Source organism: Rosa rugosa, chromosome 3 (assembly GCF_958449725.1).
Source record: "Rosa rugosa chromosome 3, drRosRugo1.1, whole genome shotgun sequence".
Lineage (NCBI taxonomy): Eukaryota > Viridiplantae > Streptophyta > Magnoliopsida > Rosales > Rosaceae > Rosa > Rosa rugosa.
The window spans coordinates 10,736,334-10,807,310 of record NC_084822.1 but is presented as its reverse complement, the minus strand read 5'-3'; the positions used below and the strand labels follow the sequence as shown (position 1 = coordinate 10,807,310).

At 37.6% G+C, this 70,977-nt stretch overlaps 6 protein-coding genes and 1 long non-coding RNA gene across 7 annotated transcripts in view; 2 read left to right on the top strand and 5 right to left on the bottom strand.

Annotated features, from left to right (window-relative positions):
- The window catches only part of LOC133735594 (fatty acyl-CoA reductase 3-like), a 4,300-nt gene extending 152 nt beyond the window's left edge, over positions 1–4,148 (bottom strand). Inside the window, exons 1-10 of the mRNA XM_062162997.1 lie at positions 4,033–4,148; positions 3,602–3,705; positions 3,291–3,493; positions 2,540–2,640; positions 2,190–2,388; positions 1,925–2,086; positions 1,164–1,245; positions 684–935; positions 209–336; positions 1–87 (exon numbers count right to left, since the gene is read on the bottom strand). The exon at positions 1–87 is cut by the window's left edge and continues 152 nt beyond it. Coding sequence (XP_062018981.1) covers positions 1–87; positions 209–336; positions 684–935; positions 1,164–1,245; positions 1,925–2,086; positions 2,190–2,388; positions 2,540–2,640; positions 3,291–3,493; positions 3,602–3,705; positions 4,033–4,114 — 1,400 coding nt within the window. The 5' untranslated portion in view covers positions 4,115–4,148. The remainder of the gene's footprint in view (positions 88–208; positions 337–683; positions 936–1,163; positions 1,246–1,924; positions 2,087–2,189; positions 2,389–2,539; positions 2,641–3,290; positions 3,494–3,601; positions 3,706–4,032) is intronic.
- Positions 4,149–9,535: 5,387 nt separating this feature from the next.
- Positions 9,536–12,004, bottom strand: LOC133740143 (uncharacterized). The gene is made up of 2 exons (XM_062168062.1): positions 11,348–12,004; positions 9,536–9,885 (listed from the first exon to the last, which is right to left on the bottom strand). Exons 1-2 carry the CDS (start codon positions 11,502–11,504, stop codon positions 9,584–9,586), a joined length of 459 nt encoding a protein of 152 aa, XP_062024046.1. The 5' UTR covers positions 11,505–12,004; the 3' UTR covers positions 9,536–9,583.
- Positions 12,005–19,870: 7,866 nt separating this feature from the next.
- LOC133737198 (uncharacterized) lies at positions 19,871–22,725 on the bottom strand. Its single transcript, XM_062164805.1, has 6 exons — positions 21,972–22,725; positions 21,710–21,885; positions 21,225–21,557; positions 20,883–21,131; positions 20,623–20,692; positions 19,871–20,562 (listed from the first exon to the last, which is right to left on the bottom strand). The coding sequence occupies exons 1-6, from the start codon at positions 22,723–22,725 to the stop codon at positions 19,871–19,873; spliced, it is 2,274 nt and encodes a 757-aa protein (XP_062020789.1).
- A 1,591-nt stretch (positions 22,726–24,316) lies between these two features.
- Positions 24,317–30,197, bottom strand: LOC133737197 (fatty acyl-CoA reductase 3-like). Its single transcript, XM_062164804.1, has 10 exons — positions 30,068–30,197; positions 29,499–29,602; positions 29,193–29,395; positions 28,303–28,403; positions 27,964–28,165; positions 27,691–27,852; positions 25,460–25,541; positions 24,992–25,243; positions 24,603–24,730; positions 24,317–24,491 (listed from the first exon to the last, which is right to left on the bottom strand). The coding sequence occupies exons 1-10, from the start codon at positions 30,144–30,146 to the stop codon at positions 24,317–24,319; spliced, it is 1,488 nt and encodes a 495-aa protein (XP_062020788.1). The 5' UTR covers positions 30,147–30,197.
- A 9,551-nt stretch (positions 30,198–39,748) lies between these two features.
- LOC133740297 (uncharacterized) lies at positions 39,749–41,776 on the top strand. The gene is made up of 4 exons (XR_009861106.1): positions 39,749–39,992; positions 40,156–40,186; positions 40,355–40,462; positions 40,888–41,776. It is a non-coding gene; the product is annotated as an uncharacterized LOC133740297 (long non-coding RNA).
- A 4,909-nt stretch (positions 41,777–46,685) lies between these two features.
- On the top strand, positions 46,686–48,140 carry LOC133741460 (oil body-associated protein 1A-like). The gene is made up of 2 exons (XM_062169356.1): positions 46,686–47,551; positions 47,699–48,140. The coding sequence occupies exons 1-2, from the start codon at positions 47,114–47,116 to the stop codon at positions 47,963–47,965; spliced, it is 705 nt and encodes a 234-aa protein (XP_062025340.1). The 5' UTR covers positions 46,686–47,113; the 3' UTR covers positions 47,966–48,140.
- Positions 48,141–48,568: 428 nt separating this feature from the next.
- Positions 48,569–58,998, bottom strand: LOC133739170 (uncharacterized). Its single transcript, XM_062166903.1, has 18 exons — positions 58,756–58,998; positions 58,304–58,477; positions 57,926–58,107; positions 56,806–56,911; positions 56,546–56,622; positions 56,368–56,455; positions 55,621–55,822; positions 54,623–54,749; positions 53,622–53,696; positions 53,388–53,489; positions 53,105–53,200; positions 52,709–52,786; positions 51,600–51,719; positions 50,849–50,977; positions 49,854–49,931; positions 49,422–49,508; positions 49,156–49,242; positions 48,569–49,051 (listed from the first exon to the last, which is right to left on the bottom strand). Exons 1-18 carry the CDS (start codon positions 58,808–58,810, stop codon positions 49,001–49,003), a joined length of 1,914 nt encoding a protein of 637 aa, XP_062022887.1. The 5' UTR covers positions 58,811–58,998; the 3' UTR covers positions 48,569–49,000.
- Positions 58,999–70,977: the final 11,979 nt, after the last annotated feature.

Sequence of the window (70,977 nt, the reverse complement as noted above, 5' to 3'; positions counted from 1 at the left end):
CATTTTGGATTGAAATTAAAATTTTCTGCATCAATGTAGCTCCAATTTGCTATCCTTCGCAATTCCTCTGAATTGGTGTCGTCAAAGCTACGAATAAAAATGTGAACCAACATTACACTAATGCAAACATGCAAGTATGATCTATATGTATAATTATACAACATAATTTATGTTTAATCATCAACTTGTTATAGCAAAACATACGTACATCCCCTTGAATAGCAAAATTCGTTCGTACAACTCAATCAACCGTATTACCGATTTGTCTTTCCAGTCATCGTTAAGGCATACATCTGGGAAACATTGGTCAAATTCTTTATTCAAGGACTTTAATCCCTTCAAAAAAGAATGAAAAAGAAAAAAATCAATAAAGAAGAAGGTCACGAGAATATCAACTAATTAGTGTATGCAGTGGTATAAAGCAAAACAAGTAAAGTCCTTAAAAACTTTAATCCCTTCAAAGAAGAATGAAAAGGAAATGAATTAATAAAGAAAAAGGTTACGAGAACATCAAATAATCGTTGCATGTAGTGGAAGAAAAGAAAGCAAGTGAAGTCCTTGGGGTTAGCCCAAGTGATGAGGGAGGGTCTAATCAATGGTTAGATTCACCTTCAAGTTACAAAAGGAAAACAAGTATTGAAGAGTAGCTCAAAAAAATGGAAAATAAAAAAGAAAATCCAAACCTGCAATGGTTGCATGTACCAGCGAAAAGCGGCCATGGTTGTAACCATTTTTAACTTGCCAACCTTGACAGGCCTTCCATCATTGTAAATCCATGGATTTTTTGTGCAGTATTGGAACATAAATTTGTTAAAATCAGAGAATTTAAGAGGATTCCGCAATGAGGTTCCAACATGGTAAATTATTTTACGAGATGTATTTGCATTGACTACCATTGCTGTAATAATTGAATTTACCACCATGTCAACCGGAATCTGCATACATATATTCAACATATAACTCCTTCAGTTTATTTCTGCACATCAGGGAAAAAAAAAGAAAAAAAAGGGACACTTGCTGGAAAATGAAATCGAATTTTGATTAACATTTTCATATTATAACTTTAAAAAAATGTATTAATTATCACCAATTATTTAAAAAGAAGCGGCTGATCAAACTATATATGTAATTAAACTAATGACATATTAACAGTTTTAACTCACCACATCTACTACTGACATAGGATCGACAGGTATACATGTAAGCTTCCCTTTCCAATAACTGCCAATTAGGCTATCATATAGTCTGTAATCATCAAATTGTTTTTTGGGTCAAACATAGTTACTTTGCAAACTTTATATAAAATAGCCAAAAAGGAAGCATAGCAAGCAATTTATAAAATGAGTCTGTAGCACTTCTCTATGCTTACTTTAACCAGTCTTAAATTTAAAACACCCAAAAGTTAAAACTAAACTAGAGAGTTTTGTAAAGAGTCTGTTGGAGTGCCATAACTAGTTATGCTCGTATGATCATAACTAATTATTATCAATTAGTCTTCTTTGGTTCGCAAAACTGAAGCTTCTGGTTAGATCATTGGGTTTTTTTTGTCCCACCACTCAATAGATCTCACCACGAGTGCAAATTTTTGAAGTTATAAGAATTTTTCAGTATTTTACAGACTAACAACAACTGCTGTTGAATTGAGTTCTGGCAATTCAAGATGGTTTCTACTTATTCTAAAAAAAAAAAAGAAGAAGATGGTTTTCTACTTTCTAATTGAAAGGGTGGACCTGCCATGTCTTCGGGTCCTACCCAAGATATTCTCCTAAAAAATATTTCCTAATTTCACAAGCATACAAGCAAATTTTTTGTTTATGTGGCATTTACGTTATTAAAAATCCAAAATAATGTATTTGACTATCATCTACTATGCAAGTTAGTAGTACAAAAAATAAATGAAAAACAAAATGCACATGCTAATTACCTGAAACCTTCAATCCAGCCAGAAAATGGCTCCTTGTAAGTGCTGGTAATCATAGTTGGACGTATGACAGCAACAGATAGGTTACCTTTTGAGTGTCCTAGATACATTTCTCCCATTACCTTTGTTAACAAATAGGTATTTTCCCATCCATACAACTTAGCCCTAATGGATTGGAAAGGTCGTCCGGAACCAATTAATAATAGATAATTAACAAAGTTCAATTAAATTTAAATTTGAGAGTTTAAAAAGGTCGAAGTTGCAAAACCTTGAGGTGCCAAAGTCTTTCATTGTATTTGTAATAACTTCTTCGGAAACGTCTTGTGCTTGTAGTTCTTTTAGTTTGCACTCCACCATCTTCTTTTCATGTTCTTTCAAGTCAATATCATGAGTAGTTTTTCTTGCCATCTCATCCATTGAAGATGAGTCCTCTAGTATCAGCCCTGCCCTATCACCAGTCACATAAGCTACACCACAGGTGAAGCAGTGAAACAAATCCAAGAAGCATAAGCACAGATGAGTTTGAAATGCCAATAATAGTACATACTCAATGAAAATCCATGAACTGGTACAATCCCCCCTCCCCCCCCCCCCCAAAAAAAAAAAAAAAACCCTAACCTGTTGACATGTGAACAACCATCTCCAGATTTAAGCATTTCTTTGCAAAGTCTAACATATTCAAAACTCCAAATGTATTCACTTCCAGTGCAACATCATACCTGATCGAACATTATATATACATACTTCACATATTCACGTTAGTTTGAAAAGAACTGCAGGTAATTTTATGATGGATCATTCAAGTATATGCTACATGAAGTGCAGGTATGATTACAATAAGTCAATAATCATTACATCATTACAGCAAGCATTTCTTTTCATTAATAATTGCATGGCAATAGAAATATTCATACCCTCAAATATCATTACAATAATCAATGTAAAACTATAATAACATTTCATTTTCTTTTCATTTTTCATTAAAGATATAATTCTTGAAATCACGATAAGCGGTTTAGTGGAAGCATACTGAGTCCATTCATGAGAACATTCAAGATATGGAACTCCTACGTCCTGTGTTCGAACGCTGTTGGTTTAGTATTATTTATTGAATTATAAATGTAGCCAGGGGAGCAGCTGCAATGCCTTGTTGGCCATTCGCGCCCCAAGCATATTAATCTCTAGACCTAAGAAGTATTTGAGATACCGCAAACAATCCGAAAGGGGAGTGTCAAACAAAAAAAGATATAATTCTTGAAAGGATGATTCTTAGCTGATTGAATTATAACACAAGAAGGTTAGTTGAGGTCATCCTTTCTTTGAAAATATTGGAATTGAACTCTACAGAATTAAGTATGCTACCAATTACCTTTCATCCCACTTTGTGTTTGCTGAAGAATTAATTATTATCTGTATCCCATTGAACAGTTCTTCCTTTACTTTGATTTCCTTCACTCCTAGATCTTTCAAAGTTACGTCTCCTGAGAGAGCAACAACCTTTTCTGATATGAAGGAATCAAAATTTGCTGCCCATTTCTCCCTTACAATCTTGAACAACTCTTTTCCTGTGATCTTAATAATATATTGATACAGAGGACACAAGTCAATTTATAAAATATACATGATAATAAATGTGTCCATTTTGTGGAAGTTATGTTTGGATTATTTTTGTATATAAACCTCATTATGCATGCGATGTGTGGCAGAATTGGCATCAGAAGCTCGTAAAAGAAGATACAACTTTTTCACGTTTGGCTGAACTCTTAGTATTTTCTCCACCAACACTGCAGGTTTGCAAAACAAAGTTGTTATAATTATAATTAGATGTTTGAAGTATAAATAATTGCTGGATCTCATCCACACAACACAAGTGCTTAACAATAATGGTAAATTAACAGCTTTATCATGATATCAAAACCGCAGCCTTGAGTTTTTGAATCTCAGGGATTACAAATCTACCTAATTTCATGCTACAGTGTATATATCAGTATGAAAATTGTTCTTTTGTTTTTGTTTCTTTTTTTTAGCCTTCAGTTTAGCTTTCTAGACAACAGCGGCTATTCACAATTGAGTTTTGAGAGAGAGAGAGGAAGAAGTTAAGCAACTAGTACCCTTTTCGACAAAACCAGTAGCTCCAGTAATTAAGATAGTCTTGTTCTCCAGGTTTCCTAGAATGCTCTCAAATTGATCCATTGCAGAGATGTGAATTCACAGAGCTAGAATTGCATAAGTATATAGCTAGATTGAGTATTGTAGCGTCCTACTAAAATTTGAGTTCGTATTTATACAAATTTTAGATTTTTTTTTGGCCAAACAGAAAAAATATTAATTCCTAAGACAAAGTCGAATTGGTTGATTGAAACATACTAGTCTAGAGCGTAGTAATTCATACCTGGTGGCCCGGTACTTGATTAAAACTTATCAGACGCTATATAAGGAATTTTTTTTGCTATAGACAGCACTTCATTATTTTGTAGGGTTTGCAGCCTTACACATAGCCGTTGTCGGTCACACTTTAAACCGACGATTTAGTTATCAAATTCCCTTCAGCATATGATTAGTGCGTGCAGCGTTATCATTTATGTACGTGGAGGACAAGAGTGCTTAACTATGCCTTGGGCTAGGCTACCTCTATCCATGTAAAACTCTCCCATCATCATTTATGTGGAGTAGTGCATTTTCATACTCTAGATTTTTCCTTTAGCATCTGCAGTATGTACTTTTGATTAACAAAGACAATTTTATGAATTCATCGACTATACTTTTGATTTTATATGTTAGGAGGTGAATTTTTTTTTCCAATAAACAATGAAATTTCAATGAATGGTAATTTTTCAATGTTCAAATATTGATAACATATCGTATGAATACTTTCTTGCCAAAAAACAAATATCGGTACATAGTTACATATCCATAAAGCAATATAAATATGTTTTGCAAAAAAAATTATAAATAAACTCATTTACGAATTATATAGCCAATCAACTATCCTGCAAACTAAAATAAAGAAGAAGAAATCTAATTTTCAAAGGATAGGTAATTAGTATCTAATTTTCAACTTTCTATGCTAGTGATAGCCAAGTTTGGATTAATGGGTGCAGCGTTATCATTTATGTTGACGACAAGAGTGCTTAATTATGCCTTGGGCTAGGCTTCATCGATCTATCCATGTAAAACTTTCGTCCATCATTTATGTGGAGTAGTGTATTTTCAGACCCTATATTTTTCCATTAGCATCCAGCCATCCACCGTATGTACTTTTGATTAACAATGAAAATTCTATGATTTCATCGACTATACTTTTGATTTTATATGTTAGAAGGTGAATTTTTTTTTTTCAATAGACAATAAATTTCAATAAATGCTAATTTTTTTTTGCATTTCAAAAAAAAAAGAAGCTAATTTTTCAATGTTCAAATATTGATAACAGGGCCGGTCCTGACATTTTGAAGACCTGAGGCAAATAATTAAAATGTGGCCTCACATAAAAAAACCATATAATCGAACAAATTTTTATATATATATATAAATTAAACCCCTACATTAATAGTAATACAACAAAAAAAAAAAAGGTGTTCAATTCCTAAATAATTTTTCTCTTAGAAGTTGAAAAAATAAAAAAGAACAGAATATAATATATTCTTTACAAAAGAAACCAATGAAAAACAAATTCAATTTCAAAATATTCTTTCCGTAGAAGCTGGAAAAAGAAGGAACAAAAAAAGTTTAATTGCAAAGAAACTAATTAAGAAAAAGAAAAAGACAAAAAAGTGCAATTAAACTTTCTTAAAAAAAAAACAGACAAAAAAAGAGGCCACCGTGCTTCGAACCTTGGTGCTGCAAGCAACAGCAAATCTATGTTGCCGCTGCAGTAGCATGGCCATACTGTAGTGTATATGCAAAAGAAGAATATATAATTATACAATGAATATATGTAAAAAAAATTTAAAAAAAAAACTTGGCGGAGGCCCGTTGGAGAGTGGTGGCCTGAGGCGGCTGCCTCAGGCAGCCCTCAGGGCCGGCCCTGATTGATAACATACCGTATGAATACTTTTTTGTCGAAAAACAAATATCATACATAGTTTCATATCCATAAAGCAATATGAAAAAAAATTTCAAGAAAAATTATAAATAAACTCATTTATGATATAGCCTATCCTGCAAACTGAAATAAAGAAGAAGAAAACTAATTTTCAAAGGATAGGTAATTAGTATCTAATTTTCAAGCTTTGTGTGCTAGTGATAGCCAAGTTGGATTAATGCATGCAGCGTTATCATTTATGTGGAGGACAAGAGTGCTTAAATATGCCTTGGGCTAGGCTACCTCTATCCAAGCTTTCTTCCATCATTTATGTGGAGTAGTGCATTTCAGACTCTAGATTTTTCTAATAGCATCCATAGTATGTACTTTTGGTTAACGGGAGTGTATTCCATGCACCGTCAGTGCATGGGTACTTACAATATGAATGGATGTATTTTTTTTTATATTAAAATATATAAAGGAGTGGATTAGATGAGTGGCTGTTATTTTTTTAGAGATTAAAATGACTGACAGTGCACTTGCACTGTCGGTGCATACAATCCTCTTCCGTGATTAACAATGAAAATTCTATGAATTCATCGACTATACTTTTGATTTTATATGTTAGGAGTTTTTTTTTTTTTTTTTTTTTTTTTCAATAGACAATGAAATTTCAATGAATGATAACTTTTCAATGTTTAAATATTGATAATATATTGTATTAATACTTTCTCGCCAAAAAAAAATATATCCATACATTTTTTTTTTGAATCAAGCCCACGGAGCGAAATAGTATATTCATCACAAGTCAGAATAGGTTGTTCATACCCTTCCGTTGCCATTTAAGGACATAGATTGACAAGAAGATAGTGGTACTACCCACAGTGGTACTGTTCGTTCAAAAATCGTCTCGGCCATGTGTCACTGGGCCGAGGGCTTCTTTGGCTTACACGTGTTCTTCTTGAGTGGTGACGTGTGCGCGGGAGTGCCAACTCGTGGCCGTGAGGCCAAACGAGGTTTTGTTTTGTTTGTAGATCTTGCGCCGATCTGACGTATGATCAGTTGATTGTCGGCCGAGAAAGGATCAATCTCGGCGATGAGGTTCTCTCTGCCTTGAATGCAAGGACTTTAGCACGATTCAGCCTTACCTAGCAGGAATGCTCGTGCTGTGCAACTCGGTGAGTGAACGTGATAGTGCGAGTGACAATTGATAAATCTATTGGATGCAGATACTCACCAGTCACAGTAAAAATAAAATCAAAGTATAAGGTGTTATCCTAATATCTTGATTCAATACGGGTATGAACAAAGAAACGCATGAATGCTAGAAAACTCGTTTACTAGATCCAAACGTTCTAGTGATGTCTCTTTTTGGTGATTTTCTGAATGAGTGCAAGAATGTAAATAATGCGAAGTAAACAACAGGAATGTAAAAGGGCAGCAAATAAAGATAAATAATAAGAATTAAACAACGGGAAATAAAGTGTAGCAAAGTAACAAGCAAAAAGATAAATGGCAAGAATGTAAAGAACGACAATGTAAAGTGCAAGAAAAGAAAAATACCAGTAAAGAAAGGATAAGATAAACACATAAAAATTGATAACTATTGTTGAATGTTGAAATATATTGAGATAAAATTTGAGTAGTCGCGTACAGTGTTGGTCGAGGACCCCTAACAAAGATGCCTATTATCATTTTTATAGTGAATGATACATTACTGAATAAAGAAAAAGACACAATCTTGGCTGTAACTGCCGAGACGTATTGATATTTGCATGAATTCAAAGTTGAGAATCAATGCACGGTTACATGCATTTGAATGTAGTAATTGCTAACTTGAGAATTAAAACTCATAACCATGCATTTAATCTCTGGGGCATTTAAATATCCTAAATTATTTTAACACCCGCATCTAATGGCCTTTATGATGAACTTAACTAACACCATTCAATCGCGGACATTCAATAGCGGTCATCCATTATGTAGCAGCTGATTAGCCGCAATCATTCATTACTCCTTGTGGGTCAGGACCACTTGTCTGCCACGTGAGCCTTGCCAAATTTAGGTGCAAACAAGTACATAGAAATAGATCTACTTATAATTAATACATCAAATACGTAGAGGTAGAGGGGATCCTCCAGTGGTACCACGCCGGAGGCGCTAGAAATCTACGTTCCTAATATAAGGAAAATTATTGTAATTAGACAAAAAGCTAAAAACATAAGGTTGGGCTTAGAGCCAAATACCCCAGACCAACATATCCAAATAAAAGAAACTCCAAAGGAAGGCCCACTCAAAAGCATAGCTTCATTGACGCCGCTCCGCCGTGATCCCCGCTGCCACGTAACAAACCCATCGCGATCCAAAACACCGCAAAGCATGCAGCCACAACCTACTTCACATCGAAACCGCCTCAACCCAGCACCATGCAATCCCTACATCGCCGCCGATTTTGAACTCAAAACCCTGCAAGTGTTGTCAGTCGAAGAAGCCAAAATCGAGACCCATTGATCTTGCAACGCAAAGCCACCAGAACCAGAGATTTGACACTAGAAACTGGAAGCGAAACCAGCCTGCAAAAACCCCTGAGCAACCCCCCTCACAAGAGTTCTCCGAACGTTTGTATCAATCCCCGTTCGGCAGCGGTGTCGGCGAGACCTAGAGGCTAGCCAAGGGGCATCGCTGGAATGCTGGATGAAGAGCGATCTCTTAACAACCGCCGCGGGCTTTACTTAGGGTTTTGGGATGAGAGCGATAGTATATTAATTACTGCGAAAAAATGCTATATTATTTTTCTTTGTTCAATGAACAATCTCTTATACGAACACAAATATCCATACATAGTTACATATCCATAAAGCAATATAGAAAAATTTTCAAGAAAAATTATAAATAAACTCATTTATGATATAGCCAATCAACTATCCTGCAAACTGAAATAAAGAAGAAGAAAACTAATTTTCAAAGGATAGGTAATTAGTAACTAATTTTCAAGCTTTGTGTGCTAGTGATAGCCAAGCTTGGATTAATGCATGTAGCGTTATCATTTATGTGGAGGACAAGAGTGCTTAATTATGCCTTTGGCTAGGCTACCTCTGTCTATGTAAAACTTTCTTCCATCATTTATGTCGAGTAGTGTATTTTTAGACCCTATATTTTTCCAGTAGCGTCCACCTTATGTACTTTTGATTAACAATGAAAATTCTATGAACCACGCTGATTTGGGCACCATATAGGCTATGTTTGGTATGGCTGGGCTTTTCAGAAAAGCTGGCTTCTGCTTATTTATGAGAATAAGTGGCTGAAAAGCAAAGCTGCTGAATGTTTGGTAAACTGGCTTTTTATAAGAGCTGTCAGTGGCAGAAGCAGTGGCAAAGTGTTTGGTAAATCAAACTGGCTTGTGCTTTTTGTTTGTGGAATGACCAAATTGGACATGAGAGATTATTTTGCCTTAATTGTTTAGTAATACAATGTTGTTCAAATGCTCTTGTTATTATTTTTAATCTTTATTATGTCCTTATTAATTTTTGTTAACTTTCAATTTTTATAAATCGTGACCATATGATTAATATTGGACAAGTTTAAAAATAACTTATATAAATATATTAGTAACATTAATAACAATTGGTTTCTGATTCGCATCAAATGTTCACGTTATTACGCACATTCATCAAACTTTGAGTAATGTTATTTCTTATTGTTTCCATTTCTTGTGCACCGTGACCATGATATTCTTCTTCTACATCATCATCCATTTCTATCCCACCACTTGACCCATAACCTTCTCTTTCTTCACTGCGGACAAAATGTCTATCACCATGTGCATGTCTCCGTATATAATTATGAAGTGCCATGGTGACAATGGCAATCTTCACTTGCTTATCAAATGAATAACCTTGCATGTCCCTTAATGATGAGGCTATATAAATCTTTTCCTCAAAACCTGTATGAAACAGCAAATAGGTAAATTACAAATAGCCTAAGCCAACTCTTTCTCAATCCAAGATAGTGATCCAACCTAATTTGTGCACAAGTGAAGCAAGTGAATCAATGAAGCAATGAACTCCTAGTATCATCATTGCTAACCTGCACCATCATTTACAAACAACCAAGCCAAGAACACTACATAACAAAACAATCGACTTATCTTTTCCTCAACGATATCATTCGCATCTACCTATTGCAACTAAGCCATTAGAATCAACAATACTGTTGCAGTAGTAGCACTAGGGAGCAATGGAGAAATAGCTAAGCTAAGGGAGATAAAAATAGAAGAGAAGAATTTAGATGGAGAAATACAACTGTTCAATTGATACAGGCCAAAACTACATGATAAAGATAGGAATAAATCCTAAGATGATTACTTGATTTGCCAAGATAATTATAAACCAACAAATGGCCATTTCATGAGAAAGTTATTTTCATTTAACTAGAGAAGTTGATAAGCAAACAACACAGTAAATGCATTTAATCGGTAACAATATCTGATTGTGTTATTTGAATATACACAGACAATATTCAAAGATTGAAACAAGACATTTCTCTATTTCCACATGATATATACAAGTCTTCCAGAGTCCTCCCTTAGTTTTCTTAGTCAATTTCTGAGCTAATGAAGTTTCCCTACAGCTGAAAAGTACTTTAGCTAAAGATTGAAGCCACAAGAAACTGACAAGAATAACTGGACAAGGGATCACTCCTAAAATTGGAACCAAGAGCTAGGATATTAGACACTGTAGAAATATTTTTACTGGTTTAGATTAAAGTAGTATGTAAATATGTTCTAATCTTACATCGATATGATTCAGGAGTCTAGTTTGCTTGGTATACTGTTCTTATGAAATGCTATTAACAACAACTAAACCACAGTCCTACCAACTTCGAGGAGCAGATTTCAAATCCTCACAATAGCCACAAAAAAAGATGAATATAAGGAGAACTAGAACGTAAGGCTTAGTGCAGAAAATTCTTCTTAAAATGTAGCTAGATCAATCGTAAGTCTAACAACTGAGCATAATTCTCCAACAGAAGCCAGTATCAATGATAGTCTCGCTAATATCACTTCACAAAGTTACCAATCACAACTAGTAACAATTACACCTCCAATCTTTCCAAGAATAACCAACTGAAATTTTTTCTGCATAATTCTCATCTCCTTACATGCTCAATCTCAGAAAAGAATACACTAGCCACATCCTTCAACAATCAATATTCAATTTCAACACACACTCCTTCAATGCAGAAATACCCAAAAGCAGAATCAAAATTTTCCAAATTCAGATCAAGATTTCAACTTGTAAGTTGTAACTTTTGCTTCTAATTTCAACAATCGAGTACTGGGAAATCAAAAACCTTGGCTTCGAGGAAATCAACTAGAAAACATAGAAATTCCGATCAATCCGAACCTGCGGTGAGCTTCAAGTTCGCGAAGCTTCCCGACGAGGTCAACTCCTGCGGACGCGAAGAGTAGGCGAAGGTCTTCGGAGGTCCTCTTGAGACCGATTTGGAGAGGGACTTGAACTGATCCAAGCTCCTCATGCTCGGAAACCCTAGCTTCTGCATCTTTCGAACTCGGATTGATACACTCGATTCTCATCCATAATTCTAACCAACAATAATTTCAGTTGCTCTGTGCTTGGGGTTTTAGTGATTATTGTTTGGCTGAGGCGGCGTCAGAGATGAGAGGCTGAGGCGGTGTCTGTGATGAGAGCGATGCTTGGTCTGTGATGAGAGCCCGGCGGCGTCAGAGGGAGAGTAGAGATGGGATAGAGATGAAAATGAAGCAGAGTCTGAGATCTCATCTCGAAGGGGTAATGGCAATCCGTAATTGCCTCAACCAAGGAAGGATAGACTCCGTCATTTAGAAAGATTCATTTAGCTACAGTAATCTCCGCTACAGTACGCTGCTGGCTTCTGGCTTCTGAAAGCAGGGGTCAGGCAACTTCTGCTTTTTGAGAGAAGCTGCAGTGGCTTTTCAAATAAGCTGAGCATAAGTCAGCTAACCAAACGCATGTGACTCTTGTGCTTATAAGCAGGGGAGCTAAAAAGCCCCCCCAAACATAGCCATAGAGATCAATCTAAACCACGCTGGTCAACGACGCCGGAATCAGATCGTGCAAGGCATTAATGGTGATCCAGTGACTGTGGGATCCGACTCAGGCAACGATGCTGGAATGGGACTGTGCAAGGTGTTAATGGCGACCCTAGCGACCGTGGGATCCTGTCACGCCCCGAATTTTGAATAATAAATTCAAATCCGAAACATGAATAATTACAATTACAAAATCCAAATCTCGAAACTTCGAGTTCATTATTACAATTCACTCTCACAAGCAATATTGTAAAGCTCAAATGAGCATAACACACCTCACAACGTACAATTGCTGTAAAACTCTAACAATTGCTCTAACCGCACGATCACCGTCCTGGTTCTCCTGTCCTGTAGGATTACCCGCTACACAATTTGAATAGTGTACCGGGAGTTGCAACAACACAAAACCCGGTAAGCTTTTTACAGCCAGTATGAGTAAACAAGAAGAACTGTTGATTTAATAAAATACATTTCCTTTAACTCAAGTATAGAAATGTAGAAACATCACAATTACAATGATCACCACAAAACCACTTCACTTTCTCACTCTCATATATATATAAATATATATATATATAAATATTATACACTTATGAGTCACTCCCCGTTACCCTCATAAGGTCACTCAACATTTGGCAGACAGACTAGAGCTCTAACTGATCGTTTCCACCTACCCGGCGCGAGGGCGTGGTTCACGATTTAATGCTATTAGTTTCCACCTACCCGGTACAAGGGCGTGGTTCACTAATAGATGCCATGGTCACCCCCGTGACCTATTGATCTCCACAGATCAATATATCTCAACAAATCAACAATTTATTGTTTCTCAACAATAAATTTAATACCTCTCACAATATTGTTGCTTTTCAACAATAAACTCAACACAACCATAACAGTACATAATATCTCACAATTTCAACAATACATATTATTTCACATAAATAATATATATATAGATAGACATTCACACAGGAATGCCCATTAATACCAACTATAGTTCACACAATGACGACAAAAAATAAATTAATTAAAAGTACTCGGTTCGTAATATGAACCACGTGAGGTTTACTCACCTCGATAATCCCGCTGCGTCTTCAATTCCGCTCAAAATACGATCCACAATCGTCCACTAACTCAAACCGTCAATCACCTAGTCAGATACGATCTTAACTTAGCAATCATTCATAAACCACACATATACGGAAATCCAACGGTCGGATTCTAATTTAATGATGATCCAACGGCCAGATCGAATTTATATGATGATCCAACGGTCGGATCCTCACGGATCGCCCTTAGGATCATCCTCCAAAATTATCACGAAGATCCAACGGTCAGATCTTCTTGAATCACTCTAACAAACATCTCCTCAAAATTATACGAAAATCCGACGGTTAGATTCTCACGAATCGCCTTCCGAATCACTATTTCACAATTATACGAAGATCCAACGGTCGGATCTTCGCCCATGACCACACAAAGCCACTGGGACAGTCATAAGATCAACATAACAAAACTACAAGTCCATCGGACGGTCCGATCTTCACAGATCACAAATCGAACGATCGAAATCGATCGAAATCGTAAAATTCATAACTTAATCATACGATATCCAAAAATTGCGTATAATATATCGAAATGATCGTATTGAAATATAGAATCTGAAAATGTACAGAAACCATATTTTTGATCCCCGGAGGTGGCCGGAAAGGGCCGCCGGAGTTAGTGGCAGAGCCGCCGCCAACCACCACCAATGGTGTCGGGGCCGGGCTGCTCTTCTTCCTCTCATCATGCTTAACAACTTTCATAACTAGCACGAAGTCTGAAAATGACCGGAAGGGGTCGAAAATTACCTTGAACAGTATGAAGGTGGCCGGAATTTTCCAGAAACCGGCGAGAAACTGCAGAAAACGGCGAGCTCCAATTCGACGTAAAAACGTCAATTTAAGGCTTCGATTCCTTCTGAAGAGTTGTTAAGAAACTCAAGAAGAACTCACTGGTTCAAGAATCACAGAAAAATATGGTCTGTAGCTCGAGATATACCGATCGAAAGCTTCTGTGGTCGGAAAAATTCCAAAATTTTGCAGAATCCGGCAAGGCTCGATTTCGACGTCAAAGCTTCAATTTCAGGCCTCGATGCCTTCTAGAGAGTTGTTAATAACATCAAGGGGAACCCACTGGAAAAAGAATCAATCAAAACGATGCACTACAGCTCGAGATATACCGATCGAAAGATTTTCGTTTCGGATTGAAAACTTACCGAGCTCCGACGAACGTGAAACCGGTCACTCTAGGTGCAATCCTCCTAGTATGATGATCAGCAGGTTGAGGGGAGTTCATGGAGCCAAGGATCGGAAGTTTTGGTGGCCGGAGCTAGGAGAAAACCGGCGTTGACCAAAATCGAGCTTAAATCGGACCGGGCTTGCCGCCGCCGCTACAGGCCGCGCCGCCGTGAAAGGCTGCCACAGACAGGTGCGCAAGGACCATACGAAGCCAATGGTAGAAGTTTGGTGAGGATCGGTGGCCGGAGGAGGAAGAAATCGTCGATCGAAGTTTTGGAGGCGATTTCCGGCGGGGAACTAAAATCGCAGCCGATTTTCCAATTTTGGAAAAATCTGTTTTTATTTTTGGAAATTTCCAAAATGGAAGCTTTATACTAAATTGGAAACTTTTTCAAAAAATCATAACTAATTCATACGTACTCCGATTTTTTGCGTTCCATATATGCACGCGATCGTGTCGACGAGCTCTACAACTTTCATGAAGGAAGTTTTCCCAAATTCCATACGTATAAAAAGTCGATTTTCGCGTGCCCCTAAATAACGTACGTTTTCGAAAATTAATCGTTCGAACTAATTCCACAACTTCTCAGAGCCTCGTACTCGCTCCCACTATTGTGAAATCATTTCTAAAAATCCACGGAAATTAATTTGGATTTTTCGGGGTATTACAGATCCAAATGAGTTTCCGAGTTTCTGAGCAAGCGAAGGTGGGATTTGACCTGGAGAAACGAGTTGTATGAAAGGTTGAGCATTAATGGGGTGAAGACGACGAAGAACTTAGGGTTCTGATCCTATGTCTGCAATCGATGAAGAAGGAAAAAGAAGAAGACGTGGGTGCCCAAATCAAGTTTTTTTTTGGTAAACTGTGGGCAGAAGGCCGAGAAGGAAAAAAAAAGAGAGAAAAAATATTTTAGGGTGCGGCTATTGCCACCCTACAATTTTCTTTGTTTACCCTACAAACATTTGAATTATTGAAAGACTATATTACCCAAGTGCAAAATGACTAATAAGTACACAAATTTTCTAAAATATAAATATGTAAGAAAAAAATAAATTTATAAGTAATTAATTAAATACAAAAACTACTTAATTTCTCTTTAGATAACATTAATCTTTATCTTCTCAACCCAAATTTGAATTTATTACTATTTTTTTGTCTTTTTGTTCCTCATCGTTAATTCGTTATTCAATTCACAAAACCATTACCTTTAACTTCATCAAAATCTTTGCAAAATTCTTTGTGAACACCGAAAGTAAAAATTAAAACACGAAGAAAAAAAAATCAATGTCTTCTTCATTGATCATAGTTGTAAATTTACTAATCTTTTTACATAGATTGAAATAGAGAACATTGAAATTCCTGATCAAAAAAAAAAAAAACATTGAAATTCAAAGAAAAAATTAAAAAAATGGGAGTAAATTAGATTATGATTTTATTAGGAAACTTTAATAAATTTTAATTTTTATGAGTATAAATTACATGAGAGATTTTTGTTAAAAATATTTATTTTTTAATTGGATATGTCATATAAGGATATTCTTGGAAAGAGAAATGAGTTAAATAAATAAATTTAATAATTGAAATTAAAATATAGGGTGTAATGAGCAAGTAGGGTGAACAAAGAAAATTGTAGGGTGGCAATAGCCGCACCCATATTTTATTATCTCGTATTAAAACAATTATTGTCTCCAGCAAACGTTTATTGCCCCTTATAAAAGGTTTTGAATTGATATAATCTCCTCATCTTCTTCCTCAATCAAAGTTTTATTTGTCTAATTTTTGGGAAATTAGTCCCTTTCCCCCTAATAAACTTTTATTGCCCCCCCAATAAACATTTATTGGGGCAATAAACCCTAATAAAAAGTTTTTATTGGGGGGCAATAAACCTTTCTGGTGACGTATGATATCTCCGACGATCTCTTTGGGGACCTCAAGCGAGGTTTCATAAACTTTTGTTGCCCCCCAATAAATGATTATTGGGGAGCAATAAATGTTTATTAGGGGGCACTAGACCTCTTCGGTGAATTATGAGATCTCCGACGACCTCTGGAGATATTTTCAGAGAGGTCCGGTGGCCAGCGACCGGTGACAAAATTTCGGTGACCATTGACCGGCTTCCTGTGACTATTGACTGAATTCCGGTGACCGGACTCCGGCAAAGTCACTTATGGCTTCTCTCTCTTCCATTTTCTCATTCTATGTGACAAATGGGTAATAACTAAAAAAAAAAAAAAAACTTAATTGGGTATTAGAAAAGAACTTGTTAATTAGAGTCATTATGGGTAAGTGGAAAAATAAATAAGTGAGTAGTGTTGGGGGGGGGGGGGGGGGGGGCGCGAGAGTCTCTAGAATTGGGATTGGTCAAAACCCCTAAATTAATTCCAAGTCATGAAAAAGCAACCCGTAATCTAGTAGTAGTAGGATTCTTCTAATACTTCTCCTTGATGATTATGGATAGACCTTCCAAAACTGCACAGTAAGGCCTCCCTAAAGATTCACGGCCAAATTCCCCTAGTTGGAATAGGGTTCGATTTCTTCTTATGAAGCTTCTTTCTTTGATTAGGATTGACTTACTATTGCCATGTTTCGGGATGATTCTTGCACCTCTATCTCTGGATCGTCCATTTAATTATTATTTTGGGCCTATAAATAGTCCAAGTCAGATCGGACGACCCAGATGAGCCCAGAACCTTCGACCCGTCTCCTCAAATCGAATACCCGTGACGACAACCCGATCGGAGCTCCACTGTCAGGCTGCTTACGGTGGATAAACGGCAGCGCTCAGTTCATCTCTTCTCCACCGTCGTGTCTCTAGTCTCAGTTTGTTCAATATATAGGTGAGGAAGGAGAATCAAAGCTTGAAAGCTTCGGTGGCGCCAATGGTTTCTCCGCTTTTTTCGGCAAGTACGGTCACTTTTGGAAGTGCATGTGGTAAGAAATTTAGCCTTCTCATCGAGCTCTACATCTTAGTGGATTTGGTTTTCAATTTTACTGTAGTTTTTAATGGGTTAGTGTTTGGGGTGGAGTTAGCCTCCGCAAAAGTCACTGCCCATTATTTGGAGTTCGTCCTTCTAGTTTCAAATTAATGGGTTGGATAAATCAATAGTTATGAATTTGATAATAGATTAAAGGATATATGTTACATACTATATATATATTGTATAACAGGGCCCTTCTAGTGAGGGATCCCTTTTTTTGGTCTTTTCTAGAGATAGGGCATTAGACCAACTTTTCGATCATATTTTCACATCTCAACCGTTCAGTTTTTAGGTCCTAATGTATAAATCATTTTTGCAAATTTTCAGCTAATTTGATGATCGTTAAGGCATCCAAAACTGCAATTTACCATTATAAATACGGACGGTTCCGATTCGACAGATTCGATCCGTTCGTGTAAATTGCAGTTTTGGATGCTTTAACGATCACCGATTTGGCTGAAAATTTTCAGAAGTGATCTACACATTAGGACCTAAAAAATGAACGGTTGAGATGTCGAAATATAATAACAAAAGTTTGTCTAATGCATATCCCTATAAAAGACTGAAAAAAGGGATCCCTTATTAGAAGGGCCCTGTATTATATATATATATATATATATATATATATAAATTGACGTGAGCTGGAAGCTGATTAGTGGAGAGTGTTGAAGCCATTGGAGTTGATTACCTGTTTCAGAACAACACCTTTCTCAGCCTTGTTCAATTCTGTTACTGTCAGAATTTGATCAAATTTTTTGTTTCAATGGGCATTGCAGAGATAATAGATTTACTCCCTCCCTCTATTTCTCTCTGTTTCTACCTTCACCTTGGTGACCCCCTTCTTCTTCTTCTTCTTCTTTTTTTTAATTTTTTTTTCTTGCAGCTTCCTAACTTTAACGCTAAAACCAGACTAACATCAAAATTAATAGCTAGATCTGCCCCAAGGAGATATCAACAGAAGATTGTTCCAGGCTGATATCCACCTCAGAGGTGGATAGCAGCAAGGATTGAAATATCTGTAATATTTTTGATATATCTCCTGATATCTCCCTTTTTAGAAGGACCGAATATATCATAGGGGGAAAATATCTTATCTTCCACCATTTATGTGAAAATTTTCCGATATCATCAAATCCTCGATATATAAGATATTTAGATATATCCCGATAAAATGAAAAAAAATATCTGTAAAATCTATTAAAAAATAAAAAATAGAAAGGAAAAAAAAAACAGTTATTCACAGAGAAATATTATTGAATATGAATGTTTTTTTTTTTTTTGAATAAGGACGTCAGATTATATTGAGACCAATAGAACTATTGTGTACATAGCGTGGCTAAGAAACCACTGATCTCCATGGGAACAAACCCACTCCAATACAAGTTAAAATCCGAACCTAGTGCAAACTTGGCAAGCTTATGGGCTACCTTGTTAGCATCTCTATCTATATAAGTAAAACTTGACCCTGGAAAAGTCTCCAGACAACTTGAGATGTCATCATAGATCCTTCTCAATATCGAGGTATTCACACCTGGAGAAGAAATAGCATTAACTACTCCTTGACAATCAGATTCAAAGCAAATCGGGGAAAGCCCATATTGCTGCACTAAATGACTGGCAGCTCTGCATGCTAAAGCATCTACAGTCTGTTGAGACAGGACAAACCCAACCTTTGAGCAAACACCTCCCAACACAGCACCATCACTGTCCCTGATGATCACCCCAAGGCCACCAGTACATGAAGACCGATCAAAAGCTCCAGCACAGTTGGCTTTGAGCCATCCAGGTGCCGGATAATGCCACTGGGCAGGACGCCGAATTCGAGACACCTTCTCTACAGACCTTGTAGACAGATGAAGGTGGTGAAAAGAGTGTACTTGAGAGGCTAATCGATTAAGAGTCCCCCGCTTACCAAAACAGAGTCGTCCATTTCTTTCCTTCCAAACAAACCAAAGTAAGGTCAGAAACAAGGAGGACCCTACCTTGGACAATAACCTCATGCTCAGAGAAAACCAATCCACCACGGTGCACTGGGAAGGCAGGTTGAGCTGCCGTACTGCCCGTAGAGCCGGAAACAAACCCAGTAGTTCTTTCACAAAAGGACACTCCCAACAAATATGTAAAATCGTTTCCTCCCTTGCACTACAAAGACGGCACCCAGCCTCCACAGGAACTCTACGAGACAGGAGTTGGGAACTTGTAGGCAAAATAGCAGAACACACTTTCCAAAAATGAACTTTGATTTTACCTGGAACATTGGCAAACCAAATTCTCTTCCAAAAATCAGTCACATTCCCTGTCACCGAAGTAGAGGGAGACTCATATAGGTGATCAAAGGCAAGCAAATAGGCACTTTTCGTTGTGAACTTACCTTTAGGATCATAATGCCAAACTAATCGATCAGAGACAGATCGATGACTCAAAGAAATAGCCAAAATCACATCTGCATCCTCTTGATCAAAACTAGACCGTACCAAGTCAGTATCCCAAAGCATCCCTGGAAGAATCAGCTCCTTGACCCAAATAGGGACAACTTCCCTACGGATAATAGGCCTAAATGAAACCGGCCTAGGAATCTACGGGTCATCCCATACTCGAATATCTGCACCATCACCAACTTGCAACCGTACACCCTTTTTAAGCAAACTCAAAGCAGAAAAAATCCCTCGCCAGCAAGAAGAAGGAGAGGAAGTCAAGTAACTACTCCATATAACCCCATTAGGGAAGTACAGAGCACTATACAAACGTGCAAGAAGAGAAGTGGGATTGCAAGCCAACCGCCATCCCTGCTTAGCTAGAAGAGCCAAATTATGAGCATGAAGATCTCTAAACCCCATCCCCCCAAGCTCCTTAGGCTGACAAAGTTTAGACCAAGAAAACCAATGAATCTTCTTATTCTCAGCTTTACTGCCCCACCAAAACCTTGCACACAATTGATGTAGAGAATCACAGAAACTTTGTGGCAAAAGAAAACAGTTCATAGAGTAAGTTGGTAAAGACTGGGCCACTACTCTAATCAACAAATCCTTACCGGCACTGCTTAGTAGCTTGCCTTGCCAACCTTCTAATTTCTTGCTAAGCCGTTCTCTAATAAAAGCAAACGGCTCAGTTTTATTCCGCCCCAAAAAGGTTGGGAGGCCCAGATACTCTTCATGCTTGGGCACAATCTTAACACCCAAAAAATCCGCCAACTGAATCTGCAAGTTGGAATCGACTCGCTTGCTAAAAACCACACTACTCTTAGAAAAATTAACCTGTTGACCCGAAGCTGATTCATAATCTGTAAGAACAGACTAAATATGCATAAACTCCTCCGGATGAGCTTTACCGAACAACAGACTGTCATCAGCAAAAAGCAAATGGTGAACAGTTGGTGCTCCAGGACACACTTGAATACCCTGTAACAACCCCAACTCAGCTTTACGCTCAAGAAGCCTAGAAAATACCTCCGCACAAAGCAGAAACAGATATGGAGAGAGGGGGTCCCCTTGTCTAAGTCCCCTGGAAGGAGTGAGATAGCCACAAGGTTGACCATTAATCAAAAAAAGAATATTTGACTGTAGAAACACACTGCAAAATAATACGGACCCAACTGTCATCAAACCCAAGTCGTACCAATACTGCCTCTAGAAAACTCCACTCCATCCTATCATATGCTTTGCTCATATCTAACTTCAGAGACATAACACCCTCCGTACTAGACTTCCAATTATGGATGAAATGGGAAACCTCGTTAGCAATCAATGTGTTATCAGTAATCAATCGACCCGGAATGAACGCACTTTGCGCTGGAGAGATCAATAAATCTAGAATCTTCTTCAACCGGTTAGCCACAACCTTAGAGCAAATTTTATAAATAACGTTGCATAGCGCTAGAGGTCTCAGCTCAGACATAGTGGTAGGATTTTGCACCTTGGGAATTAAACATACATGAGTATAGTTAATGGCCCCCAACAACCTTCCAGAATGAAGAAAGTCTTGAACAGCTGTAACAACATCAGTCCCAATAACATCCCAGTATTGCTGGAAAAAGAGGGGAGGCATCACATCCGGACCTGGAGCCTTGGTCGGATACATCTGAAAAAGAGCAATTTTAATCTCCTCCGCAGAGTAGGGAGCACACAGCTCTTCATTCATATCACTAGTGACCTTAGGCTGTAATAATCCCACAACATCTTGCATCTGTTCAGAATCCACCGCTTGAGATGTGAACATAGTTGAAAAGTAATCCAAGATCACAGCCTCCATACCTGCCTTAGACGTCTGCCAATGACCATTTGAATCAAATAAACCCTGAAGTCTATTCTTAGCCCATTTGAATCAAATAAACCCTGAAGTCTATTCTTAGCCCTGCGGTTCGAAGCCTTACGGTGAAAGTATTTTGTATTACGGTCACCCTGTGTTAACCAAGTGACCTTAGCTCTTTGCTTCCAATAGTTATGCTCGTCAGACAATAGAGTGTCCAATTTAGAAGACAAAACCAACCCTTCCTGGTGAGATTGATCAGACTGTGGAGAGTTCAGTAGTTCTTGCAAACGTTCCCTAGCCTCAACAAACCTATCTCTCTTTTCCTGGTCCCGAACGTGGTTCGCTGCCAACGATTAAGAGCAAATCGGGAATACATAATCTTCTTAGAGACTTGGAACATAGGGGAGCCTTGAACTGGGGTAGCCCAACCCTCTTCCACAGCCGGCCTACAACCAGCATGCTGGATCCAAAAACTCTCAAACCGGAACTGTTGTAGATGTTTACTGGGCATAACAACCATTTGACAAGCACTCAGCAAAACAGGCACATGGTCCCCATGAATAGGCGCCAAGTTTGACACCCTAGATGCTGCAAAAACATCCACCCAAGAGGACGAAGCTACTGCCCTGTCTATACGACACCATACATCCCCACCCTGCCAGGTAAACGGTGCACCAGAAAAACCTAGATCAGCTAGGTCACAATGAGACAGTGCATCCCGAAACAATTGCATCTGACTCTCCCTACGCAACTCACCTCCTTGCTTCTCTGCTGCATTCAACAGTTCATTAAAATCCCCTACTACAACCCACGGCAGCGATGATTCATCCCCCAAGTCCCGAAGTAGAGACCAGGTCCGATGTCGTTCAGAAGTCTTAGGGTGACCGTAGAATCCAGTCAACCTCCAGTGCACAAAAGAGCCATCAGTAGCCCTAACTTCAACATCAATGTGATTCCGTGATTTCAACCGAAAACGGACGTCAAGACCGTCTCGCCAGAATAGTGCCAGACCCCCTGACTGCCCCTCACTGAATACCGCCTCACAGTTCAGGTATCCAATGCGCAGCCTAAGATTTGCCATGTAATCCACATCTGAGACCTTCGTCTCGCTGAGAAAAATAAAATCCGGCTTGTGTTTCTGCACCAGCAAACCCAGCGCTTGCACAGCAGAATCATTCCCCATTCCCCTACAGTTCCATGCCAGGATCTCCATGAAAAATGGATGGACGATGTTGGGAAATCTTAGAGTGCACGTCGGAGAAGCGACGGCGTTAGGGTTTCCACGAGAGAAACTTGACGTAGGGTTTTGGTTATCTTGATTGATGTGTAAAAAAATAAATTAATTGAATATGAAGGTTATGTGGGGGTGTAAAATTTTAACAATGATTTCTAGTCAGGATATGGTTTAATAAAGAGACAAATTAATCTGTTTGAGAAAAATTACCTTGAAGTGAAACATCTGAAGAGAGATTTGGGTGAAACGAAATCTCCTCAAGGAGAATCTGGGTGAGGAGAGAAATCATCTCAAGGTGAATCTAGATGAGAAGTAGTTCCCTAAATGCAAATTTGTGTGAGGAGAGATCTCCTCAAGGCAAATCTGTGATCTCTAGCAGGTCTCAAGTTCTTTTTTTATTTATGCTTATCGTCAAGCCAATTTTGTGACTCACAAATTAGCTAATATGCTCGCTCTTTTTCTCAAGATATTAGTTAGGGGTTTGTTTCCCTTATTTCATTTTGGATGTAATTGAGGAGTTCTCTTCTAATTAATAAAGAGTTGTCAGTTTGTTTAAAAAAAAAAAGTTTGAATACTTCATGTTATTTGAAACAATTAATTAAATAGGTCGATCTAGGGTTGATTATATTATTCAATGTGAAGCATCAAATGACATTATACAAACACAATCCGTCAATGACTTTGACATGGAGAGTTTTATTTTTGGACCTTTACTTTTCCGACTTCTACATGATCGTGGTTCGCACTTTCTTACTTTCCTTCGACAACGTCAACGTACGAGACATTTACTCTTAATTCCCATCATTCTCTTCTTCTCTCATGGATTATCTCCTTCAGATTTTTCTCTCTTATGGTGTTTCACGTACCGGCACAGGGGGACTTAATTATTTGTTGACTTGTTGTGCTTTTTTAGCTGAAACATCGACACAGCGGCAGGTGATGGAGGTGATATGCTTCTTTGAATCTTCCTCCTATGACATCAACATTGTGGTAGCGATCGACTTCGATCTTGTGGCCCCTCATGGTGGGTGATGCTTAGAGATTCAATCGCGAACTCCTTGCTCAAGTCATGAATTGGGTCATGTTTTCATGGCTTTAGTGTCAGTGTTGACGGCGGTGGTGGTTTTGATGCTGGTGGCGGCACTGACGATGGTGGCCGGTAGCTTCTAATTAATGATTGCAGTTGCTACGATTCCTTCTAGGACCTAGGGTTAAGTTTTTGTGCTGGAACTAGAACATTACTCATTATCTGATAAGTTACCGTTTATAGTAAAAGAAAACAAAAGAAAAGCTCAATCCGCAATCAAAAATTACCCTACATATAGCTTGCCACACATTGTGTATTAACGGATAATTAGATACATACATCATTCGTGAAAGTACACTTAATATACATAAGAAACAACAATATGTTTAAAGACTAGTTCTTATTGCAGAATACAACATTCGATTACTCTAATTATAGTACAGACCCCCAAAAAAAGAAGAAGAAGCTTTTGTAAGGGTGATATCAATGCATGCCGAGAAGTAATTAATTCATTCAAAGCCGACTTTGGTTGTGTTTGAAAATAACATGCTTTGCAAGGCCAGGAATGTGAGCATGGATATAATAGTCTTCCCAGTCAATGCATTTTGGGTTGAAATTAAAATTTTCTGCATCAATGTAGTTCTCGCTTGCTATCCTTCGCAATTCTTCTGAATTGGTGTCGTCAAAGCTACAAGCAAAAATGTGAACGAACGTTACACTAGTGCAAATATGCACGCGATCTAATTACACAACTTAATTTATGTTTAATCATCAAATTATTGTAGCAAAACACACGTACATCCCCTGGAATAGCAAAAGTGGTATATAGTACTCAATCATCCGTATCACCGATTTGACATTCCGGTCATAGTTAATGTATACATCTCGGAAATATTGGTCAAATTCTTTATTCAAAAACTTTAATCCCTTCAAGGAAGAAGAAAAATGAAAATAATTAATAAAGAACAAGGTTACGAGAATATCAACTTATTAGTGTACGTAGTGGTAGAAATGAAAATAAGTAAACTCCTTGGGATTAGCCCAAGTGGTGAGAGAGAGAGTAAGAAATTAGGTTAGGATTTGACTCCCCTTCAAGTTACAAAAGGAAAACAAGTATTGAAACAGTGGCTTAAAAAAAAAAAAAACAAAACAAAAAAAACAACAGGAGAATGAAAAGAAAATCCAAACCTGCAATGGTTGCATGTACAAGCGAAAAGCGGTCATGGTCCTCACCATTTTTAACTTGCCAACCTTGATAAGCCTTCCATCATCGTAAAGCCATGGATTTTTTGTGCAGTATCGGAACATAAATTTGTGAAAATCAGAGAATTTAAGGGGATTTCGTAATGAGGTTCCAACATGGTAAATAATTTCACGAGATTTATTCGCATTCACTACCATCGCTGTAATAATTGAATTTACCACCATGTCAACCGGAATCTGCATATATGTTGAACTCCTTATATAAGTTTAGTTTTGCATGTACATGAGAGGGAAAAAAAAAAAAAAAAAAGGGGAGGGAACATTTGCTGGAAAATGAATTCGAAATTTGATAAATAATTTCATAGTATAGCTTAAAAAAAATTATTATCACACTCTGCATCAATTATTTAAAAAGCGGCTGATCTAACTATTTATGTAACAACTTTAACTGACCATATCTGTCACTGACATAGGATCGACAGGTACACATGTGAGCTTCCCTTTCCAATAACTACCAATTAGGCTATCATAAGATCTGCAGTCATCAAATTGTTTTTTGGATCAGACATGGTTACTTAGCAAACTTTAGATAAAATAGCCAAAAAGCTAGCATAGCAAACTTAAAATAAAATAGCCAAAAAACTAGCATAGCAAGCAATTAATAAGATGTGTCTCTTGCAATTCTCTATATATACTGTAACTAGTTTTAAATTTTAAATACCCAAAATTAAAAACTAAACTAGAGAGTTATGTAAAGAGTATGTTGGACTGCCATAACAAAGTATGCTCATTATATGCTCATAAGTTTAGAAAAATTCTAATGGATCTGCTGCGGACCAAAGGAAATGATTTTTTGTTTAGAAAAACTGAACTTTAGAACTGCTTTTATCATTAACGTCGAACTTAAGTGGGAAAGTCAAATCATGTTTGCAAAGTAAACATGGATAAACTGTCACCTAGAAAATGAGAAATTCTTCAGTACAACGGTTGGATCATTAGGTTTGTTCATGCGTATAAGTTTTTAAGTTATAAGGATTTTCCAGTATATATATTGCAGACTAATAACAGGTGCAGTAAGAATTGAGTTTTGGAAAGATGGTTTCTAATTGAAAGGGTGGACCTGCAATGTCTTTGGGGCCTCCCCAAGATATTCTCCTAAAAACTATATCCTAATTTCTCTAAGCATATAAGCAAATGTTTGTGTTTATGTGGCAAATAACTGGCAATGGCATCATTTACATTATCAAAAATCCAAAATAATGTATTTGACTATTATCTTATACAAGTTAGTAATAGAAAAAATAATAGAAAATTACTCATAAGTACGTACGTGTCATTTTAAGACTCTTATTAATCATTAAGCCACATAGTTTGTCTTGTTCTCATAAGGCTAGTTGCATCCTCAAATTGTTCCATCTCTGTCGATTTTGTCCTTCCATGCACATAATAAAACCGACTGCAGTGAGGCCTAATTATATATAAATCTCTATCTCTCTCTCTCTCTCTCTCTAGATCTGGGTCGCGTCACGCCTTCGACTATCGCGGCGGTGATGGCGTCGAGCATTGAGAGGTTTCTACCAAACGGAGTATTTACTCTGGGAGCTCCGTGATTGAGGCCCCGTTTGGGATTGCTTCGCTTTTAAAAAAATCAGCTTTTGTTCAAAATTTTAAATTTTATTGTGTTTGGTAAATAAATAAAAAGCAGCTTTAATTGAAAGTTATAGGTCACTGGCAGCAGATTTTAGAAGCAGCCCAGAGGTTGCTTTTAGAAGCTGCTGTGGATCAAAACACACTCTGCAGTTATTTTATGTACTGACAGCACTTTTAAAAATATTATTTACCAAACACGAAACTGTTTTAATTCACAGCTGATTATTCTCACAACACAGCAGCAGCAGTTTTTTTTTAAAGTCACAGCAATCCCAAACTAGCCCTGAATCATCTGTAGATTTCTGTTTGGCTAAATTTGTGTATAATAGGAGGTCTATTTGGCTAATTAAATTTGTGCCTAATCAAAGCTTGGTTCGGCTGAATTTGAGTGTTTTGATTCAAGCATTTGATATTGTAAATTTATATTTGTTTTGATGTTCTAGAGAGGCTTTTGTATTGGTTAGTAATAACTTTCTCAGCCTCTGGGAGTAGCTTCCTAGTCTCTGAGAATAGCTTTCTCAATGTCTAGGAGTAGCCTTTGTTCTGTTTGGTAGTAGCTTTTATTGTTTGTGAGAGTAGTTTTTGGTGTTTGTGAGAGTAGCTTTTGTTGTTGGTGAGAATAACTTTTGATATTGGTGAAAGTAGATTTTGTTGTTGGTCAGGGTAGTTTTTGATGTTGGTAAGAGTAGATTTTCCCTTCACACCATCTCAAAGTTCAAAAAGGTCATTTGCTTTCTCAACCAGACTGGCCACACTCGGTTCAGGCGTGGAGCGATTGTTGTTCCCTTCTCAAAAAAGTCAATTCTCTTTTTCTCAACTGTCTACTGGTCGCTTCCCCGACGATAAATCCTCCGGCTCCGGAGAGAATGTTCGGTGGTAATATCCAAAATTTAAGACGTTTTTTAATCTGGTAGCTTTATGAGGGGAAAAAACAAAATTGGTGGCCTATTGAGTAATGTAACACTTGGAAATGGGTCTATATGTAATTGGTCCAATAACGAAATAAAATAAAATAAAATGCACATGCTAATTACCTGAAACCTTCAATCCAGCCTGGAAATGGCTCCTTGTAAGTGCTGGTAATCAGAGTTGGACGTATAATAGCAAGAGATAGGTTACCTCTCAAGCGTCTTAGATACATTTCTCCCATTACCTTTGTAAACAGATAGGTATATGGCCATCCATACAACTTAGCCCTAATAGATTGGAAAGGTCGGCCAGAACCAATTAATAATAGATAATTAACAAAGTTCAATTAAATTTAAATTTGAGAGTTTATAAGGTGGAGTTAGTCGAAGTTCTAAAACCTTGCAGTGCCAAAGTCCTTCATTGTATTTGTAATAACTTCTTCAGAAGCGTGCTGTGCTTGTAGTTCTTTTAATTTGCGCTCCACCATCTTCTTTTCATGTTCTTTCAAGTCAACATCATGAGTAGTTTGTCTTGCGATCTCATCCATTGAAGATGAGTACTCCTCTAGTATCAGCCCCGATCTATCACCAGACACATAAGCTACACAACAGGTGAAGCCGTGAAGCAAATCCAAGAAGCATAAGTCAGATGAGTTGGAAATGCCAATAATAGTACATACAGTGCAAATCCATGAACTGGGAACTGGTATATACAATCCCAAAAAAATAAACCCTAACCTGTTGACACGTGAACAACCATCTCCAGATTTAAGCATTTCTTTGCAAAGTCTAACACATTCAAAACTCCAAATGTATTCACTTCCAGTGCAACGTCATACCTGCACATCCATTATATAGACTTACTTTACATATATATTGATGTTAGTTTGAAAAGAAGTGCAGGTAACGGCTTGGTATGATGGATCATTCAATAATTATGCTTACTTGAAGTGCAAGTATGATTACAGTAAGTCAATAATCATTGCATCATTACAGCAAACATTTCCTTCCATTTATATAATAATTGCATGGCAATCATTTGAAATATTCGTATCCTCAAATATCATTGCAATAATCAAAGTTAGTTTTAGAGAAATGATTTGTGTTTGTCTATTCTAACAAATACATAATTTCAAAAAAAAAAGAGAAAAAAAAAACCAAATTTTGTAACCCCACAAACACACCCCCTTTTTTATTTATTTATTTTAGGATCACTTCTGAAACCCACTTTTGAATCACATCTCGACTATATAATCAACCGTTTTGTTTTTAATTAACATGAGTAAATAATTTATACAAATTTTTAACTAAATTGTAAAATCGTAAAAACATTCATATTGAAATTTTCAATCATAGCTTAATGATAATAACCATTTATCAATAAATTTTGTACTCCTTCTACGATCATTTTGATAAGAAAATATCATATTGAAATTCTTTTTGCCATTATCATTATCATTATTATTTGTCTTATTATTTACTATTTTTCTACGTAATTGAAGACATAAATCTTGAAACGATGATTCTTAACTGATTGAATTATAATGCAAGGTTGGCTGAGGTCATCCTTTCTTTAAAAAAAAATTGGACTTGAACTTCACAGAATTAAATATGCAACGTCAAATTACCTTTCATCCCACTTGGTGCTAGCTGCAGAATTAATTATAATTTGTACTGCGTTGCACATTTCTTCTCTTATTTTGAATTCCTTCACTCCCAGGTCTTTAAAAGTTGCGTCTCCTGAGAGAGCAACAATCTTTTCTGATATGAAGGAATCAAAACTTGTGCCCCATTTCTCCCTTAAAATCCTGAACAACTCTTTTCCTGTGATCTTAATAATAGATATAGACACAAGTCAGTATATAAAATCTACATGATAATAAGTTTGTCCACTTTTATGCAAGTTATGTTTGAACTTATTTTTGTATATAAACCTCATTATGCATGCGATGTGTGGCACATTTGGCATCGGAAGCTCTTAAAAGAAGATACAGCTTTTTCACGTTTGGTTGAACTCTTAGTATTTTCTCCACCAACACTGCATGGGGTTGCAAAACAAAGTTGTCATAATTATAAATAGTTGTTTGAAGCATAAATAATTGCTGGATCTCATGCACACAACGAAAGCTTTAACACTAGTAGTAAACTAACAACATTATCATAATATCGAAGCAGTAATCTTGAGCTTTCAAATCCTAGCCATTACAAATCCTCCTAGTTTCAAGCTTCAGTGTGTATAAATGAGTATGACAATTGTTCTTTTTTTGTTTTTTGTTTTTTTTGAGCCTTGAGTATGTGTGTATGAAAATTGTTATTGGCTTGACAACTTGAGCTTTCTAGAAAATAGTGGCTATCAATTCAAAAAAAAAAAAAAATAGTGGCTATTAAGTATTAACCAATTGAGTTTTTGAGAGAGTGGGAAAAGAAGTTGACCAAATAGTACATTTTCCTACGTACGTACAAAGCAGAAAGTGGAAAAAAAAGTTGATGGAGCAAACAGTACCTTTTCCTACAAAGCCAGTAGCTCCAGTAATTAAGATGGTCTTGTTCTCCAGATATCCTAGAATGCTCTCCAGTTCCATTGTGGAGTGTAGTCTTTGAACCAAATAAATTTGAGTGACAAGTGAAGTCTGAGCTAGTTGATGTGGTATTAGTACGAAGTTAACAGACAGGATTATTTATGTTGATTGTTTTTCTTTCGTTAGTATAATTTATTTATGTTGTTGTTGAATCAGAAGTGGCAGAACACGTGAAACCTACAGCCTGGAAATTCAAACCTGGTGGCATGGTAGTTGTCAACGTTTTGTGTCGCCAATAAAAAAACAAACCATATTCTTAAAACTTATCAGACGGACCTAGCATCCGCTTCAGCACATGCAATCCATTATTTTTAATGAGCTGGTTCATATCTTTATCGGTAAGGGAGTAAAGGGACAGCTGGAGAGATCGAATTTAGTCAGAAATAGGCATCCGAATATTTATAATAAAATAAAATAAGATTACCTCCAGAAATTTTTGGAGATCTCTTATGACGCCAATTCATGTTCCAGCATGTTTACCAATTTTTTTTTATTTTTTATTTTTATGAAATGTTTACCAAATGCTTTACTAAGCGGAATTATTGTAGCATATCTACTTAATGATGATAAACCATGAGAGCAATCAAAAGAGAACAAAAAGCATGCGTTAAGTAACTTGCCAAGAAAGATAATAAGCTTTATCAAGAACTGTCACATAATATTTGCATGTTGTTTTATAATACATTATATTAACGGAGGAGGATTCAGTGCACCGACGTGCATAGAATAATTTTCATATATTAACAGAAAATATTCTCCAGAAATGTGAAAGACTGGTACACTGCAATAAATAGTCATGTTCAGCAAGCAGATGCTGAAGAAAATATGTGTAAAAGACTTGAAGATTTCTACCAATAACAACTGCAAATCTAAAAAGAAAAATAGCATACGTACATAGATAATTAAAATAGCATATACCTCTAACAATGATGAGGCTTTATAACAACTGTCTGTATCTGCAAAACAACTTTGCCAGTCTCAGCCCCAACTATTAAATATGCATGATTCCATCTGCTGGTGCTAATCTGTAGCTATGACGAACGTCATCACTAGTAACCAAACCTATAGATCAACCTCTAAATCCCAAATTAACTTGAATCCGATCATTAATTTCCTTTCAAAAAACCCAAACTGCCTCAGAAAGTTTCTAATTACAGTTTTAAACTTGAAGGACCCTTTCAAAAGGAATAAACAAAATCATCTCAACATATATGGTGAGTTGGTGACAATGCTTTACAACAAACATGCCGAAGATGGTAAAGAGAAAAAGTTGGAGATGGTATACGGTATACCTAAGTAAGAATAAGAAGCCCAAATACTTCAAAACTGAATACAAATCAACAACAACAAAAAGCAGAAGCCTTTTTCTTTATAAGGTCAGATCTGAAAAAGCCGAAGAAAACAACAATGAAATTCACAGACAAAGCATAAAGGTATATGCAAAAATATAACTAAATCATTAAGCCCAAAAATTCACAATACCCAAATTTGTTAATACATACACACCAAAATGATCAAATAAGAATCTACGTAGATGGCTCAATTTTTTTTTTTTTTTAGGGCAACGAAAAATCATAACGACCTCACTCGGTCAAGCATGAAGGGTACAAACACCCCTCATATTACAATGCAAGCTCAGCAAAGAACTAAAACCAAAAGGAAATCCAAAAAACTAACACTACAGAAAAATGGGTCATTCACGACGCAAGATTTACGGCGTTCATCAAATGCGCGCCGTGAATGAGTATCATTTACGACGTGTATTAGATGCACGCCGTAAATCTTGCAAATTTTTAAAGAAAATTACGGCATGCTTCTAAAGAACGCCGTAAAATCACGCTTTTATTGAAATTTACGGCGTTTTCCCGTTGCACGCTGTGATCTCAGCCCACAAAAAAATTGTCCCATTTATAAAATTGGCCCGTTACAAAACTCGACTTCTCCCTCGTCTCTCTCTCACTCTCCTCACAACGTACGTTGCTCCGGCCTCGTCTCTCAAAACGCAGTGACCTCCTCCTACCTCCCATTGCTCTTGCCTCTCATTTCATTTTGAAGGCCTTTTGTGTTATGGCTTGAAGAATAGTTTATCAACATTGGATTAATTTGAGTTGTTGGATATAATGGATAATTTTATAAAATGCACATTTTCTTTGTCTACTTGACTTTTGGGTGCTTAAGTTAATGTAATGTAGAAATGTAAAGAAAAGGTAACATAATAGCTCATTGAAATGGGGAAAATATCCAGGAAAAACAAACAAATTTACGGCACGCATTTGTGAATCTACGGAGTGCATAAATGTTGATTCACGACGTGCAAAATGTAAACTTACGGCGTGCATGTGCTGATTTACGACGTGCAAAATGTAAAATTACGACGTGCAAAATGTAAACTTACGGCGTGTATGTGTTGATTTACGATGTGCAAAATGTAAAATTATGGCGTGCGTAAGTGTTGATTACGACGTGCACTGGGGTCGTCAGTTTAACATTTTCAAATTGGCGGGAAGAGATTCACGACGTGCTTTTGGGTTCATTTACGGCGTGCAAAAAGCACGCCGTAAAATTCAAAAATTGAACTCGATTTCACGACGCGGTCTATAAGGGCGCGTTTTTGCACGACTTTGCACGTCGTAAATTGTAATTTACGACGTGCAAATTTGCACGTCGTGAAAGACATATTTTCCTGTAGTGTAAAATCCAAAGAAATAAGACTACCAACAAAAGCAATAAAACTAAAAAGCAAGAACCCTACGCCTCCTAAAATGAGACACCTCCTTGATCCTTTTAACGCCTAAGACCCTTCTGGTGTACGTCGCTAAGACCAAACAGGACCCATCACACCCTAGTCTACGGAGGGGATCATCTCCTACTCAGATCGGGAAGCAGGCAAAGCTGCCGACCCCTCATGCACACTGCCAGGACCATCCTCAGTTGAACTCGACACCATGGACTCAGAGCCACCAGAGACAGACACCGCCAGTTTAACCTTGTTTCTCTGTCCACGAGGCCTACCCTTCTTCTTATAGACCTTGGGAGCCGACATCACCTTCACCTTCACCTCAACCAAACCTTCAGAAGAGAGTTCCAAACCTAGGTTTTCCGGTTGCAGGTTGCTGGAATAAGAGCTACGCTGTATTTAGCTCTTTTACCATATTCAGAGTCCTCTTCTCCTTGGGACGACGCACCCCCACCACCGGAGCTGGAGCAGAAGTTCCCTCAGACCCAAGCGATGTCACTAGCTCTGGAAGCGAATGAATCTGCACTTGTTTCTTCTTCAGCATGTTAGGAACCTTGAAGGTCGAAAGCAGGGAAGGAGAGGGCTGGGTATTAGCCCTAAAAACTAGGACTGGAGGAACCGGCCCCGGCGCCTGCTGCGAGCCCTCCTCTACTACGGTGTCGGTCTCCGACTCATCCTCCCTAAGGCAACGCTGCCCTCAATGATTCAATAGAGCGCACAACCTGCAGCGCCCCAGAAGCCTCTTATACCTAAGTCGCAGCGTTAGGACGTCAATTGGAGAAACCCTAATCCCACGATCCAGGCACACCAGGTCATTGATGGAAAGAATAAGCCAGACTTGAGCTTCTCCTCGGCGAAGAGCCAAACGATCCACCTCCAGAACCTCTTCAATCGTCCCTCCTACCAACCAAACAGTTGGTTTCGTCAAGATTCCCGGTGGGATGCCCTGAAGCATAACCTAGATCCAAACAAAATCAAGCTTCACCACAGAGATCTCCGAGAAACCATCATAATCATTCAAGAGAATCATAGCACGTTGAAAACCCCACGGGCCTCCCTTCTTCGATCACCCGAGCAACATCATGTTCATGAGTGAACATAAACAGAAACCGGTCACCCTGTGGTTGGTCCTCCACGGTCCCCGTCAGTCGCCACATCGATCTCACCGCACTCCGGAACGAATCCAAAACCACCACCCTGCAAGTATTAAGTTTCCCCACCAAGTAAAAGTGACGAGCAAGAAACTCGTTCCCCGGAACCCTAAGATTCCCCAAGTCCATAGGTTCTTCACCATCCTTGAGCTACAATTTGGTCGCTAGCCTGGCACTCATGGAGGCAATAGCAGCAGCCATGAAGCGGGACGCCGCACAACTCTAAAAACTCAAAACCCTAACCCTAGCAGAGCGAGAGAGAGGGGGAGTAAAAGTCGCGGTATTATCTATCTTGAATACAGGTAGATGGCTCAAATTGAGAACATGGATAGTTATAATATATCTCTTTCAACTCACATACTCTACATATGATATGTAATGGTTAAAACAATAAAATGCAAGTTATCAAACAAACTCTTCAATGTAAGCCCTCAAATTATATTTTTATTAGATTTGACCAAAAATAGAGTTTAGGACAAATTCTAACAGGTGAGGAACAGATTGTGAGTTAAGGACTTCACTGCAAAACAACTTCATCTGATGTAATGTATTGTTGTTAATTAAACTTAGAATGAAAATAACACTTTCTTGTCAAACTGCTAACCAAAATTCAAACATTCATATTTCCCCTTGACAACTAATGACGACTGTAGACAAACTACTTAATATGAAAAAATTACAAAATCACTTTCATACCTCAATCACTTTCTTTTGATACCAATATGCTATTGTATATTCAGTGATAGATTCATTGTGACAAAAAAAAATGCATCCCTCTTTTGTTATCAAAGAAAATGAAGAAAGCAAATCAAGGTAGCACGCAGATGTAGAATCAAAAATATTAAATAACAGAATAGAGACACTGAAGTATGCATGGGTCATTAACAAATGTAGGCACGTTTCTACCTAAGCCCCGTTCTTTTCTAGTTTCCCTCAAACCAAACACCCTGTTATCTTTACAGACAAAATGCAGAGCCTAGACTACCCATTTCCATTTAAAACATAAAAACCTCAAAAAGCAAAAAGACAACAGAGAGAAACAGAACCGGAAGACAAAACTTGCAGTAGCATGTCCTGAAAAATCACAATTCATGTACACAATTGGACTCATTCATTTTGCATCAAAATTCTAGTTGCATAAACTTATGACACATTTACTTACTTGGAATGGAAAATAATCATGAATCGGAGACAAGTGGAATGAGAGAAGAAAAGAATCGGTATTGATTCTGGAGGATTGATTCCTAAACTCATCTCCCCCCTTCGTAATCAAATTCCTGAGTATTCAAGAATCGATTCCTGATAAGGAGGTGAGACCTACATCAATTCCGATTCTTTCATGTGTTAGTAAACGCAGGAATTCTTTTACCCGGAATCATTCCGATTCCTTTATGTGTTAGTAAATGCAGGAATGTTTTTACTCCGTAATCATTCCCTCCCATTCCAAATAAGTAAACGTGCCCTTAGTATATATGTAGTTGTAGAACCTAGACAACCCTTTTCAATAAAACCTGAAAAACCCAGCAAGAAAAACGTAACTAATACCCCACAGTTTCAAACTTTCCTACCCATTCGGCCCATTTGACCTCTAAAACCTAAAAACCCCAAGAAACCCAAAAGCCTAATACTTCAAAAATCCAAACTTTTAAGATCGGGATTACCTTTGGAGACTGAGAGAGCGGTGCAGAAGCAATTAGGTGGAAGCCAATTCCAAAATTAATACTCTTTCTTCATAGTTTCACTGATTTTCATCTGCCAATTAAATTAACTATCTTCACTTCGTCTTCTTCTTCCTTTGGTTTCTTTGGAACCTGAATAATGATATTGATCGATGGTGCTTTAGATACGCAGGCGTTGTTTCATGGTATGTGGTTGACATAAGTCTTAGAATACACCAAATACTAAAAGAAAACAACTATAGGACAAATCAAAGCAGATGTCTTTCTCTAGAGTAAACACGCACAGCCGAGGCATAACCACTGGGCTTCACAGGTATCAAAAACCTGTCGGGGACAAACAGGTTATTCTCCAAAAAATGAAGGGCAAAAATGTCATGACACTATTCATTAAACAGTAATGAACAATGTTTTAGCGTTTGTCTTTTAGTTTAGGAGTGTTTCTATTGGGACCTCCAAATCTGCTCACTTTTTTTTTTATGGAAATAGGTCAGCCCTTTCATTATAATTCAGCAAGCAGTACAAAAATTCCAAATCTGCTCACTTGACCTCACTCTATTATGAATTATTAAGTGAGATATATAACCTACTATAAAATTACTATTAAGGACAATAATTATACCCAAAAAATATTATTTTTATTTTCTCTATACTTTCCAATTTAATAATATTAGATTGCATTCTTTATTATTATCCTTATCTATTTTCATTTTTCATTTTCACTACATACTCTGATACTCATTACAACATTTAATAAGAATCAAAACTATGATTAAGATCAGTTCGCATTGCATGTAGGATTTTCCAACATCGAAGTTGAAGGTGATGCACTCTTGGTTATTAATAGTTTTATTGATAGTTTTGATGATCTTAGTTCTGAGGGACATATTATTGATTAAGTCAAGTGTTTAGTTCAATCTTTTAATAGTTGTAGAGGCCGCTTTGTGAAACGGGAAGGCAATAAAATAGCTCACTGTTTAGCAAGGGAAGCCTTGAAAATCAGTCAGCTTTTTCTTTGCTTAAAGTCGGGGCCTGAGTGGCTCCATCAATGTGTTAATATGGACTTCCAGTGTGAAGTCTACTATGGGAAGCTTTCTTGTAATCTCTACCTCTATGGTGGCTGATTATTGAAAGTACTTCCTCAAATCATTGTAAACGATTCATTATTCAATGAAGTTCTTATTTGATCAAAAAAAAAAAAAAAAAGATCATGTGACATAAAAATGTATGATATACATGTTCAACGCATGTTTTTTTTTTTTTTTTGAGAGAAGGACGTCAAACTTTTATTGATGAGGTTAAATCATATAATGGGTAGCAACATAGTTGCTAAGACTAGAGGGAATATGACCACTCCAGGAAACATCAAAACTAGAACTAAGAGCCAATTTAGCCAACATATGAGCAACAAAATTAGACTCTCTATACACATGAGTAAAATATGACCCAGGTAAAAAAGCATGAAGAAAGATAACATCCTCCACAATACCTCCATATCCTGAAGCATCCTCCTCCTCAGACATAATATCCCTCACCAATTTCTGACAATCAGACTCAAAAATAATAGGAGCAAGGCTATTACTCACAGCAAGTTGACAAGCCCTTCTAGCAGCTAGAGCTTCCACCAAAGCCGGAGACAAAACCCTACCAACTTTGCAGCAACAACCACCCATAATCAACCCATCAGAGTCCCTCACTATCACCCCGATGCCGCCAGAACATGAATTCTTATCAAAAGCACCATCAATATTAGCTTTCAACCAACCGACTGGAGGAGGAGACCAAGGTTTAGTCACCCTGCTCCCAACCCGTCTCTGACTCAGTCCAACTGATTTGAAAATTAACTGTTGGGAATAAATACCATACCTCACTTGCTCAGGAGAAGACCATTTATCTTGCCAAACCCTCTTATTCCTTTCTTTCCAAATAGACCAAATCCCCCATAAGAGAAGAGAAAAAAGATCTTCAGAAAGAGACTCTGAACATACCTGCAACCAATCCAAGCACGAAGCCTCCGAATGGTTAGCAAAAATGCCTCCTAGCCCAGGGCACCGGCAAAGAATACATTTAACAAAGGGGCAATCTCGACTAACATGCTCAACAGACTCATCCGCATCGTTACATAAAGCGCAACCACCCTCAATATAAACATGCCTTTGACGAAGCTGGGAAATAGTAGGTAAAATAGAAGAACAAAATCTCCAAGTATGCACTTTAACCTTACCCGGAACTTTAGCGGCCCATAACCGTTTCCATAGCAAGGTACCAGAATCATTGCTAGAAGCAGAAGCAGGAGAGTTCAGCAAATTAAAAGCTTGAACATAAGCAGTTTTAGTAGTAAAAATCCCTTTAGCATCAAAGTGCCAAATAAGCCTATCTGGGACTAACCTCGAACTCAAGGGAATAGCTAATATCAAATTTGCATCAACAGGATCAAAAATATTCTCAATAAGAGCAGCATTCCAACAAGAATCCGAAATTAACTCACTGACCCGAGTCACAGGAATATTCGGACGAAGGAGTGGGCGAAAAAAAGAAGGACGAGGTATCCAAGGGTCTGACCAAATCCGGATAGAGTTACCATCACCCACCTGCCAACGGACACCCCTCATCAACACAGCTTTAGCTTCCATTATGCCTCGCCAACAAGCAGAAACAGAACCTGAAACCCTAGCTGACCAAAAATCACCAGAAGGAAAGTATCGAGCTTTATTGATCCTAGCCAGCAAGGAGTTTGGGAAACGTAACAAACGCCAACCCTGTTTCGCTAGTAAAGCCAAATTGTGAGCATATAAGTCTCTGAAACCCATACCCCCTTGCTCCTTGGGCCGACATAAACGCTCCCAAGACATCCAATGAATTTTTCTATTATCCTGCTTACTGCCCCACCAAAATTTGGCACACATTTGGTGTAAAGCAACACAGAATCCTTTAGGAAGAAGAAAGCAACTCATGGAATAGGAAGGCAGTGCTTGAGCGACTACCCTAATCAACAATTCCTTCCCAGCACTACTAAGCAACTTACCTTGCCAACCTTCAAGCTTCTTGCTCAACCTCTCTTTGATAAAAGCAAAAGGCTCTGACTTGCTACGACCCACATAAGTAGGAAGCCCCAAGTAACTTTCATGTTTTCCCACAATTTCCACCCCCAAAGAAGCTGCCAAAGACTGTTGTGAACCATGACCAACCTTCTTACTAAACACCACACTGCTTTTACTGAAATTAACCAACTGCCCAGATGCCTTCTCATAATCATGAAGCACATATTTAATGTGCAAACATTCCTCCTCAAAAGCAACCCCAAAGAGAAGACTGTCATCAGCAAACAGTAAATGATGGATAATAGGTGCATTTTCACAGACCTGAACACCCTTAAGTAGGCCAAGAGAAGCTTTCTTATCAAGTAGTGCAGAGAAAACTTCCGCACATAAGAGAAACAAGTATGGAGAGAGAGGGTCCCCCTGTCGTAACCCCCTAGTAGGAGTAAGATAACCCTTAGGTTGTCCATTGATCAGAAAAGAATATCTCACTGTACTGACTAGCATAATAATTCGAACCCAAGAATCATCAAATCCGAATCTGACTAGCACAGCTTCTAAGAATTGCCATTCCATCCTATCATACGCTTTACTCATATCAAGTTTCAGTGACATAACTGTGAGCCCCGGAAAAATGTATCGAGCTTATCGGAGATCGTACGCGAAACTATTCAACGATCTCGATAAAGGTCAAGATGCTCGAGGAAATTTTCAGAAATTTTCATAAAGTGAAAACCTCAATTTAGGAGTTGGATAATAAAGTACACGTCACGACGTGTTCGTGGAAATTTTCGGGAAATTTTCCGGATACTCGAGCTATTTATAGCGATTTTCCGAAGTTATGGGATTTTAGAAAATAAATTGGAGAATTAGAAAACATGTGGAGCAATCTTAGCCATCCATTTTCCCCACCGTTTGATCATGGCCATCCATTGATTAATGGACAAATCTATATAGGCCTTTGATCAGTGGAAGACCCAGGAGAATTCGAGAGAGAGGGAGAGAGAGAGAGAGAGCTTGCTCTCTGACCCGGACACAGCGCGAACCAGCCAGCGACCGACCGGAGTGACGCCGGTTTGCCACCGATCGACGACTCAAGACCACCGAACTCTTCCTCTTGTCGTCGCCATCACGCCTGTGGTCTTCGATTGCCCATGCACCGGATGAGGAGGGAGAAACGTCAGTGAGAAGGTCTGAGTCTCTTCGGCTAGTTCTGCAATTTTCGGCCACCGTCGGAGCTGCAAGTGGTATGAAAAACTATCTCCTCGTCATGCTCTTCAAGTCTGTGCAATTAGTTTTCAATTTGGATTAAGTTTTGATGGTTTACGTTTCTGGGCAACTACGGCTTTGCCGTGTTCTTCAACGCCGGCGAATCTTCCGACACTTCTGGGCTTGCTTGGCATACTAAAGACGGTCACTTCTTCGAGCCCTACTAGTCTGGGTAAGTAGTTCTTCGATTTGGTTAGTTTTGAGGAATTGTGTCTTGGGTGTTTACTGCTACCGCCGGCACCACCATCTAGGTTGGTGGTTTCGGGCTTCCTTGGGACCATTTCCGGTTCACTTAGACGTATTGAAGTGAGAACTGAAGTATGAATGCGTTTGATTTCAGAATTGGTGGAGTGGTGGAAAGGGTGAGCAAATAGAGAGAATCTGTCCAAGCTATTGTGTTCTTCGCCTAAGTACAGACCGTAATTCGGGATTCTAATTTGATTACAAGGTGAGTCGGGTTTTGTTGAAAGTTCTGAGATTTGCCTTGTGTGGTTAACTCCTGGAAGTTGGTTGCATGGCTGTATGTTTACGGTGAATTCAAGTTGAGCTTACCAAATTGTAGTATATCTTGACTTGGAGAGAAAATTTGGATTAGTTGATAAATTGATTTTGTGATGTTGAGTATTTGGATGCACCTAAAAGTATTTGGATTTAAGTCGATGTTTGATTTGTTTCGACATAGTCGTAATTGGTCGATATCGTAATTTCAAGTAAAGGTTCGGTAATTTGGGTTAATTATCAAACAAGTCTCGATTGGTCAAAGTTGGTCAACTCCTAGTCAAACTAGGAAAAGTTGGTTGTACGATTTGTTAATCGTTGAGAATTCAGTTATTAATTCAATGCGATATTAACTATCGAAATGTCGGAACTTAGGACTCCAGCTACCCGAGGAACGGAAGGTTCGTGATCTCCGAACAACATGAGATGGTAAAGCTTCGAAATCCAGGTAGGGAACTCAGGACTCTCTATTGGCTAATGGTTTTCCATATTTGATTATACGTGATGCATGATGAAAGTGTATTGTTAGTTCAAATTTAAAATGTTTTCAAGTTAACGTGCGTATAAGATTGTTGATGGCGGTGTGGGAGAGCGGAAAGGTGGTCGATGACTTCCTTGGGGATTAGCCACCCCTAAACCTCCGGAGGGTTAGCTACACCGGTCGGACGGTGCGCAATCGCAATGACGACCCGGTTCCGTGTGTGTAGCTAGTGTGTTAAGTTTGGCGCTCTGTGACTGGTAAGGTCAGATATTGGTTCTACGGAACTAGGCCATCAGGTAAATCACACGTAGTTTTCTAATCATGCATCGAGTTTTAAGATTAATGATATTTTAAGTTTGTCGTTCTTACATATATATTCGCTTTGTTTTCACACTGGGCCCAAATCCAAATTATTACAAAGTTGAGTTGATTTTCAAACTTAGCCGGAGTAGGTCCCATAGAGCAGCGAGGACGAAAGCTCACCCCTACAACAGTGAATGTGCAGGTACTGTGCACTGGTAACGGGATTGTAGCGGACGGAGCTGGGTGCGCGGAATTTGATAACCCTTCCGGACGGTAAACGAGTTTCTGATGTACTCTTGATCTTTATTTCTTGATCCACGCCTTTCTGAAACTTGTTGTTGAGTGTTCATTGTGTGGTTAAGTCTATTAGTCCTCGACTATTCAAAAATGACAAGTTCTAGACGAACAAAGTGAATTTTGTAATTTCAAGAAGCTTTCACCTCAAAAATATTTGTAGCTTCTGTTGTGTTTATACAAAACGTTTTTCAAACAAAATGCCTAGCGGTTCTCTAGGATGCAAATCGAGCGTTCGGTTTATGTTTTAGAGACTCGCGGCACTGTAACGAGCTTAGGCTGGTGAGGTGCAGCTTGGGGCGTTACAGAAAGTGGTATCAGAGCAATGCTTCCAAAGTTTTCGATTTCCTTTGATTTAAAACCTCTGGTACTATTGATTTGTTTTTGTCGGCTCGAAAAATTTGGATTTCAGTTCAAGTGGTTTAACCTGAAAGGCTGTGTTATAAAAAAATGTGTTCAAGGAATTTCAATAAATCCTCAAATTTTAGTTTCGACAAGGTATTTTGGAAAGTGTTTCGAAAAGTGTTCGAGAAAGTGATTTAGCCAAGAAATTATTTTACGTCGTGATTCGAAAGTTTAGTTTGCAATTTGAAATTGTTGACGTGATTTTAGTCAAGCCGATACTAAAGTGCATTTTGTCGAAAAGACAAACTTTGTGGAAATTGTTGTTCAACCCTGTGTGGGTTAAAAGTTGAGATTCGAAAGCGAAATCTTGTGATGTTTTAAGTGATTTTTCGAAGTTCGTCTAGAATCTTGATTCTCTACTTCATAACGTTTACAGTATCGATGATTAAATTCGTTAGACTCTATAATTGTTTTCCGAACTTCGATCCGTTACTGATTGGTACCATAGTTTATTCTTCCGTTGGATTCCTAATTGGAACTTTCATTCTTTCTTTGGAAGATCCGAGTCATATTTCGATTTTCCTTTGTGATGAGATTGAGCTTATAATTTGATTGTTGAAGAAGTTGTTGGATTCACTTTCGAATCTTGTTTATCTAGTGAATCCGGTTGCTCAAATAGTTGTTGTTGGACTTGATTCAACCTTTGTCTTTACATCTTATCGAGTCCGGTTAATTTGATTGTTTTCTTGGACTCGATTGTTGTTATTTTTCTTATGATCCTTTCGAGTCCTACCATTAAACGTTCATGCGTTAATCTAAATCGAGTGAGTGATGCCACCCAAAGCTCCTCCACAGTGCACAGACCGCGGTGAAGATGTGGGCCCAGTATAATGAAAATGTTGAAAGGTAAAAGGTACGTGAACGACAAACTTTGAGTCCCCATAAGTATAGTTGATGCTTGAAAAGGTCGAAAAGTTATAGTGCGAATTTCTTTACTTATCCAATAGAAAGCGCGATTCCTTATGTCGTGGTGTTGACTTCGAAAGTAAAGTTGTTATAGTGTGGGACCGGTTAAAGGTCCGGATGTCGTATTAGTTCATACGTGTTGTTGAATGTTGTTCTTGTTTCGAACTTAAAATGTCGTTTGAGGAAGGAATCCTGAAGAGTTTGAATCACCTCAAGAAGATCATGTCGAGCGTAACTCGTTGATACCCCTTCTATCTGAGGTGCGAGTTTTGAAAAATTGGATCTTCAGCTACTTCATCCACTGAACAGAGCAAAATCAGGTTCCGCTTAGAAGTCTCGACTCCGAGGTGAAGCGAGGGAAGTTAACGGTGCTTTAATACTCGCCAATTGACGTTGCTTGTGGAATCTGAGGATAGTAAACTCTAAAAGCACGGAGAAGAGAGCAAACTACTATTGGATCGGCCTCCGTCCTGGAATCTAAGCATGGATTTGGCGACTGGTACCATAATAAAGTGTTGCTCTGGGGTAGCCAAGGAAGCTACGCGATTAGAAAATTTATAGGTTTGACTAAAGTCACCTTATGTGCAGGTACTGTGCACTGGTAACGGGATTGTAGCGGACGGAGCTGGATGCGCGGAATTTGATAACCCTTCCGAACGGTAAACGAGTTTCTGATGTACTCTTGATCTTTATTTCTTGATCCACGCCTTTCTGAAACTTGTTGTTGAGTGTTCATTGTGTGGTTAAGTCTATTAGTCCTCGACTATTCAAAAATGACAAGTTCTAGACGAACAAAGTGAATTTTGTAATTTCAAGAAGCTTTCACCTCAAAAATATTTGTAGCTTCCGCTGTGTTTATACAAAAAGTTTTTCAAACAAAATGCCTAGCGGTTCTCTAGGATGTAAATCGAGCGTTCGGTTTATGTTTTAGAGACTCACGGCACTATAACGAGTTTAGGCTGGTGAGGTGCAGCTTGGGGCGTTACAATCACCCCTTCAGAAGACAAACAAGTATGGATATAATGAGAGACGTCATTAGCAATCAAGGTATTATCCGTGATTAGCCTGCCAGGAATAAAGGCACTTTGGAAAGGAGAAATAAGCTGTGCCAAAATCTTTTTCAACCTATTAGCCACAACCTTAGAACAAATCTTATACAGAACATTACATAAAGCAATCGGTCTCAAATCAGAAACCTTCACTGGATTTTGGACTTTCGGAATCAAACAAATATGAGTATAATTGACTTCTCCAAGCAGTTGACCAGAGTGCAAAAAATTTTGCACCGCAGCAACAACATCAGAGCCAATGATATCCCAATAGTGCTGAAAGAAAAGCGGAGGCATACCATCAGGTCCAAGAGACTTTTTAGGATACATCTGAAACAAAGCTTCCCTGATTTCCAAAGCAGAATAATCACCGCACAAATCTGCATTCATCTCCGGAGTAACCCTTGGTGTAATTAGATCAACAACATCACACATATGAGCATGATCAATCTCCGCAGCCTGAAACATATTGGAAAAGTATGACAATACTACACTTTCCATCCCAAGATCCGTATCCTACCAAATTCCAGAATCATCAAACAATCCCTGCAGTATATTCTTCACTCTTCTGTTAGAGGCCTTCCTGTGAAAGTATTTGGTATTCCGATCACCATCGCGAAGCCAAGAAACCTTTGCCCTTTGCTTCCAATAGGCATACTCATCATTCAATAACCCATCCAATTTCAAAGCTAACTCAAAGCTCTCACTTTGATTAACATCTGTTAAAGGAAGATATGTGAGATCATGCAATCTACCACGTAAGGCCTCAATTTCTCTACCTCTGTTGCCATAGGTGATACGCTGCCAATCTGCTAAAGCAAACCTAGTGTTACGAAGTTGCTGCACTGTTTTGAACATAGGAAACCCATCAGAACTACGTTCCCAGCCCTCACGTACAACCTCAAAACTGCTGTCTGTGTGTGTCCAATGACACTCAAACCTGAACCGCCGACTGTGCCTAGAATTGGAATGCACAGGCCTTCGGTACACCCCTAGCAAAATGGGAATATGATCTCCATGGATCGGCAGTAGGTGTTGAACCCTAGCCGCCGGAAACACATCAAACCATGAAGCGAAAGCCACTCCTCTGTCCAACCTGCTCCGCATCCCCGGCCCCTTCCAAGTGAAAGGCGACCCGAAGAAACCCAAGTCGATCAGTTCTGAGTAGGAAAGGGCATCCCTGAAAAGCTGCATTTGGCCTTCACGCCGTATTTCACCTCCTTCGTTCTCTTGGGCATTCAACAGCTCATTGAAATCACCGATGACCACCCACGGTAACTGCACCTCCTCGCTCAATTCCCGCAACAGTTACCAAGTACAGTGGCGCTCAGCGGTGGTGGGATGGCCATAAAAACCAGTTAGCCTCCACCGTATACCAGACCCGTCAGTTTCATGAACCTCCACGTCGATATGATGTGAAGATTTCGAACGAAACAGTTCATCATCCCCACCTCCAGACGGAGATTATTCATATAGTTCCAATCTCGGATCTTCGTCTCACACAGGAAAACGAAATCCGGCTTTTTCTGCTGCACCAACCGGCGCAACGCTTGCACCGCTGCATCGTTGTTGATGCCACGACAATTCCACGAGATAACCTCCATTGGAGATAGCAAGTAGAAGGTTCAAAATCCTAACCCTAGGTTCACACCGGAAACCCTAGGAGAGAGAGTTAACGTATTCCTTTATGTTCAACGCATGTTGGTGAGGGAAAACAAAATAACTCATATTTTGACCTACATCTAATACTATCCATTATATTTGAAAAAAAAAAATGAGCTAGCAATTAAAAAAAATAAACAAATATTTAAATAATTAATCATGAGGTACAAAAAATAAAATAACATTAAAAAATTATTAATCTTTTTTTTTTCACAGCTAAAACAGAAAAAAATAAAAAGAAAAAAAACCACTGAATAGTTCATGTTATTTTCTTGTTCACATGTTATTAAACCTTATGTTTAATTTTTTTTATTAAAAAAGATATTTATGTTGTCTAATTAAGGAATGAATATGTAATTAAGATTTATAAAGTAATTAAATTATTGAAATGACTAAGTTTTTTATTTTAAAGATAAAAGTTTGTTGGGAATTTTTATATACACATCCCTAAATTTTTTGTACAATTTTAAATCTCCAATTTACCCTCCTCCTAATTAGTAAAAAAAGAAATTTCTGAGACTCTTCTGGTGAAGCAGCCGACCCCACCAACAAGCAATCATGCCAAAATTCATTGGCAAAGTATAGCATCTAATAGAAATTTAAAAAGTTTTTGCTAGTTTCCTCTATCCAGCATTATCTATCTTGAAGAGTTGTAGATGTTGTTGTCTTATTGATCAAGCTGAAACCCTAAAAATTCTTTATATTACAGTACGTACAAGAACAATTAATGTTTAGTCAATATGTAATATTGAATAGGGTCAAATAAACTAAAGGCATGCACTAGGACTTCAATAGTGAAAGAATTTAAGATCAAATGACCAAAATAAAAGTACTGAATTGGAAGAAATTCAGTATTCAATCAGTAATCAAGGAAATAACATAAAATAGGGCCGGGGTGAAAAGAGGAAGGGAAAAAAAGAAGAAGAGGAAGACAATAGCTTGTTATTGCAGCTACTGTATAATTCGGGAAGAATGACAACTGCAATCCCTTGGGTACAAAGACAGGAAGGGAAAGGGTAAAAGAGGAAAAATTAGAGAAAAAATGGCAAAAACATGTTGAGGGGTGTGCAGGGATGTGTATATATAATTACACTAGTTTGTTTGCAAATTATATGAGTGAAGATAATTTGAGAAACTTTATTAAAGAAATTTAGTATTTAAAAATTTGACATGAGGTGTAAAAATATAAGATGTCAAGTAAGTAAATTTAGAGATTCCAGACGGAAAATAAAGATTTTACTTCCCCAATTCCTTGATTTCCTCCTCAACCTGTATAAAAGCCACGTTTATCGCCACGTTACCACTGCTACACGCCACCTATGCTATCTGCCACCACGCGTAAGACTGCATGCGACACCCTAATTTCCTACTCCAAAACATACACCAAGCTTTTAAACCGTCTTCTACGCTTCATTCAAGACTCTTTCATACCAAAACCACTAGTACTTCGCTCTAGCTCTCTCACCGATTCACACAAACGAAAACAACCAAGCCCAAAAAAATGGCGACTAGTCACGCAGAAGTCCCCGGCGAGCCAACCCAGACCGGAACAGCCATCCTCGAAACCGCAACCGCCGCCATCCAAGGCTTCGGCCCCGTCAACAAGATCCACCAGCACCTCTGCGCCTTCCACTTCTATGGCCACGACATGACACGTCAGGTCGAAGCCCACCATTTCTGCGGGCACCAGAATGAGGAGGTGCGTCAGTGCCTCATCTACGACAGCCCTGAGGCCGACGCTAAGCTCATCGGCCTCGAGTACATCGTCTCGGAGAGACTCTTCTTGACTCTCCCTGACGACGAGAAGAAGCTGTGGCACTCTCACGAGTATGAGGTGAAGAGTGGGGTTTTGTTCATGCCCGGGGTGCCGGGACCGATCCAGCGTCAGGATCTGGACAAGGTTTGTAAGACCTATGGGAAGGTGTTCCATTTCTGGCAGGTTAGTGACATTTAACAGCTAGCGGATTCGATAAACATGCTCGTTGTTGTTCATTTATTACAAAGAAAATATATCTAGGTAAATCAATAGTTTCTATTCTTGTAGAGTTGTAGTGGACTAGTGATGAAACTGTGTTATTTGTGGCAGGTTGATAGGGGCGACAATCTACCTCTTGGGGTGCCACAGGTGATGTTGGCATTGACTAGGGATGGTCAGCTGTATGAGGATCTTGCTCGAAATGTGGAGAAGAGGTTTGGGATATCCTTTGAGAAGGAGAGGGAGAACCGAGCTTATATGACCGGGCCGACTCTCGGAGTGCATCCTTTGGCAAACGGAGGAGGAAAAGGGTTGAAGACGGAGCTGAGGGAGGTGGACGTTCAGCCGGTCGATTCTGTTCCGAGGGTCTTTGTTTGAGTAAATGTGTGGGTGGGCTCTATAAGTATATAGTGGAAGTCTGAATCATAAATAGCTGTTCGGAGTACGTACTAGCTAGTAGTATGCAGTTCTCTGTTTTGTTTATGCAAGTTTGTGGATAATCCTAGTATTTGCTTGTTCAATATGTCTATAATGTATGTATGCTTACGTGAATGATTTCCCCCCCCCCCCCGTCTCTACGAATAAGATTAGGAGAACATTAACTCATGAAGTAACGGTTTTCTTCTGTTAATTTTGGGCGAAGTTATGAGTTATGCCTCATCAACTTTTAAGTTAAAATTCGGCACTCCTGACCACGAGGGCCAATTTGTTCTGGCATATCAAATCTACAAAATTTAAGATGTTAACCTTTACACGGACGAGTCTACAAGAAAGAACGCTCAATAGTCAGTTTTGTTTTTCGTTTTCTTTGGCCGTCTAATGGAGTTCAAAGCATTATGAACAACGGAGTTCACAGTATTATGATCAGGATGAATATATGTAATTCTTGTAGTTGTTGTCCGCCATCTTTCCCATTATCTGTTCCCACAAACTTCTCTAAAGTCTAAATAACTTACCATTAAATTTCTTATTCAAAATAAATAAATAAATGCTACACAGTGCTGGGAGTATTATTGTATTAAAGCGCATTTCCAATGTTCCATATGAGTCTGGATGAATAAAAAGCATAAAAGTGCCACTCGCAGCGACAAAGCATATATAAATTGTACTAAATTGCCTCCTTATAGGCGTTAATACAAAAGAGGTTAGCAACTAAAGAACAATTTGGAATTGTTTATGTATGACACTCGCATAAGTACTGCTCGCACTTGTATACCTGTAAGGAACTATAATCTTCAAACTTCTAACCATATCTTTATTATTTGTATTTCGCCCAACCGTTTGTTGAATCTTCACCGTTCATGGCTTTTAGTTATCTTATTGGACAAAGCTGCAAGAATACATGTTGTTTGCGCTCATAGATTGATTGTTCAAGAAAAGAGAAAACTTCCCGGGAAGCAAGAGCCCATCTGCTCATAATCTTGATGTTTGTTGCCTGTAGGATGGATCGATGCAAACAACAACCTGGAACATTTTTTGGCCCAAACAAAAAGGCATTTAGGGTCAGAGTTGAGTCGCAGCAATGATCACAATGAGTGACAGAAGTAAAAAGGGAGCTTAAGCAATACCTTCCCTACACTTTTACCGGAATGAAGATACTCGACAGCATCCGGAACAGAATGGACACCAAGAAATTGTTTTGGGTCTAAGGAAACCTATGAAATGAAGGCAGATAGTTGAGAAATATCGGCTCATAGTTGAGAAATATCAATTATTCAAGTCCAAAAAGTCCATGGATAACGACAAGAATTAAGTTGGTTGGTACTTTGTAACCATATTGAAAGATGTTTGGAAAAGAAATTAGAAATATATGTTCAATAATTATAATACTTACCTTCAGTTTTCCTTCAGAGAAAAGATGAACGAGTTTATCCAGGTGTTCTTGCCAGAACTGACTATATTGTACTAAGAAGAACCCAGCCTGAAATTATTAGCATTCGTAAATCAACTGGTTTTTTATCTATTGATTGTACCAACTGGAGTACCAAGAAGTATAAACATTAAATCTAGGGATAAATTTTGGATCAGACATGCCCAAAAAGCTACTCCAATTCCAAGTCAGTTCTCAGAATATGAGATACCCTATTTTTGTGGCAGCTATCATCGCGAATTGATCTTATAGATGGGTCAAGTAATTACCAACAGTTAAATCTTGGTCACAAATAAAAAATAGAAAATTTGAATGATAGATAAGGAGAAAGACGAGGATGGAATGAAAATTGTATACGAGGAGTCGAGACAGGGTTAGTACTTAGCTGCTACATACCACAGTTTGGCTTTTAGCTAAAAGCTTCTCGCAAATTCCAGGGTAGTTTGACGGCTTCCACCCATGCTCTCCTTGATACTGAAACCAGATGAATTAATTATATCATTAACCAAATTATCAAGAAAACATGAAATGCTTTAAGCAAAAAGTAGTTCTCACTATTATTAAGGCCACCATGTTATTGGATTTAAACCAGATACAGTTCTTTACAGATTTGAAATAAGGAAACTGTTTAAGTAACAAACTTCTATAGCTGAATCACTTCATGTATATCCATCCCTAAATTCCTTAACTAACTGCACATAGATGTTTAAGACTGGTAATAGAAACTATGAAGTCTTTGACCATTCAAAGCATATGCATAGGATAAAAAGCGTAATGCGTCTCTCAAAAGCGTAGAGTTTGAGCATCCAACTCGATAACAATTCAGAATGTGTGGAGGCCCCATTTCTTACAACTCTTATGCAAGGTCTTATATTTCCAATGTGGGACGTTACTTTCAAGTGGACAACGTATATTGGATGATTTGAGTACATGTGTACCTGTTGGGCCTAACAAGTGGACAGCCAACAGCTTGCTCTGATACATGTGGAATTTGAGCATCCAACCCAAAACCAATTGGCAATGGGTGGAGAGGCCCAATATCATATGAGCTGATATGCAAGGTCTCACATATCTGATGTAGGGCATTACCCTCAGCATATTGGTATGGAATTTTGATCAATAATTCCATTACGACTTACGAGCACAAGTAAAAACTATATACCATTTTACCGAAGATGATGCATTGCTAGATTAAAATTTCAACTTAACTTTCCACATAAATGACATCAAAACAAGAAAATAAACTATCCTTAACATAACTGTTTACACATAGTAAGGGCAAAAACAAGAAAAGAAACTTTTAATATATTTTAGTTTGCTATTCAAATAGCATATTAAGTGTCAACTAAGATAGTCACAATGCAACAATGTAAGCTAGCAGAATAACGAACCTGAGAAATCATTCCAATTACAATGAGTCGCCCATAAACTGCCAGAGCATTCAAGCACAAATCGAACATGTGACCACCAACTGACTCGTAGATAATGTCGATACCTTTTGGAAACTCTTTTTTTAGAACCTGGAAAATTGAAAGCCATCAGTCCCAGACTTTTAACTATAATGAGGTTTATTGAACTAGTCTTAAAAATGTAAATCAGTCAGATCAAATACTGCAAGGGTTCCTTTATCCATATCCAACATATATGAGGGTCAGATCAAATTTCATATACAAGGGTCAGATCATATTTTAAACCACTTAAGAGTGATGAGAACAAATTAGATGAGTTAGGAAAAAATGAACAGTGACAAAACAGTACGAGTAGATGGGTCAAGGTTACTTCAAAAAAGTGGGAGTACCAAGTTCTAGATTACCAAGAGGCAGATTGTCAATTCTATATTCAAACACCAATTGTATCACAAGCCTACTTACTTTTGCAACTTGGATGTTTGAGTCAGTGAATTATACTAATATTAAAGCATATATGTGCATGCTTCGAACCAAATATAAATCTCAGAAGTCTTTCAAAATAACAATCATGAAACAATCAATATAATCAGATATAGATAATTTTACTAGCAAGAATCTGGATCAATTGACATGCTAAATCACAATAATGAAATTACCGGTCCAATTTATCATATAATTCCACCAAATACAACTGAAGAAACAATTTAATGATAAGGGAGGAGGATTCACATACGATTTTTATGTCTTCAGCTTTATAATCTATGACTCGATCAACCCCCAATTCTTTTAAAAGCTTTGCCTTGTCTGCACCTCCACAAGTTGCAACCACTTTATTTCCAGCTAGTTTTGCAAGCTGTGCATATATCACTATCCAATAAATAGTTTTTCTAAGGGGAATGTATGAAACATGAACAAAAAAGTAGCCAATTGTACACCAGTGAAAATTAAAAAAGTGAAATAAAATGAACCTTCCCTCACAGAAGAGATCTAGGGTGGTCTAATGGATTAAAACCTTAGAACAAAGGAAATTGCTTTTATTTGGAACATTTATTAGACACATGGATAATTTACTAGCCTTCCAACTCTATATATATGTTTCAACACATTAAACAGAGTTCACCAAGCAAAATAATGTTACAACTTTTTCAGAGTAGTTTCAAGACAATCTTTTAGAGTTGAAGTGGATTTCCAAAAAGGAAAATAGAAACTTCCCTTCAGTCTGACACAAGTAAGAGAACTGTAGGATATAGTTTTTATGTCAGTGGAAGCGTCCAGATTTAGGAAAGTAATATTACCAAAACAAAGAAAATTTCCTTAGAACACGGAAGGTTTAATCAAACTTTAGGAAATGCTAAGCCAACCAATAATCTATCAAGAAAAATAGCTATCTATGGCATATATGTTGTTGGAGGAAAATAGCGTGTGTTACTAAGATAAGATTCCTTATTATCCTTTTCATTCCCTGTCAGTATCTACTAAACGCTGGCTCATGCTACACTAGCTTTCTACCTCAAAATCAACCGATACCAATATTTCCATTTAGAAAGCCACTATGTGACTATGGAAGAAATTGTTCCTGGAACACCTTTCCAACATCAACAATTTTTTATTTCTTTGTTCTTGTTGGTGGTTTTGGGAGAAAATCTAAGAAATGAGACTTTTGCCTCAGATTCCCACCATCAGCACAACTTGTTCTCAGTGGGTTTGGTAAACCATAATACGTGTACATCGGTCAACATTTTGAAGACCGAGTGCAATGCAGTTACAAATGGTCATAACGTCTATGGGAATAAACAAAAAGCATGCATGTGATTGATGCTATAACAGTATTTGAAGGCAAACCTGGACTGCAAATTGCCCAGTCCCTCCAGCAGCAGCAGTAACAAGAACTACTTTTCCAGATTCCAATTGTCCACCCGCCTAACAATTCATGACCAATAAATTTGTCAGACAAGTAAAAATCTGGTGTATCAGATTCGGTGAATGATGTTATTAAAAACTTTGAAGCATACAGAACAAAGAACACAAACACAGAATTTTTGTCCTTTTATTTCCAGCCCGTACAGACTATGGACCCTTTATTAGAGGTGTAAGAATATGACCACATTTTCTGGTTTGAGCACAACACATTTATCATAGTTTGAGGCTTGAAAAAAAGTGTCAAATATCTGTAACAAGCACAAAGAGGATATAGATTTCTACATTACCCAATTTCTCATCTGGAAACAGATACTTTACCTTTTCTAAAGCGATTGATGCTGTTAGTCCTGAAGTAAGCATAGCGACGACTTCTGGATCTGGTCTTTCCACAGGAAGGATGTGTTTTGAAGGCACCTAGCTCAAGTTAAAAACTCGGCATTAATTGCATTTAATTAATGATATTTTTAATAAAAAGGAGACCTCAACAAATATAATAGGAATCATTTTTTCAGACACGTATAACAGTGATTAGGTGATACAGCTGAGTGAAGCTTTAAAAAGTTATGTGAGACGTAAATGAAAGCAAGAGTCCTTAATGTACCATCATGAATTCAGCATAACTTCCAAAAGTCATGATTGCAGCAGGAGTACCAATTTTCAAGTTAGTGACAGATTCCCCTACTGCTGCAATTATCCCCACAGCCTGCAACAATGTGACATGTTTATAAACTAGGTGTTATAGTATCAATGACTTCAGAAATACAGAAACTGCCAACTGCAAGAGAGATAGTAGAATGTCTCAAAGTGTTATTCAATATATATTATATTCCTGCACCTCAAAACCAGCATCAAATGGAAGCTGGGGGCCTTTGTCGGCTCCAGTGAAATAACGCCCTGAGCTGAAATTTACCTGCCAATAAAAAGTCCGTGTTAGAGCATGCATATATGGACGTTGCAGAGAATGAGACGGTAGAATTTACAATACCAAAAAAGAGGCATGTCCTGAATACCATTATTTTAAAAATCATCATGTGGGAAGAAACAAACACCCAAAGTTTTCAGACAACTCCCCAAACCCTATCACATTTTATTTTATTTTAGAAGAGCACCCTTCTCTGTACATTTAGCAGCTTGCCCATCATCAAGGAGGATCAATTTCCCCCAACACAGCATTTTTGTTTTAAACACATATATGGCGCTGTTGTGAAGTAATTTTGTATGTCAAGACTCAAGACTTTTTTTCCAGTCCTGTGAGCATGCTATACCAATTTACATAGCATGCAAGGGACCTAGCTGAAATTAGTTGAAGGGACATTACAATAAGGAGGAAAATCCTAATACCTAGCTAAGCAAGTCTGAGGTCCAGAATAGGTATGGAACTGTAAAAACACAACCATTTCCCCACCAATAATTGTTAGACAACTACTAGACCCCAAAGATTAAGGGTTAGAGAGAAGGCCATCAATTAACTACTAGACCCCAAACCTAATAGTTATATTCCATCCCAGTGATGTAAACTAACCTACAAGAGTTATATGTGCTTGTTTGTTGAATTTATTAGCACCAACTTAGGCTCAGAGGAAAATGATCCTGGACAGACAAATAACTGCATGCCTTATCTTTTGCTCCCTTATGCCACTGGCTCAAGCAGCTGGTAATCCAATTATCCAACCAAGTTCAGTCCAGTTCCAGACAACAGTTATAATATTCTTTAAATGATAGTAAAATAAAAAAGAATTACAGATGCAAGCCAACAAAACATAAGATGGAATTAAAGGAACTCCGAATATACTATAAATAATTAAGTATAGTACTTTAAGGGATTCATAAACTTACATCACTTGCATTTACGCCAGCATAAATGATTTTCACAAGAACATGATGTGGTCCAATCGGTAACCTCAATGGTGCATGAACTATACGGGTAGCATTACGGAAATTGTGAGTCAAGGTGTGAACCACTCTGAAGAAAAATAACTATGATTAACCACCAAAACTAATAACAAACCACTTGTCTCCTTTCAATAGAAAATTTACGATTGTTACTGCAATAATAGTGGAAGACAAAATATGTAAAAGGATAAATTGAAGAAGTTTTCGGTCTACGAGACCAAAACAAAACTTCATGATGAGAATTGGAAAGGAAGTTAGAAGTAGTTTTTTCACTCTTCTCCAAAAAGAAAACAAAAAAATTGTTCTTTCAACAAAGTTCCACGATCAATCGATTTTAGGGTCAACAGAAAAGGAAAAATGGACCAAAGATCAATTGGAAGCCCTCTCGATGGATGACAAGCTTCATATTCAGCCTATATCAGTAAAAGTAAACATTCAACGCCTTTTCGGTCTACGAGACCAAAACAAAACTTCATGATGAGCATTGGAAAGGAAGTTAGAAGTAGTTTTTTCACTCTTTCCAAAGAGAAAACAAAAAAGTTGTTCTTTCAACAAAGTTCCACGATCAATGGATTTTAGGGTCAATTGAAAAGGAAAAATGGACCAAAGATCAATTGGAAACCCTCTCAATGGATGACAAGCTTCATATTCAGCCTATATCAGTAAAAGTAAACATTCAACGCCTTTCCGTTCTTCAGCATAAGAGTTGGTATGCACTATTGTCACATACTTGCCCAAAATCATAATTTTAATTTGCATTTGCTAGTAGAATTCAATTTTTAATCACCTTGACCAACTGTTTTATAAGTAAAAAAACAGTAGGAACTAACTTTACATATATAGAACCATATAATGACAAAATTGATCATCTAAGAATTACATCTGTATCTTTTCATAAGGAAAAGGAAGAAAAGAACGATATTTGATGTATATTTACTCACAATTTCTCATAGCTTTGTGGAAGTTGAAGATTCAAAGGAGTTTCGAATGGAGCTTTTGCCGTAGTTCTTTTCCTCGAGCTTGAAGAGCGAACCATGTATTTGTTTTCTTCTGTGGGGGTCGGCCAATATTCCATGCCTCTCCGATTTGTAATCCATAAGCATGAACCAGCATTACTCTCATCAGTTATAAGCTTAAAAGCACCTGAGATGGAGAACAGATTGGAAGAGTTATTTTAGTTAAATAAATAAATATGAATAAAAGACCCATTGCTGATTCCATGGGTAGAGTTGAACTCTGTTGATGCAATGAAACATGGAATTCTCCTAAACCAAAATTTTAATATTACGATGTACACAATATATGCGAGTACCATATTAAGTGCTCCGGTACACACACATAGGGGTTGAAAAGCAAGTAGAAACCTATCCAATAACCCCCATGAAGGTTTTGACCTTTCCACTACATAGAGTATAGTACTGAAGTAACTGTTATCTTTGAAGGTATGACAAGTGACAACAGATCATTTCTGCAAATCAACCCTTCCCCCATACTGGGGCATACCACTAGTTATAAAATAAAAAAATCATAAAAAATCCCTTAATGTGATGCATATATGGCTCCATCCTTTATTTCATTCTGAGAAAATCCATAACTCTATTATTCAAGGACCTATTGCCTATAATTAAATTTGGCCTCCTTATATGATTACTGGAATTGTTAACTATGATTTTTGACATAAAGATTACCTTTCACCACCATTTCCATAGGGACAAAGCCCCCCATTAAATTAATCAATTTAGAATCGATCAGTGAGCCCATCTCAGTTTCCACAAACTGCATCAAAGAGTTGGTAATAATTCTTTTACTATTATATTGATCAGAATCTTATTTCAGTTAAATCTAACTTCTAAGTTACAATCTTACTTCTGGACAAAGCACATTGATACGAATCCCTTGACGTTTGTAGGAAACAAGGGATCGGGTAAAAAGAATAACGCCACCTGCAAAAAAAAAAAAATTCATGATCATTAATTTATATATGAAAATGGTACAAAGAACATACCTATGAACAAGTTAGGTATATTTATTCTTATACGTAACCCCTGTGACTAAAAGTAGATCAACTGACCAAAAGAAGGGTTTTAAGAGATAAATAAGTGAGAAAGCTAGTACGAAGAACAAACCTTTTGAACCAGAGTAAATTGGATCCTTGATCATTGGGTAAAGACCCGAGGCAGACCCCATATTGATAATTACACCAGGCTTTTGCATAGCTTGCATTGTTTTAATCTGTTTTGGATATGAGATACACATCACACTAATGTTTAAACTACGGAAAAGTTCAGAAGCAGAATTAACCAAAAGTTTTGAGAATATCAAAGTATAATTGGTGCGAATTAAACTATCAAATTTCAACATTTCTGTCATATCCTCCCAAAAGGTTACACATCTTTTTGGAGCATCATCAGTCTTTAGCATGAAAAGATCAATTAACGAAGAAATTAGAAGGATGACGTACACTTTATGATCCACTGGCGTAAGCCCAAATTAAAAGTTGCAAGCTAGGCTCAGACACTTGAAAGAAACTTGGACACCAAAAAAGGATTATGCAATTTAGAAGATATGGTTTCTACAAGACTAGAGACAATCTAAAAGTTTCTTTGTTTAACAGTCAAATCAATTAACTATTACCTTAAGTTCTCAATCAGTGTGAGGACTGCAGGATATGAAAAAGCTTTATAACATATAGTCTTGAAAGACTGAAGAAACAACATATTGGTCATGAAACGAGAGGCTTCACATAATTACTTTTGAGCCTATAACAAATAGAGCTTATTTCCCAACAAAAATTTTGATACTCAGTATTCACAATACTATTCGCAAATGGCCAAACAAAAGATAACATCATGGTAGAATAAATATAAAGGAGTGCTGAAACTGTATTGTTCTGCACAAGGAAACTTGGATGCAATGTAAAATTGGCTACTGCATACCTTTAGTTTTGGAAAGAAAAGAATATTAGTTCAGAAACTGAGTCTCTGATCCTGCATCTTTTTTCCCTCTTATGTTTAACGACCACAGTTGCATAAAAGCATAAGTAAGCCTCATACTCCAAATATAGTCAATCAAATGAAATAACTATATATTATGGACAACATGGTGGCCAAAACTTTGTTTAGTATGGAAATTAATAGATGTTTTATGCTTTTTGGGAAAACCAAAGACTAGTAATTAACATGTAGCACATTCAGATTTACTGATCAGAAGTATACTAACAAAAGCTAGTGAAAGCTCAAAGCATACCGCAAGGCGAGTGCAATCAATAATTGCAATCAGATTCACGTTCACTGTTCGTCTCCATGTATGAGTGCCATCAGTTTGATCCTTGTAGAATGGAATGGAAGTACCAATGCCTGCACTGTTAATACAGATATCCAAACCTCCAAATGTCGCTACATGCTCATCAAATGCAGCAGTCATATCTCCTGTTGACGAAATAAACCATAATGTAATCATCTGAGAGGTACCATCTAACTCCAAATCAATATGACTGCCGGAATATATGTATGCCAAAACATATAAATGAAAGCAGTTCAGGAAGAAATACATCATAAGTGTTCAAACTCCAACTAGTCCATTCATTCCTAGCAACTATCAATTATGTTCTAACAGTGCAATTACCTGTATTCGTGACGTCGCATTTGATAAAAATAGCAGATGGAAATTTCAAATTGCTATGGAACTTAGCATTCTCTTTCTGAACAAGTGACGCAACTTCCTTTCCTCTTTCTTCAGAGAAATCAACGACTGTCACAAACACTCCCTTAGCTCCCAGAGCTAAGCAGAGAGCTTTCCCTACAAATCAACAACCGAAAAAATGACTAAGAATTCGAGAATCTTCTGCCTCTGGTTACCGATTACACTACGAATTGGAAATGAAAATGAAGGCTCCAATTCCAAAGCAACTATTTAAAGGATTGAAGATTTCAAATTCAAACGCAGTTTGTTTACATCTGGACACAACCTGATGCTGTACAAGATCATATTCATGATCCAGAGAGACTCTGCAGCACACTAGTCTTACTGAAGCTGGACGAAAATAGATAAAAGAAGACAGAAATAGAAGGCTTTACCAATACCGGAGGCTCCGCCGGTGACCAGAGCTGAGAGACCTGGTTTCAGCTCCATGTCGTCGGAAATTGAAGAGCGAAGGTGATGATGACGACGATGATGATGATTCTGAGCCGGAGAGAAGCGGAAGAAGTAGAGAGTGTCAAATCAAATGGATACGTGTGCCGTTTCATAGCTTTTCTCGTCGTTCATTCTTCTTGTTTTTATTTCGTCGTTTCCTTGTGGCGCGACTTGTTCGGTTACGGACAAAAGGGGCCGGCCTCGAGAGTAGGAAAATGCCATTTTAGAAGATTATTTTACCCAAAAGAGCGATTTTATCTGCGTATTTTTAGATACTTAATGTACAAGATATTTTTTTTTAAGGAAACTCTTTCTCGTTTAATTTATACCAATAAAAAAAATTAAAATATATTAAAATTTTCTAATAAAATCATAATCGGATTTCTTTCCGTTTTGATCTTATCATGTCAAAATATTTATAAGTTAACAACTATGAACAATAAAGAAAAGATTGATAAAAAAAAAAATTAATTTCTTGTTTTAATTTTTACTTTAGTGGTCACAGAGGAGGGTATTGCAAAGAATTTTTCTTTTTTAATTAGAATTACAAGATTTTGATGTGAATTGAATAACAAATTAACGATGAGAAGATAACAAAAATACAAAAAATAGTAATAAATTCAAATTTGGGTGAAAAATATGAAGATTTATGTTATCCAATGAGAAAATTTGTATTTAATTAATTGGTTATGTATTTAATTTTTCTTACATATTTGAATTTTAAAAAATTAGTGTGTACTTATTACTTATTTTGCACTTGGATAATATAGTTTTTCAATAAATTCAAATGTATATAGGTGAATTAAGAAAATTGTAAGATGGCAATAGCCGCACATTTTTTTTTTATGAGGATATGATAAAAATGTCCAAAATTTGGTTGAAATGTTTGTTTTTGGTCAGGAAAAGACTTTTAAATAGGGGTGGGCGTCCGGACCCGAAAGACCGAGGACCCGACCCGAACCGAGGAAAAAAGCCCGATTCGGTTCGGTTTTAGAATAGAAATTTTCGGTTCGGTCTAAAGCCTGACCCGAATTCATGTAATCAGTTCGGTCTCGGGTTTCATATTTTCAGGGCCCGAAAGCCCGAACCGACCCGAAAACTGTAGCAGTTGCCACATGTCAGTCCATGATTGGGTGTTATAATAATAAGTTAAATATTAAAAAATAATAATAATAAACAACCCTAAAGGCTACACAGCCTACACTCCTCCAGTCGACTAACTCGACCTCAGCCTCCCTCTCTTTGCTTGTCGATAGTATCGATACCATCTCAGTCTAAGCCCCAAATTTCAGAAATTGATAAACCCAGATTAGTGATTACCAGCTGAAAATCTGAAATCTCCCTCTCACTCTCTCAGTCCCTCCCTCACCCTTCTCTGATTTGTCTATCTCTCTCTCTCCTTCCATTACCAGCTCCTGCTCCAGTCTCGATCTCCGAAAATCAAAATCCTCCTCCAATGAAGCTTTAGAAGTTCATCGTCACTGTCGATTCTCCCTGAGCCTTGATGGTCTGCAGTCTACACTTCGCTCCTCGCAGAGAATTTCGGTGAGTAATCTAGATTCTAGGGTTTTCAATTTGACTTTTCAATCCTATTGGGTTTTTTTTTCTTTTTTTCTTTGCAGTTATAAAGTTATGATCTTTCTGGGTTTTTTTGTTTTGTTCAAACTAGTGATAATGATTAATTCTTGGGTTCAGATCTTCTTGGGTTTTATTATGATGCGGAGAAGAATAGGTACTTCCCCGACAAGGGCCCAGTACCCGGTTCTCATAGTACTGCTGCTGCTGCTTCTTCTAGTGCTCAGAAACTGAACCAGGTGCATTGGGTGTTCTGCATTTGGGCCGAAGTTCATGTTTTTTTAAGTGATTTTTTACCTGTTTTGATTTGGTATATTTGGTGCTTACATTGGGGTTCTTAGAATTGGGTGTTCGAAGTTGCATTGTATTTGCTTCAGTTATTTCTTAGTTGGACAGTTTGACTATTTGTGCAAAACTGCAAATTGTGTTTATGTTTCTGTTGGACAATTTGGATTGTTTTCTGTTGGACAATGTATTATGGACTCTTGAGTTTGTGTTGTAAACTGTAAACTCTGGCTAAACTTGATTATTGCAAATTGATTACAGTTATGTTAATGAGTTTATTTCACAGCATTATAATTTGATATGCATTCCAGTCTTCCAGGTACCAAAACAGGCAAAGCTGAATAGCACAGGCAGAACTGGCATTTTGGGCCCGAAAAGCCTGAAAACCGAACCGGCCCGAATGGGTTCGGTTTCTGTCAGTTTTCAGTTTACAAAAAGCCCGAACCGACAGTTTCGGGTTCGGTCTTGGTCTCACTAATTTTCGAGCCCGGCCCGACCCGAGCCCAGCCCTACTTTTAAAGCTTATCATTTTTATAAATAACTTTCATGTCCTAATGCTGACATAAGCAAAATTTAAAATTTACTTTTTCTTAGGAAAACTTGTTTTAAGCCTTGAAATAAAAATAAACTAACCTTCAATATGTCACAACTTCATCTAATGGCCTCCTGCCTAATGGTTACTAAAACGGGCGGAATCACTGTTGCTTGTTTTTAAAACAAAGTAAGAAAGATTTCCTTTGAAACAAAAAATTTAAAGCTTTAACTTACGAGATAATAACAGAACCTCAAGCAAAACAACGATTAACTAATAAATAACAGAAACTTAAAAGCTTGACGAAGTGGATGATAAGAACTCAGAGCCTCATTCTTAGGTAAATAGCTAAAAGCTGTTTAGCTATTTATAATTATAATTACAAGTACTCACTTGAAACAAAAACACTACTTCACATGATGTTTATAGGAAAGAAGCGGAACATTACAGGCAAACTGATATTCTTGGCTATACGACAAGCACATTTTCTATTCTGGCTATCTTACTTCTTGAGAGAGAGAGAGGGAGTGTCTATCTCAAGTTTCTTATGTCGTCCTAGAGAAGTTTATAGCCCCTTATCTAGGGAGCGGAACTCAAAAATAAAATTCAAAACGTCCTAAAGAAAGTGGAAGGTCGGAGGAATCTTCTTCTTTGAAAATATAATAACTATACTTTTTGAAAAGTAAAGTTTTTCGTCTTTTTGCGTCAACAATCACTTACTTCTCCATCATGTAAGTGATATTGTGGAGTTCTTCGTCAATAAATTAAGGTAGCTAATGAGTCTGGACCATTTTCAGCAGCTGCATAATTTTCCTCATATTCAAGATCTGAATAAGAGGAAATTTGATATTTTTCTTCCTGTTCAATATTATCCAGCCATGTGGTGGTGGCCAGTGTACAATGCACTTCTTTCCTCATTAATGTTGTGAAAAAGTCCAAGTTTTCTGGTAAATGATAATTGTAACAGGTAATTAACCATTATATGTTCTCCACTTGCCAAAAGGCTAGAGTCATAATCTTTTTAGACTAATTTATTGATAGTTTCTAGGGCCATGGCTTTCATCCATGGGATGCTTTGATTGGTTTTCCATTGTTTCCCACGGTTGCGGGTTTTGATATTGGGCTTTGGATAATCTTAACATGGTGGTATGGAGAAATGCAATTAATCTCTCCATTTACCATTGTCCACTCTAGTGGAGAGATACAAATTTTAATCTCAAAATGCACCCATAATGTCTAATTAACGGTTCCAGATATTATATCTGGAAGCATGTTTAGATCTTCATTGGATTTTGTCCAAATATTATGAACAAAACCATTTTCAATGAGCCACAATTTGTGTTTCTGAGGATGTTCTGCCTGAACATCAACTAGATACTCCTGTAATATGGGCCAGACCACAAATAATGTTGAAGGGATACCATTTCTATATCCAAATCCTCCTATAAGATTATGGAAATGAAACCATTCAGATTCTTTTAACTCTAAAACAGGGACTCTAGCGGTTTCTGGGTTTTCAAGATATATATGATATCTAGGGATTGTTAGCTGATGTAGTTTTCTCTTTTGTATAAGATCCATACAATTCTTCTGTTAAAGCATCAAGACATTGAAGCATATAATTTTCATTACTTTCATAGAAAGCACTAAGAATATCATCTAAAATAACCTTCTGTTTGAAGGCCAAAACTCTATATGTTATGTATAAAAGTTTCTGGAAAACCTTTAACAGTTGATTATGTACACTTTTTCTTCCCACGACTACAGAATGGTTTTCTCAAAAAGGGTTTCACCTACTTTTTGGCAAAGCAGCAACCATAAACGGACTTGATATGCATTTACCGTCTGTTGTTGAGACGGGCTAGCCGATCTTTTACCCTGAGATCGATCAGTTATGGTTGCCCTCTTTGGATGCAGCAAAAACTCATTTAAGAGTTTTTCTTCATCATTGGACTTAACAGACTATGTTTCTTCTTGCCAATCAGGGATGGTCATTTTTCCATTCAGGATCTTGTTTTGGCAATCTGAGTCTTTCAATATCACGAATCATGTCTGGTCTGCTATATGATACTATGTACTGGTAGCCTCATCCGTCATGCAAAGGTCCTAATGTTTTGTCACCACGTTTGTAACTTTCCCAAAGACTTTTTTATTTAGGTTCTGGTCTTTTGCTTCGTAGATTGTGTCTTTCATCTCTGTTGAACATGGTCATCTTTCTTGTAAGCGCGTCAAGCAAATAATTCTTGTCATCTGCAACCATTACAACATCATATTCATATTAAGTTAAAAACATCTGTCATCTAAGAACTCTTCCTTTATCAGCAGCATCTAATTTTTGAAGTTTTTAACTCTTTTGTTATCAGTTCTGACTAAAACCTTATTCCCTAAAAATGCTTATGCACGCACCGTTCATGGATTTGATTAGAGCAAGGACTTCCTTCTCCCCAGTTGAATAATTTAATTCCGCAGGATTACATTTTCCATACAGTCTTGATAGATAGAAGAAACAACATATTCATGAAACAAGAGGCTTCATGACTTTTCAGCCTATAACAAATAGAGCTTATTTCCCAACAAAAATTTTGATACTCAATATTCACCAAGGACTGAAAAATCGATAATATCCTCGAAATTTCAGCGATATTTCCGTTTTTTTATGGTCTCGATATATCTTTGACTTACCAAGAGAATATCGGGAGAAATTTTTAAAATTTTGCGATATTTCCGAAAATATTCGAAATTTTCACGATATTTCTGGAAATATTCAAAATTTTCGAGATATTCCGAGATTATCGCCACCTCTCGCGATATGTGGCTCATGAAAACTAACCCTTGTTCTTATCCAATCCGACTAAACTGATAACATCTAAAGAGAAAAACTTTAAAAATTTATAGGGTCATGTATTGCTCTTTGTATCTTTTCCCTCCATGCTTATAAATCTTCTAATTATCTAATTTGCTAACTAGTAAACATTTGGCTCTATTAAAAAAAAAAAAACTTTTCTATATATTTCAACGGACCATTTTCTACTTCTTTTTCTATTTATTTGAAGACCGGTTTTTTTTTTTTTAACATATGTATTTAATTGTAAAATATTATTATAATTAATAATTAACTCTCCTAATCTCTTTCAATCAAAAAATAAAAACTCTCCTTATCTCCTATTTAAATCATTTTTGAGAATTCTCATGTAGAATTTCATATCTTTGTCATTTCAGTGTATCTTATTATACTCTAAATTACTACAATCATTATACAATTAAGTTCATCAAACACTTTTTTTGAAATATTATAGATAACTGATCATGTAAACATTTAATGAAAATTCATTAATGATTTCCATGTTACTTTCTAAATTTCCATCATTTTTTTTTTAAATTTACTTGGATCGAAATTTCCTCGATATTTTCATCGAAATTTCCATTTTTTGGACTATCGATATTTCCTCGATATTCGATATTTTAGTCAAACTACTCGCAAACGGCCAAACAAAAGAGAACGTACATCATGGTAGAATAAATATAAAGGAGAGCTGAAACTGTATTGTTCGGCACAAGGACCTTCATAAATCATCAAATAATCCTCTTTTAGGAAACTTGGATGCAATGTAAAAATCGCTACTACATACCTTTAGTTTTGGAAAGAAAAGAATATTAGTTCAGAAACATCCTGCATTTTTTTTTTCTCTCTTATGTTTAACGACCACAGCTGCATAAAAGCGCGCATAAGTAAGCCTCATTTTTTTTAATAGAAGTTGAAATTCATTAGATCAACAACCAAATGACTATAGTCTACAAAGCTTACATAAGAAAGCCAAAATAAAAGACTACCCTATCCAAGCCATAGCAAACTACTAAAGTCTCTGGTACGCTCGCTAAATAGCAAGCCTATACAAAAGTTATTAAACCTCGCCTTCTACGGAAGAAATATTCAACTAACCCTTGCTTGCCAGGCACGCAATTGTGGTACAAACACTTATTAGAAACGTCATAGAAGACATATAGAAGCTTCACCACCCTCACATAGGCTTGAAGAAGGAAAACAAATGAATTAGTAAAGAGCCAACTCCTTCCCTTTCGAGTTGGAGCCTAGAAAGACATCTGCCTTGTCAAGCTTTGGTAATAGTTTTTTCTTGGTTGCCCTAACCTCATCACCCTGATTTGCTTTCTTCTTTTCACCATATAGTAGCTTGTTTCTACTACCTGCAGGTCTACCCCTCTTTCTCTTCATCTGAAAGGGCTGCTCCTCATACTGCAACACAGGCACCAATCCTAAATTTTCCGGTTCCAAATTCAGGTTTCTTTTGCCAACAGCTAGGCTCAATTTCAATTTCTTGGGAGAGAGAGTGATAATATACTCCTCCCTACTTCTCCTCTTCCCTGTTACAGTCTCAGGGACAGTCATCATCTCAGGCAGCTCCCGTATATTTGCCTGACGCCGGGGACGTTGTAACATCATTGCCGGATTGTGGAGCAAACGTTCCGGCATTTGATTAGGGGCCACAGCACGGAATACAACCCCCTGACCTGCCATAGAAACCCTAGCTCGAGTGCTTGCATTCACCCTACTAGTTGATGCCGAACTAGAGGCCAAATTATTGACCCCAATAAGCTGCCTCTCTGGTGCAGTTGGATTAGCCACCGATGCCGCACCCAACACTGTGTGTTCGACTTCAGCATCTTCCTCCAAAGGAGGCCCAGAAAATGGTAATCCTACATGGGTAACAAAACCACAAACCGAGCATCTACCAAAGAGTTTATCATACCTGAATTTGCAGAGAAACTCAACCTCATCCTCCACCCAATTCCAACGTTTGAAGGACAGTGGTCTATTGAAAGGTATCTCCACCCTGATACGCAGATTGCCTACTTTCTTGGCTTGTTTATCAATCTTCTTGAAATCACCAAGGGTGAATCCAATCATAGTCATCACCCTCTCAGATCGGAAGGCAGGAGGGATGCCCTGCAGAGTTATCCAGTACGACGACGTCACAAAAGAGACAGATTCAATGGGAGCAACGCCATCATAATAGGCTAGGGCAACCGGTGCATGGTTATAACCCCACGGGGCTCCCCTCCAGATTTGATCTCTATCAGTTGCATCAGACAGAGTGAAGAGAACTCTCTACCCTTCTGCTTCTTCAACCCGTAGTGATCCATTCACTCTCCATGCATTGCGAAACATCCCCAGGAACGAACGAACCTTGTATTCCCGAGCAGTGAGAAGTTTTCCCACCAAAAACACGTCTGCCTGACGCAGACCCTTCCCTAGTGTAGGTCGCAGATCGACCTGCTTCCTCCCCTCCGCAATTGCAAGAGAAGATGCAAGCCGAGCAGCCATGGCATCAACAGATGTCATCGTTGAAAATTGCACAGAAACACCGCAAAACCCTAACCCTAGCAGAAGAGGGAGGCGGCTCTGTCTTTTCCTATAAGTAAGCCTCATACTCCAATTATAGTCAATCAAACGAAATAAGTATATATTCATGGACAACACGTTGGACGAAACTTTTTTTAGCATGGGAATTAATTAATAGATGTTTTATACTTTTTGGGAAAACCAAAGACAAGTTTTTTTTTTTTGAATGAAATTCAACATTTATATTCCTCACAAGTCATAATAGGCCGTTACATACCCTTCCGCTGATAGACAGACAAGAAGCTAGTGGTAGTACCCACAGGTGGTACATACATATAGTCCTACTCATTATACATTCTAAGACGTAGAAATAGCGGATAACCTCCTTCAGTACTACTCCAGAGACGCTAGAGAGACATAGAGCATAAAAATGCCTAGTTTCCTAATACAAGGAATTATTGTAAATAGATAAACTAAAAACATATAGATGGGCCTAGGGAAAACACCCCAGCCCCAATTTGTAGGCCCAAGAACATCCAAAATGGTAATTCAACTCCAGAGCCCATTAAGCATCCTTGGCCAGTGAAAGCCCAAAGCATATAGCTCGGATTAATTAACCAAAGACAAGTTAATTAACATATAGCTCGGATTTACTGATAGGAAGTATGCTTGCAAAAGCTAGTGAAAGCCCAAAGCATACCGCGAGGCGAGTGCAATCAATAATTGCAATCAGATTCACATTCACCGTTCGTCTCCATGTATGAGTGCCATCAGTTTGATCCTTGTAGAATGGAATGGAAGTACGTACCAATGCCTGCACTGTTAATACAGATATCCAAACCTCCAAATTAATGTCGCTACATGCTCATCAAATGCAGCAATCATATCTCCTGTTCACGAAATAAACCATAATTTAATTGTCTGAGAGGTACCATCTGACTCCAAATTAATGACTGCCGGAATATATTTACGCCAAAACTTATAAATGAAAGCAGTTCAAGACGAAATACATCACAACTGTACGTTCAACTCCAAGTAGTCCACTCATTCCTAGCAATTATCAATCAATTATGTTTTAACAGTGCAACTACTGAACTACGTACCTGTATCCGTCACGTCGCATTTGATAAAAATGGCAGATGGAAATTTCAAATTGCTATGGAACTTGGCATTCTCTTTCTGAACAAGTGACGCAACTTCCTTCCCTCTTTCTTCAGAGAAATCAACGACTGTCACAAACACTCCCTTAGCTCCCAGAGCTAAGCAATTAAAGAGCTTTCCCTACAAATCAACAACCGAAAAAATGACTAAGAATTCGAGAATCTTCTTCCTCTGGTCAGTGATTACATTACGAATTGAATTGAAAATGAAGGGTCCAATTCCAAAGCAACTATTTGCTCGCAATAAAGGATTGAAGATTTCAAATTCAAACGCAATTCTTTACATCTAAACACAACCTGATGCTGTACAAGATCATATTCATAATCCAGAGAGACTCTGCAGCACACTAGTCTTGAAAGGTATTCTCCATGATTATGAGCTTGTGTCGGGACAGTAGATAAACCTAACCAAGAGCCAAATCTCTTTTAGAAAAAATGTGGCATTGGATTTGCAAGAAGATTTGGCTACCTTGCTTGGGGTAACAAGGGTGGAAAAACATGATAAGTACCTTGGTTTGCCCACAGAGGTTAGCTATTCCAAGGAGGAGGCTTTTGAGTATTTGAATGAAAAAATTAGAATTCGTACTCAAGGGTGGAGGGAGAAGACGTTTTCCATTGCAGGTAGTTGATCAAAGCGGTGGCACAAGCTATCCCTTCGTATGTGATGAGTTGTTTTGAGCTTCCAAAATCCTTGCGTAATACCCATTCCTGGATCTTTTAAGCCTTTCTCTCCTATCATGGAAGGTAAGGAAGATTGAGTCGTGGTTGATGTTATAGATGAGGATCAGGTGAGGAAGTGGCTGATTGATGTGTTACAGGAACTTGTTACACAATAGGAGGTTGATAGAATAGCTGTTATTCCCTTGAGTCTCAGGTCTGGGCATGATAGAATGATGTGGCATTATGATAGCAAAGGGATTTACAAGGTCCAAAGTGGCTACCATGTTTATCTAAATTCCTTTAAGTGCGAGGAGCGAGCTTCTTCGTCATCTAGCTAGCAGCTTTGGCGGTCTTTTAAGGCAGTACTAGAATGCTATTTGGAAGGCCACAGCGTCCTCATAAAGTGAAGGTTTTCATTTGGCGCCTTCTGCATGGGGCTCTTCCAACTAGAGCATCTCTTCTTACACGTAAGGTACCTTTACCTGATGATTGTTGTGTCTTTTGTTCTACCTCGGTGGAATCGACAAAACACATTTTTAAAGATTGCATAGCTATCCAATGTTTTTGGATCGGAATCTGGGACCGTTGAATTTAAAACCCAAGGATGCAGCTGCAGTTGATTTGAAAGCTTGGTTTTTTGACATGGTTGATTATTTAAATGTGGAGCAGTTTGACTTTTCTGCATGGCCTTATGGATGATTTGGTGTGAATGGAATGACATAATTTGGAAGGGGCATAATTTCTAGCCCATGCACATGATTGCCTACAAGCACAGGGTCAAAGAGTTTCAACTGTATCATCCGAAAGCGACTCGGAAAAAGAAGAGACCGCAGGCGAAGTGGGAGTGTCCACCTTGGGATAGACTAAAAATCAATGTGGATGGTGCTTATAGAGCTGATTCTGGGATTGGAGGCATTGGGGTGATGGTCAGAGATGAGTTGGGCACGGGTATAGCAACTATGACAAGGCTTTTTCTACATGCACACTCGGTTGTCAATATGGAGGCCAAGGGGTGTAGAGCTGGTCTTCTTCTTGGTATTCACCAATGTTGTACGGAAATTAACATTGAGAGCGATTCTGCCCTTCTGATTGCTGCACTCAATAGTGAGGAGGAGAACTATTCGGAGGTAATTAAGTCGAGTTTTAGATGATTGTAAAGTTTTACCTTTCTGCTTTTCAGTTATGTAGAATTCGTCATATTTACAGTGAAGCAAATAGTGTTACACATAGGCGTACACACCTTGCTAGTATTGATGGATTGGATGATTTGTGGTTAAATGAGACTCCTGCTAGTATTGATGGATTGGATAATTTTTTTTTTTCTGTAGCATAGGGTACATGTTTTATGTTCCCATCCCCCCACCCCACCCCACCCTCGTTGCAAAATATTAATATAATAATGGAATTGGACGTGGAGTTTGAATCTCCTACCTAGGCTGGGTTCCAAACCCCTTTAAAAAAAATAAATTAGTTATGTATTTAGTTTTCCTTACAGATTTGAATTTTAGAAAATTAGGGTACTTATTAGTTATTTTGCACTTGGGTAATATAGTCTTTCAATAATTCAAATGTTTGTAGAGTGAACTAAGAAAATGGTATGGTGACAATAGCCCCACCCTTTTTTTATTTTTAAAATCAGAATTTTTATAAATATAATTAGAATATATTTAATATCTTTTAATTTTGTTATAAACCTAATTTGAAAGATTTTTATAAGCGAGTTTCTATTGGGACCTCCAAATCTGCTCACTTGACCTCACTCTATTATGAATTATTAAATGACATATATAACCTACTATAAAATGACTATTAAGGACAATAATTATACCAAAAAATATTATATTTATTTTATGTAGACTTTCCAATTCAATAATATTATATTGTATTTCTTATTATTTTCCTTATCTATTTTCATTTTCCAATTTCACTACATATACTCATTAAAGCATTCATATATATTTAATACGAATTAAAAAATGATTAAGATTATTTCACATAAAAATGTATGATATATATGTTGAATGCATATTGGTGAGGGAAAACAAAATAAATCCTCTTATGTAGGGCCGTTTCCAACCCGCTTAACCCATTTAATAAATAGGTCGTGTAGTGTTAGACAAAATGACTCATTTAAAGGTTAACAATACGACTAATTTAACTAAAAAAATGCATAAATTGATTAAATTCACAAAAAACTCCACAAGACGAATAATATAAATAATTATATATAATTAAATCCAATAATTATAATGCAAAATATTTCAAATTGTTTAATCCTATGATCAAATACTCCCAACGTCCAAAATTTCAAGAACAAGTACAGCATAATTGGGTTATACGGGTTCACTTCGTGTTGGCGGGTTGACCCGTGGCTGACCCATTTATTAAATGGGTCATGGCGGGTTGACCCACGGTTGACCCGCTTTTTAATCGTGCGGGTTCAACCAGCTTTATTTCGTGCGGGTTTCGAGTCGTGTTATCGGGTCATGTCGGAATTGACAGCCCTACTCTTATGATTTATGACCTAAATCTAAGTCAATCTATTATATTTGCAAAAAAAAAAAAAATCTAGCAGTTAAAAAAAAAACTAAAA

Coding starts and splice junctions, on each gene's coding strand:
- LOC133740143 (XM_062168062.1), bottom strand. CDS start 11,504: ATGCAGAAGCTAGGGTTTCCGAGCATGAGGAGCTTGGATCAGTTCAAG. Junction 9,886..11,347: donor GAACTTGAAGCTCACCGCAG/GTTCGGATTGAT, acceptor TGTTTCATACAG/GTTTTGAGGAAAAGATTTAT.
- LOC133737198 (XM_062164805.1), bottom strand. CDS start 22,725: ATGGGGAATGATTCTGCTGTGCAAGCGCTGGGTTTGCTGGTGCAGAAA. Junction 21,886..21,971: donor TAGGCCGGCTGTGGAAGAGG/GTTGGGCTACCC, acceptor AATCGTTGGCAG/CGAACCACGTTCGGGACCAG. Junction 20,693..20,882: donor TTGGGTTTGATGACAGTTGG/GTCCGTATTATT, acceptor GGGTTGTTACAG/GGTATTCAAGTGTGTCCTGG.
- LOC133737197 (XM_062164804.1), bottom strand. CDS start 30,146: ATGGAACTGGAGAGCATTCTAGGATATCTGGAGAACAAGACCATCTTA. Junction 29,603..30,067: donor TACTGGCTTTGTAGGAAAAG/GTACTGTTTGCT, acceptor AACCCCATGCAG/TGTTGGTGGAGAAAATACTA. Junction 29,396..29,498: donor CACATCGCATGCATAATGAG/GTTTATATACAA, acceptor TCTATTATTAAG/ATCACAGGAAAAGAGTTGTT.
- LOC133741460 (XM_062169356.1), top strand. CDS start 47,114: ATGGCGACTAGTCACGCAGAAGTCCCCGGCGAGCCAACCCAGACCGGA. Junction 47,552..47,698: donor AGGTGTTCCATTTCTGGCAG/GTTAGTGACATT, acceptor TATTTGTGGCAG/GTTGATAGGGGCGACAATCT.
- LOC133739170 (XM_062166903.1), bottom strand. CDS start 58,810: ATGGAGCTGAAACCAGGTCTCTCAGCTCTGGTCACCGGCGGAGCCTCC. Junction 55,823..56,367: donor TATGGAAATGGTGGTGAAAG/GTAATCTTTATG, acceptor TCTCCATCTCAG/GTGCTTTTAAGCTTATAACT. Junction 53,201..53,387: donor GTTATGCTGAATTCATGATG/GTACATTAAGGA, acceptor AACTTGAGCTAG/GTGCCTTCAAAACACATCCT.